The sequence below is a fragment of the Balaenoptera ricei genome, chromosome 1 (genome assembly GCF_028023285.1).
Source record: "Balaenoptera ricei isolate mBalRic1 chromosome 1, mBalRic1.hap2, whole genome shotgun sequence".
In the NCBI taxonomy this organism is placed as follows: domain Eukaryota; kingdom Metazoa; phylum Chordata; class Mammalia; order Artiodactyla; family Balaenopteridae; genus Balaenoptera; species Balaenoptera ricei.
The window spans coordinates 87,615,646-87,687,734 of NC_082639.1; the positions used below are offsets into that span (position 1 = coordinate 87,615,646).

Sequence of the window (72,089 nt, forward strand, 5' to 3'; positions counted from 1 at the left end):
GCCAGTGACCACTCCTCGCACAGCCCAGCCTACCCCCCTTACCTTTCTTTATTTTTCACTCCATTACGTTCACTACCTGACATATATTTATTTTTTTATTTGTCTGTTCCCCTCCATTAGAATGTAGCTCGTTGCAGGGCAGGGACTTGGTTTTTTTTGTTTACTGGTCTATTCCCCACGCCTAGACTGTTCTTGCATGTTCACTAAATATTTGCTGAGTGAATGAGTGAATGGAAAGCTAGTATAAGGGCATGGTTACCGTATCATTTTCACTGCGTACAAAGCATGCATTTTGTGCCCGTTCTGCTGCTCTGAAGTGGGATTTTTTAACTCCTGCTATCTGATTCTCTCTCTTAATTAAGTAATGGAATCCAGGAAAAACTGCTGTGCTTGGCCTACACTCTTATCTAGGCTTTTTTGATGTCCTCTGCTTCAGCTCATAGTAGTTTACTCTGGGGAATTAATTTCCCAGCATGCAGTGCACCACTGTAAATCTCTCCTGGTTGGCTTTTGGGAGTTGTAGTCTCTGAATGAAAGTAAGAATATGGGGCTAGTTGTGCAAAAAGCAGAAATTTACAAGAAAAGGAATACCCACTCAGTTTCCTGGCTTGTAAAAAACTATTGCTTGAGCCAGGGGCCATTTGGCTGAAGAGGAATTTAATTTTTTTCTGTCTTCTTTGAGGTGGGAAGAATTACTTGATTTCCTGAGACAAAGCCAAAGGTACTGATTACATTTTTCAATTAATGGTAATTCCACCCTGGTTCTAATGAAAGATTGACTGTTAAAATTGTCAATTTTGTATGTTTTTATTATTCCATCATTTATTTTTCTTTTCTCATAGGTATGTTTTCTGGAAAATATGCTATTCTCTAATCCATTAACTATATGATTTTTTAACCCTGAAGTCAGAAATGATCAAATAGAGGCTAGTAAACATTGGTTAGTGATGTTAAAGAAAAAAATAATTCTTAGACTGAATTAGGTAATATTTAAATTTTCTTTCAACTTTCATATTCCGTTGACAGTAAACACATCTGAAGTTGATTCAAAGAAAAGATGCTTTACAAATATAAAAATGTTGCCTTACATTTATACCTATATCTATATCTACATCATCAATCTCTTTGTCTGTCTAGATCTATATCTAATCTATATCTAATTTAAATCATTATATCATCTATATCTACATTACCTTTTTAACTCATCTTTCTTAAAGCTCACTTTACTCCTCTTCTAATTTTTTCTCTTCTTCCAAGACCATGCAGTCTTCCTCTAGAGTTGGTGGGGTGCCAAGGGTGGTAGGGTAGACAGGGAAAATGATAAACTTTTTCTTTCTCATTCTAAGTTTCTTTTCTATACCAAGAACTGCCTTTTTGGTTCACCGCAATATATTTCGTCCGTTTTCCAAATAAGTTAACGTATAATATATTAGCTATTTTGAGTAGAAGAAAATATTATGAACTGTTATAAATTACTGGCAATAAAAAAAATGCATTAGAGTATCAAAATTCTATCTCATTCCAAGTGTATCAGTCAGAGTTCTCAGTTGCAAGCAACAGAAACCATCTCTAGCTGATTGAAGCAGAAAAGGAATATATTTAATAAAGAATCTCAGTATCACCAGATAAGCTGAAAGCCAGGCTTGGGAAAGAAGAAAGGAAGATTTTGCAGCCTGAAACCCAGGCAAAGTCGTTCCAGCTGAAATAGCTTTTGCTGTGTAATGAATCATTCCACAATTTAGTAGCAACCATTTGTTTAGCTTATAGTTTTGTGGTTTGACAATTTGGACTGGGTTCCCTCACAGGTCTGTCGTCAGCTGCCAATGAACTACGTGGCTCTGCTTCTGGTGGTTGGCTGGTGGTTGGAGGACACAATAGGGCTATGTGATTCTCATCAACCAGCAGACTAACCCAGGCTCATCTATATACCTGCTACACAGGGTTCCAAGAGAATGAGAATGTGACATTCTTTTGACTTTACAAAAGACAGATATAATTCCCACCCACCTTGACTCTTATTGTGGTGTGGCAGATCCCAAAAATGCAACCTGGGATTTACTATGTTGAATTTAAGCAACTAAATTAAATTAATTAATATCAATTTATCTTCCACAGATGGAGATGTGCTGGTCAAATTCATAATTGTAAATGTAATAACTATTAACCTTAAAAATATTAATCAATTTATGTGTAATAATTATTTTGTCTATTTATATGGTCATTTGTTTCATATTTTAGTACTTTGAGTGATATTTGAAATAGATTTGGCACAAACATATAAGTTTTTACTTGAAGTTAAAGGGCAAACTCCAAAAATTAATAATTTCTAATTTTATAGGGTTCCTTTTACTTCTTATATCATATAAATTTCACTTGATAAACAGAGTGCTCCTCAGTGAATGAATAAAGTATGGTTTAGAGTCATTCGCTATGTCTTGGCACTATATTTTGATATATTTGTAAGAAATTGAGAAAACAAATGTGCTCATCTATTCAAGGAACTGCACCCAGTACTAAAGGTAGAGATAAATGAGCACAGTTCCATTCTCAATAAGTGCATACTAGGCTAAGGGAAGTTATGCAAAATCAAATGCTTAGAAAACAGATATCAGTCTTCAAAGTTTTTTCTCATCTACCTCTTAAAATAATATGAAAAAATGCTCTTACTTGCCCATTTCATGTTATTAAATTTTGATTTGATTTGATTTGATTAATTATGCAGAGGCAGATATATGCCAGAATGTAGCTACCTCTCTCGTACAAAATTGTATTGTGTATGATGGCAATGAGTAACAGGTCAGTGGAATACAACACTATTCCCATTAAATCTAGTCATATTCCATTCTAGTCAATAGGATTCAGTGTTTAAATGACATTAAGACCAAGGTTCCATCTGCTTTTCCTGAAAAATTGCTTAATTTACTCTAATTTGCATGCTGTTTTAAATAACTTTGAAAGAACTCAGCACATATTGGACAAATTAAAGATATTTGTTTAATGTGGTCTTTGCCATTTTATGACATTTGAAGGCTTAAATTTTTCTCTGAATAATATTTGTAAAGGCACAGGGATATCTGAAATTTAAATATAATATTAAAACTAGTACTCCAATGTATTTTGTGACATATTAGGAAATATTTTTAATTTCTTTCAAATCTTTAAACATAAACTTTAGACTTTATTTTGTGTTCATATTTTTTCTATGTGTCTGAAGTCATGTCAGAAATTCACTGTCCTCCGTGAATTCACGTCCCTAGAATGTGACGTTGAAGAATCAAGCACTCGACATTGTAGTGGGGTAGGATGTTGTTTACAAACTCAGCCATAAGAGAGATGGGTGAGAATGGTATATGAAGAAAGAGTCATGGTCCATTCTGAAGACAGTAAAAGCAACCACATGGGCTCAGAGTAAACTCAGAAACTAAAATTGGGAGTCAGAATAAATGGAGTGAAACAAAATTTCGAAAGCTGTTGAATATCACGGGTCAGCAAAGTTTTCTGTAAGGGACATCAAGAGTCAATATTTTAGGTTTTGTGGGTGATATAATCTATGTCACAACTACTGAACTCTGCCACCTGAGCACCAAAGCAATCGCAGACAATACAGAAAGGAATGGGAGTGGTTGTGTCCTAGTGACACTAGAAAAGAAGGCTGGATTTGGTCTGTGAGCTGGTCAGTCACCAACCCTGCTCTGGAGAGACCAAGGACCCCACGGGGCTGATTTGTTGCTCAAAGGGTTCAGTCCACTGCCAACGCCAGAAGAGAGAGAATCACAAGCCTTACTTGGCTGTGGCATTTTGGATCCATCTGCTGCCACACCCTTGCCATCCACAGCCCAACTCGGATTAGCCTAAGGCTGCTGAGGTTCCCTCAGTGACTCGGAACACTGCACAGGCTACAGCAGCACCCCACTTTGGGATGACCAGGTTAGAATTCTCTTATTTTGCAAATGCTCATCCATTGTTCCTCAAAGCACCACACCATGTCAGGGTCAAGTCCAGAGGGGCTTCCCATCTTAGTTACATATCCCTCCGAAACTAGCCCTTCTTCGACAACTCTTGGGCCCTATTATTTTGGACCGGGGTCACTAAATCAGAAACTCTTTCCTTCCAGCGTGTTCCTCCTGTGAGTTTTCATGTCTCCTCCTGCCAGGAGACCTCTTGTTTAGGGCTACCCTAGGTCACCTGGAGAGTCTCCCTTAACTTTTATCCAGTAAAATAAGTGTCGGAGTCTGGGTCCCTTTCTTCCATAATGATCCTCACTTTTTATAAAACAGGTTCATCTCTCATCATACCATACCAAAGAAAACAGAAAAGCAGCTTTCCCAGCCACAAAACTTTGTGACATCCTTCTCTAAGGATGTTGGATCCTGTTTAATTTACATATGCCTATGCTAACCCTTTTAAAGCAAAGATCTGCTCCAAGGTGACTTCTCTCTTTGCCTGTAGAATAAACTAGCAGTTTGTCATCATAAAAAGAAAAGTTAGCCCTCTTTCAAAGAAGCTCTTAGTCAGGTGTGAGGTCATTTTCTTGGGATGCAAGAAGCTCTTTCTGGAAAATCGAGGCTTTCTAAATTGAATACAACTAAATTATCCAAAATGCAAATTAAAAGAACACTGCACATTTTGATTCTTTTAAATTGCCAGTACTCTACTTATCTTTATCCTGACGTCACCTCACAAGTGTTGGCTCATCGCACAACTTGCACAATTCACCAGCCAAAATTTGCCAACTTCAGTTAACCCCAGTGAGTTGTGTATGTGGACAAGTTACGTGTGGCCACAAGTAGTGAAGCTCCAGCGTCACTACGTAAGAGTGGTTCAGGGACACTCTTATCATCATCCCTTCCTACAAGTTATGCAGTGATGAATAACTTGTGTTGAGGCTTCCCTTGTAGTCCAGGGGTCCCCAACCCCCGGGCCGGGAACCAGTACCGGCCTAAGGCCTGTTAGGGACCGGGCCACACAGCAGGAGGTGAGCAGTGGGCGAGCGAGTGAAACTTCATCTGCCGCTCCCTATCGCTCCCTATCGCTCCCTATCACTCCCTATCGCTCCCTATCGCTCCCCATGGCTCCCCATCTCTTGCATTACCGCCTGAACCACCGCTCCCCTCCCCATCCGTGGAAAAATTGTCTTCCATGAAACCTGTCACTGGTGCCAAAAAAGTTGGGGACCGCTGTTGTAATCTATTGTGATACATTACAGGACGATGGCATGGTAGGACTGTAGCTTGACCTCAGTTAGTCACTGACTGCTAACACCTCATATTTTATTCCCAGAGAACAACTCTTACAATATCATTAGTATCATTCTTACAGAGAGTATATTACACAGAGGTTTTTGGTTATAGGTCATGGGAATTCAATGAAAAGTAACTTAGGCAAAAGTGGTTGGGGAGGGAGCTGGTTGCTGACTAATGTAACTGAATCTCCCAGAAGATTGTTTTGCAGCTGGTCTTGTGGGTAATTGAATTCAAGGACTCAAAACTCTCAGAAATCTCTCTGTATCTTTGATATCTTCTTCTCTCTTAATTCAGCCTGATTCTCTTCTACTATTGTAAGCCTTTCTTCACTTGGTCGAGGAAACATAACTACAGGCAGTTTGGGATTTAACACTTGTTCAGTCTTGGCACCAAAAAGGGAAGGGCATTCTTCACTCCTAACTCCACTTAGGAAACTCCTGGGAGAGTACTCTGATAGGCTTCCACTTGTTTTATGACCATCTCTGGACAAATCTCCATAGCCAGAGGATAGGGTATCATACATGATAGACCTCACTTCAGTTGTGTGCTCACACCATGACCAATATGGTGAATTCTGTGACAGTAAATGCCCCCATGCCTCACAACCACACATTAACTTGTGTTTGGTGATGTCCTATCTCAGAAGAAGGAGTGGGCTTAAACCAAAGCAGCACATGTTTCCTATGCCTGGAATATATAAAAGCTAAAAATTGGATAAGATAATATTTCACTAGATTACAAATCAGTGAGATAAAATTCCATGTAAAAAGGTGAGTCGAATCTGAGAATTCTAGAGTTTGAACGAGCACCATCTATACATCTGCAAAGACAGACAAGATCCTCTCCACACTTATGTGAAATCAAATTTGTATTAATTTTGCACGTCAAAATAAAGTCCAGCATGAATATGGTTATTTTTCAAATATCAATGAACAAATCTTATCAAAGGTGTAAGTAAAGGAGTAAAAGTTGCTTGAAATGTATAATTTTCATGTAGTCTATATATTACTATGAAATTAAACTGTAATCTGTTTCATTTTAAAGTTATGAGACATCTTCATTTTAAAAGCCTATCTTGCTTTAACTCTTTTCATAAGTGCTTCGAGTACATACTGCAAGAACAAAAGTGGTGTGAGTGGCAGCAAAGGTTCAAAACTTTTACACTTCTTTACATCATTTTACATTGCTTTACATTGCTCCCATGTCTGGGAAGATGTTTCCTTTCAGTAATTCCTTCTAAAATCATCTTGACTCCTGCCCTAATTTTTCTTATAATTGGTTATAAAACATAGCATGGTGACTATAGTTAATAGTATTGTATATTGCATATTTGAAATATTGCATATTTGAAAGTTGCCAAGGGAGGAGATCACAAAAGCACTCATCACAAGAAAAAACCCTGTAATTATGGATGTGTAATATTAACTAGACTTATTGTGGTGATCATTTCACAGTGTATACAAATATTAAATCATTATGTTATACATCTAAAACAAATATAATATTATATGTTAATTAGACCTCATTAAAAAGAAAACATAATGGTTATCATTATGACAGGCAAATGAAGAGGGCACATAGAGAAATCGTCGTTTAGTGTAACACATAAAATAGAAGTCCTAGCCCACAGAGAAGTCCAACAGCTAAGGAGACCAGGATAGGCCAGAGGATCTATGCAAGAACCACACAAGGGCACAGGTGCTCAGAGAAAGAAGAGGACAACTAGCGTATGGATTATGAAAGATGTTTGGAGTTGTTAGAGCTCGAAGACAAGCCTAAAAACCTTCCTAAGAGATGTGTCTCTTCGGTAGAATTGAGGAGAGTTTGATCTGCAATATTTAAGAGAGATCCCTGTTGGCTAGACACTGGGCAGAGAAGAGAGGAGGATGAAAATCTGCTGATTGGAGCACACTTCTTAGCAGCTACAGACAGATGCTCAACATCCTCTTTCTGACTAATTATTATACAAACTCTATGTGATCAATGAATAATTATGGAAGGATTGAGAGAACAGGAGTCACTCTGGACTAATTAAAATAAATTCTCTTTTGTGTGTGTCAGACTCCTTTCAAACTTCTTGTGAGACTTGTCAGTGTTCTCAAAGTGTTGGGAGAGAGAAGGAGAGAGAATGGGGGAGAGTGATTATTCCTATGGAATCATGACTCATAAAACCCTAAATTAATCTATAAGTGTGTACTCAGAATCTCTATGTTGTTCTAGGGCTGTGCTAGCCACCACAGGGGAGAGTAGATATTATAGAATTTATTTATTCAGTAAATATTCACTGAACTTTTGATATGTACAAAATACTATGCAGAAGGTTCAAGAGAAAAAAGTGAAGAAAAGAAAGGTGAGTTAGACATGCTCCATACTTCCAAGAAGCAAAATATCTTTGAGGAAAAATGAGACAATTAATGCAGAATATAACATGATCTACAAACAATGTCCAAGGAAAGTCTTAAAGGATCATAGACATGGGAAAGATTGAGGAAGCTTAATCAGGAAGTTGCTTTTTGTCTGCAAATTTTGAGGGTGGGAAAAGGAAGCACACATAAAAGACTTCAATGCAGGGGAATATGGTTTATGCAGTACCATGTAGGTTGGGGTATCTGGAGTGTACAGTTTGCATAGGGAAGAATGGGAGGTGAGACAAAAAGATTGGTGGAGGCCAGGCCAAGGAAGCCCTTAAATGCTAAGGTAGAGGCTGGAAAACCATGGAGCATTTTTGAGCAAATGAGTGGCATAATCAAAATTGTGCTTTAGGAGAATTATCCTGGTGCAAAAGTAAAGAACTGATTCAGAAAATGAAGAGCTGAATCCAAGGAAATTGGCCTGGAGGCTATTATAATGTCATAGAGATAATGAAGAATTGAACAAAATGGGGAGAGTAGAGGTGGAAGGGAAGGAGATGGATAGAAGAGAAATGGCAAGTGTCTCTCCCCCACTTCACTCCTACAGTTGGGAGTACAAGATTAGAATGTATCAGATAAAACAAAACAGTTCATAATCAAGGGCTAGAGTGTGCAGTGCAAAATAAGGACCACTGGTGTTCAGAGAGAGGTCATTGAAAGTTGGAGCAGCATGAATAAAATTCAGAAACGTGAGATGTTAATACATTTCAGGGGAGGGAAAGAGCCTATGAGGAGGCACAGGGACAGAATGAACGTGGTCCACGTATGGGTCAAACAAGCTCATCAGAGGAGAGGACACAGTCCGCAGAGGGGGAAACAAGGCTGTTTAGTGTGGTGGCCCCCAAGCTGTAAGCTTATTCAGCTTTCTGCTTTGTGGAGAACTGCTTGTCTCTTTCTTGGTATGCACTCCTGACGCTGCGGTATTGAGCGTAAAAAAGGAAAATGGCTTGCGGCCAGTTTCGTTCCAGGTGCCTGCTCTGGATCTAAGAGCCCCTGGTTGTTCCCCAGAAGAAGGACGTGCTGCCCTGAGGGGGAAGTCTGTATCTCCAAAGAACGGCCCATAAGGCATGCTGGCGCATAGATAGTGGCGCATAGATAGTGGCGCATAGATAGTGGCGACAGAATTATGTGAAAATACAAGGTTTACTGATTTATTGCCTAATATTCGTTCCGTACTAAACCTATATATACATTCATGCTCTTTGAATAAACTTGCCTTGCAACCATCAGTTGTCTTGGCCCTTCTGACCCCATACTGGTGCTTTTCAGTTCCTTACCCCTCACCGCCAGGAACTTCTAGCTTTCTGCAGCTGGTCTGCGGCAGTTTAGCCGAGACAAGGAAGGTCTACTGGGGCACTTATCCAGAGGAGTGTGGTCTGGCAGAAGATCTTGGAGGTCACAGCCGACTTTTATAGGAAACCAGACATTAATTGATGCTAGTGGAAATAGGTAAGAGATGAATATGAAAGACCAAAATTTCATTGGAAGTTCAAAAGTGTTTTGAGACTATAGGGGATAAAAGGCATGAATAAATCCAAGATGATGGTAAGATTTTTAGACTGAGTGGTTGGATCTATCTTATACTTTAATTAGTTGCTGCTTGTTACATACCAGTAAGATGGTGGAGAACCATTTGCAATGTGTGACACTGAAAGAACTGGAAGAGCCAATTTATGTTCATGTGTATTTCTCAACCTTTTCACACATGAAATTTTGTATTAATAGAGCATACCAGGGTAAACTAAAAGGAAATTGAGGGCAGCTATATAAAACTTGGTGGAAAATTAATTACATTTTATAGTATGTAAGCATGAAGACACATCAAGTTTTAGGGAAATAATTTAAATATAAAATTTCCAAATAAAATCTATTCAATTTTTTAATGAGAAACTCGAGTTATTTCCATAAGATGATTTTGTACAAGGAAAGGCTGCATTTTCTGATCAAAATTTTAAATTTTGGGTACTTAACTTCTTGATAGTCATCATTGAAGAGAAACTTTGCACAAGTAGCTAATAAGAATCTAAAATCATTTCTTTGCAATCACTGAAAATATAGCAACCCCTGAAATGACAATATATTGAAAAACTCCAACAGCTCTGCTTTCATTGACAAAAGTAACCTTTAATTTTTTTGTGATAACTTGGATGTTTTAAAATGCAGTTAAATATTTTTATGTCAACTGTTTCAAAACAAAAATGATGCTCTTATTTGCAGAATATGCATGTATTTGGGGGCAGTTGTTATGCAGCTATCTGGGGCACCCCATAGAAGACACACTGGTAACCCGTGGACAAAGTTAACAGATCTAAGACAAAGGTACTAGCCACTGACTTCAGCTGTATACATGAAGAGACTGCTGGTTCTTTCCACTCTCTCATCACCCCCAACATGCCACACCCGAGGCCATGCCAGTAGACATGCTCTGCAGCTGACTGTCCACGTGTGTGTTTAGTGGTTCCGTGCTCTGCTCAGTGGGTTTCCAGGTGGTGGGGCTCCTTCTTGGCTCTGTTCAGTGCACTGGGGTGGAGCATCAAGTTCTGATGCTTCTCTTCTGGTTTTCTCGATTGCAGCCCTCTGGGCATGCTGTCAGAGGATGCGCCACCACCCAGGATGCTCCCAGGCTGCTCGCAACCAGAAGCAACCTGCACTGATGTTCTTGCACAGATCCTGCCATGCCCCTGAAGAGATACATTTTTTGTGGGACAGTTGTAATCCATCCCCAACACATTAATATGCCAATACACACCCACAGCAAAGCTCTGTAATGCAATTGTGCTTTGTTCCTTGAGTCACTGCTATGGGATTTCTTGGGATAGCCACTACTGCCAGAACAAGGACATATTCTGTGGAATGACATTCACTAGAATTGTGCAAATCACCTTCGACCATGCCCTGATAGTGAATCACAGGGGACCATGATGGGCCAGTCATTGATAGTAAACATAAGATTTGATTGAAAAGTATCTCCTGTATCTCCTGCCAGAGAATACTGTTAGGGGTTTTTTGGTTTTGTTTTTGTTTTAGGTCTTAAGTTAATCTTTTAGCAAATGAATGTCTTGTGATCTCTTCATATTAGTTAGGGGTTTTGGGTCACAGAAGTGGACTCTGGCTATATTAATGAAAGAATGAGAGAGGGAGAGAGGAAGAGAGACAGAGACAGAGAGAAGAATTTATTTGAAAGGATATGGGATGTGCCAAGAAACAAACAAAACAAAAAAGGAGAAAAGCCAGACTTCTGAAAGGAAGGAAACAAGGGCAGTTTGAGAATTGAAAGACCAACATTAATTGCTGTTCTCGAGGGCTGAATACCTTCATTACAGGCAGAGCCCTGACTGTGGGGAGTGGGATGGTCCATCAGGAAAATTCAAGAAATTGACCCAAGAAGAAGGAACAATGGATCTTAGACAAACAGAAATAACAGATGTCCGCTTCACCATTTTAACTCCAATTTTCCATGAGGAAACTGAGTCCCTGAGGTAAAATGTTCTTCTCCACAGCCTCACAGTTAGTTAATGATGAGGCCAGAAATGTAACATCATTTTACCATCTTCTGGAACTTTCCTCATTCCAGTACTTTTCCTCCTTCACACATCTGCATATTCAGTTCTTTTAAAACTCTCTCTCTTAGAAAAATGAAATAAAAGCTTACATTGTCTTCTCGAAATGCTATGAAGTGAGCTGATTTCTGGGAAACGCATTACTAAATTAAATACACCTTTTTATGATCTTAAAGATAAATGTCAGACAAATATCCTGAGGATGAATAGTTGCCGGGAAGCTGAAGAAGAGTTTGCATTTGGCTGTGGGCAACCAAAACCAATACATAGGAAAGCTACTTCTTTCTTATCTCAGGAGTTTGACAGTGTTAATGATGATGTCAAATGCATTTTCAGGCATATTTTTTCCAGGTTATTTGCGCTGTGAAGTACTCTTGTGAAATGTCAGTGCTGTTTTTTCAGTGGGTGCCGTTTTTCATTTGAATGCACTGGAACAGGATTTCCACGGAAAATATTCAAGTTCTGTGGGGCACATTAAATTGTTTTTAATGCCACTATTATTATGAGGACGTGCAGCTAGCATACGTGAAGCAACATTCCACATACAAGTTCTGTCCTTGGCCTAAAGGTGGATTTACATGGTGAAGGTGGGATGGAGCATATTTTTTACTTCAGGAATGTCCTCTAGGAGCCTCGATGCCATAAGTGGCTTGAATGTCAACTCCTCCCAAGGTCTTCCTTGGCCACCATACTTAAGTTTCTCATGGTAATTACCAGTGCATCTGAATGGTTTCTTCAGTAGTATATATCACAAGATGTAATTATATGTTTGTTAAGAGAGGCAGTATGTGCAGCCTTTAAGATCACAAAGCTGTAGCAACCCACTGGGTTCAAAACCTCAGCTCCACTGATTATAGTAATTATACTTGTTGCACTTGCATAATCATAACTAACCTCTCCAACTCTCAGTTTCTTTTACTGAAGACATATGACACCGTGGTACCCATTTTTAAGGATGTTGTGAGAATTAAATGAGGTAACGTGTGAAAAGCATTTTTAACAGTGCCTTGTCCGCAGTGAGCATCATGTGTTTTCTATTGCTATGACTAGTGTATTATCTGTGTCTCTCCCCTCTCCACCTGTATTCGAATGTGAGCTCTGTGAAGGCAGGTACCATATCTATTTTCTCCTGTGAGTATCCAGAAAGGAAAATGCCTCTTGCATAGTGGGGGAATCAATCAATATTTGTAGGCTGAATGGATGAACGTATGAATGGATGGACCAATTTGACAATTTACCAACTGCTTTCACATATATTGTCACATTTGAGCTACAGAACATTGCTGTCAGTTGGTACCAGTACTTTTCTCATTTTATACATTAGGAAACAGAAGCTGAGAGCTATTAAGTGACTTGCTGAAGAGAAGATTTCAAACATAACAAATCAGGTTTTCTGACTCCAAATCTCATTCTCCTTTTGTTCAACTATTTATTTATTTATTTATTTATTTATTTATTTATCTATTTATTTTCCATCTCTGAATCTTGTCTAGAAGATTTTTCTATAAAGTAAGGAAACAATTTGCCCTGTTTACTGCATCGTTTTGAGCATCAAAAGTGTAAGTAGGTAAAACGCATCAACTGTTACCCCAATGTAAGGCATTATTACTGTCTTTAGCATTTAAGGTATTGCATAAAGTAGCTTGATTGTTTTTTGAAATGATTTTAGGTGGGAAAGAGAACGTTTTAAAAGAAGGAAAGAAGAAGGAAAGAGAATCTGGGCAAGGGAGGGATAAAGAATTTGCAATAACGATTGGTTTTGAATTTGGAAGCATTCCCTGATCCCTGACCATGTGGTCAGGTCAAGCTGGTCAAACTACCTAGAGAGGAAAAGAGAGTACCTTTCTTATGTCTCAATACTTTCTTGAAGTTTGAGGTGTGGTCAGCATGCATCTCTGATATTTTATCACATATTCAGCTCCTGGTCAATGAAATTAAGGAGCTATAGTTTCAGCCTTATGTTTCACCTTCCCTTCATATATAAATGCTGAGTTTCCAGGATGATAAATTCAGGAATGTTCTAACTTGTTTTTCACATCTACCAAGAACTGTAAATTCTGTTTGGATACTAAGAAAATGGAAGAAAACAACACTCACACACAGTAAGTTTGGTAGTAGTGAGAAGTATAGCTGATCGATAACATGATAATAAACAGAATCAACTAACAATTCTTGAACATTTAGCATGTGGAAGAAGCTATGTTACATGATTTTATATGCATCATGTAATTTAACTGAGTCATTCATTTCTTTAACAAATATTTACTGAACATCTGTTATTTGCCAGGAACAGCTCCAGTAGCCAGACACATAATGATAATGAAATGCTTGACCTTATAGAGTTTACATTCTAGTGGGAGAGGAAGGCAATGAAAAAATTGGCCAATAAATACTTTATAAACTATCAGATAGTTATAAGTTCTATGAAGAAAAAGAAAATAATGTGTAAGAGTAGAGTAATGGAGGCCTGGGGTGATTAATGCTTAGGTGGAGCGAGTGGTCAAAGAAACCTTCCCTGAGGAGTTTAAACTCCAGCAAAGGTATGAATGGAGCCAGAGCTTAAACCATGTGATGTTGGCAGAACAGCGTTCCTGGACAAAGGAACAGTAAGTGTAAAGTCCCTGAGGCAGTACAAAGCTAGAGTGGGACTGCCAGACCAATAAGGCACAAAGCAATGTGAATGAAGTCCATGAATCAGGCAGGGTTCTTGGGTAGGGCTTTGAGGAAGAGGTGGGGAGTTTGGATTTTCTCCTGAATGTAATGGAAAGCTCTTGGAGGGTTTGGGCAGAATGACACAATTAGAGTTACTTGTTAAAATATCATTCTGGCTACTGTATAAGGAGTGGTTTGTAGGTTATAGGGGTAGCAAGGGTGGAAGCTGGTAGAACACTTAGGAGCCTATTGTGCCAGTACAGGAAGGAGATGGTGGTAAGTGTGGAGGGTGAAGGTTGGAGGCCAGTAGTCAGCTTTGGAAGATGGCATAATTCTCTCCTGATTACCTAAATTCTCTGAGTGAAATAAAAGTTGAAGTCATTAGCTGAAAATATCAAGATTTGAAGAGACTGGAGAAGGTATGAGTTAGTTCTCAGAGAGTGAGAATGTGAACAGACTATGGATAAATTACTAGGATTGTGAGGTAGTGGGGACTATTTGAAGTTTGTGGTCATGAGTCGAATGTGACACAAGACCACATGGTCGTGTGTTCTTCTCCATCCACCTTCAGTTATTCTGGTAAAGGCAGAGAACTGGGTTTAACTGGGGCTGGGATTTTGCCAGGTGAGTGTGGTGAACAAGGAGTGGGAACTGAGAGATTATACTGCTGGACTCTGAAACCTAAGCCTGGTAGAAGGTGAGGGCATGAGGTAGGTGGTAGTGGCAGTGGTAGATCAGAAATGTGCACATTGGTAGATCAGATTGTCCCGATGCTGCCAAAGGTCTACTGGAGTATGCAATGGACTGAGTATTTGTTTCCCCTCAAAATTCATATGTTGAAACCCTAACCTCCAAAGTGATGGTATTTGGAGGTGGGGGTCTTTGACAGGTAATTAGATTTAGATGAGGTCATGAGGGTGGTGCCCTCATGATGGGATTAGTGCCCTCATAAGAAGAGACCAGAAAAGTAGTTTTCTTTTTCCTCCATGTGAGCATATAGCCAAAAAGGGAGTCCTCACCACAACCTGACCACACTGGCACCCTGAACTGGGACTTCCAGCTTCCAGAATGGTGAGGAACAAATGTCTGTTTTTTTCGCTACCCAGTCTATGTGTTTGTTTATTTGTTTGTTTGATAGAAGGCCAAGCTAAGGCTAGCAATTGAAGAAGTGAGTCGAAAAGTGAGGTAGGAATTGGCCCTCAGATGCTAGAAGTGGAGACACTGAAGATATTGGAAATGACCAGGGGCATGTTATCATGCAAGTGGGTTACCTTAATTAGTATAATACAACGTTTTATATTTTCTGGGTTTTTTCTCCTCTGTATCCTTGGACTCTTCTGGGTTGCCAAAATAATCACAAAGTTGAGACAAGCCAAGGACATCACCAAAAGGTGAAGGACTTAATTTGGATTCTTAATGTCTGAGAAGTGCCTACTTTCACGGTTATGACTGTAGTACTGACGTGGTTCCGGGGGTGTGATGATGAGGTAACAGCACACCCTGGCTTTTGGGCTCAATGAGGATGCCCACACATCCGCCTCCATTAATGTCTCACCATTCCCAGACAGGCAATAGTGAATGTTTACCAGCAGATGAGTCGGCATATCCTAGGGAACCAGGGAGTCTCCTAGGCAGAGAGTCCTCAGTCGGGGAAGTCGTTCTTGGATAGCAGCCAGCTCTCAAAGAGTTCCCACCACGGCCTACTTTTCAGTATGCGATCCAAGTTTTAATTTCGCGCAGATAGAGGTCGGTTTTCGCGCTGTGGGCCAGTGCGCAAGATCCCGGCTTCTGCTCTCCAGCAATCCCGAAGTTAGAGTTCCTAGAGGGATCCAGGAGGCTTCCTGGGGAGGGGCGTGGGTGCCTCGTCTCCTCAGCCTCGCCGCTGCAGAATCCAGGGGTGCGTCCCTCTTTTCCGATTCTTGACGTCAAGCCCCGACCGCCGCGAAGCCTCGCCAGCGCGGTGGAGAGCAGAGGGAGGGGGGCGGGGAGGGGAAGCCATTGCAGCAACAGCTTGGAGGAAGGAGCTGGACGTCTCCGCCGAGAAAAACCGGGGGTGGGAGCCAGAGTAGGGGAGGCAGAGGACCTGCTGTCTCTAGGAGCCGCTGGGTTGCTGCAAAGAGGGGCGGGGAGAGGCGGGGGCTCTGCCTGCACCGCGCTGGCTCCAGCGGTGCCCGCGGGGAATGTGACATCAGCGGCGCCGGGCGCTTGCCGCTGGAGGAGGCATTTCGCCTCGGCTGCGCTGTGCACACCTCGCCCCGGGGAAAACGCAGACCCGGGCAGGCGGCAGGGATGTCGGCGAAGGAGAGGCCAAAGGGCAAAGTGATCAAGGACAGCGTGACCCTCCTGCCCTGCTTTTATTTCGTGGAGGTGAGTTGGCCCAGCGCCTTGGCATAATGCAGAGCCTCCGGGTGACTCCGGAGCCAGTTCGGGTCCCGGACGGTGTTGGAGGCGCGGAGCCCGTGCCTGGGTGCGCGCTGCTGCCCCTAAATGCCCCACGCTCCCCCTTCCCCCAGGTTTCTCGGGCGCTCCCCCGAGTGTGCCTGTGAGTGCCCGCCAGCCAGGGGTGATTAGCACTAGCGATGCCACTGCCAGGTGGCCTGCAGACGGGGGATACCTGTGTGAGTGAGCGTGGGTCTAGTTCCCTGGCCCTCCTGGACCGCCTGGGTGCGCAGCGTCGTCCGTGGCCCAGAGGGGCCATGATACCGATATTTCGGGATTTGTGTCCTCAACCTGCGACTACGTATCTAGAACTCCGTGAGCTTTCTATAGGAATTCAAATACACACAGCCATGCCCGGGGGTGTATGGGGGCTGGGGATGTTTACATAGGATTAGGAATATTGATTGCTTTATTACACACACAAAAAAACCCCAAAAGCCCTACCCCTATTAAAATTACTACGGTGCTCACATCAGCTTCTAAAATTGGGTCCACATCTCTAGGCATCAATCGGTTGGTCCTTTTCCATGGTTAACAAAAATTATATGCATATACACAAATAGATGTATATGTATACATATGTATATGTATGTATGTATAATATTTTTAAAATAAGTGACATCATCTGATTTTACATGATTTGTACGTGTGCATTTATTCGGTGCTGAGCAGTATTACAGATAAGCAGTTAACATGCAGATGTATTCATAAATGAACCGCTAACTTACCAAAATGCAGCATTTAAGAAGGAAAAATTTATGGGAGGGTTATAAAGATTGACAGGTACAGTGATTCCATGCACTGTGGTCCTTTGCATTAGGAAGACATTTTTAAGCAAGAGATTTATTAAATCATAGGTAGAGAAGAGATGTATTGGATAGGTTTAGTGAAATCATATGGTTTTAAGCATAAAACTATATTCTGTGTAATTAGAGCCTGGATTGCATAGAGAATTATAAGACAGTTGCTGAATTATAAATATCCTTCCTTGGCTGTCTTTTCAGCCAAATATGGAGGTTTAGCATTTCCAAGTACTAGCTAGTAGATAGTAGATTCTGTATTTGATGATTGTGAGGCTTATCTGTGTTGAGGGATAGTCACTGTCTTGAAACTTGGGAGAAGAGACATTGTCAGATTGTTTTTACAGATAGCAGTATATGTGCAAGTTTCTCTTAGGTCTCACAAATTTTAAAAATGGTTTCAGTGTTAAGAAACATGTACGTGATTTGCATAAGTCTCAGAGAAATGATGGGTGACTCCTTCATCCATGACCCATAGAAAAGAAGGAAAAAAATTGACCTGTTTATTTAAAGTAATTAATTGATTCATTTTTTTTTTGCCCTTCCTCTTTTCACAAGGGATTTTGAGGCCATGGTTTAGATAATTTTGTTGAAAGCTAACGAAGAGTTTTATCGAGAAAAAAAATGTGGGCACAGAAGATTCCATGGTGAAAGGGGTAAAGGAATAGAGAGATAGGATCCCTGCCTTGAAGTTAAATCCTGTCAGGCCTCTTATCGCATTGCTAATCCACTGTGGTTTTGTCCAAAAGCACTTTGATTCACGTCTGGATCTATTACATCTGTCTAGGAGACATCAGTTAATTCCTGGCTTCTGCCTCCAGGACGGAGCACCTGAGGTCAGCTAGAAGCTGACCACATTTGGATTGCAGCTGTATGGCTTCGAGGAAAATACTTTCATGAAAGAGGACGCAAACCAGAGAATTAAGGATGTGCCTTAAAAGAATCTATGTGTGCACTTTTGAGGTACCTTTAACAGGAGTACATTATTTTTAATCTAAAATTTTAAAAGTGAAAATGCCTCATAATGCATTTGAAATGTGTCTGTAGGAGCAAACATCTCACAAATGTTAATTCTTTTCCATGAGTGGAAATAGCCCAAAATCATTACCTTCACTTTGACCCATTCAGATACCCTCTACAAATTCCTTAGCAGGGCAAGCTATAGAACAATTACTTGAGGACAGTTCATGGAGTTTCAATGCGCATTTATGACATTATGTCTTGGGGGTAACAGATTTCAAAGGGAGAGCCACGAAATTGGATTGCAAATGATCTCTCTGAAACTTAAATGCATGATGAACCACTAAAGAGCCTCCAGAAAATGGGGGAAGACATTAGTACCCCAATTATTTAAGGGGTTGACAGAATGCACTACTGAACTCCTTTGGATAGACTCATTTTGAGGCCAGTGAGAATGAGCTTTGTAGCTGCTTTGGAGGATGAATAAATATAGCATGAATTAACATGTCAGTAAAGTGCTCTAGGGTAATGGCACTTTGCTTCCAACATAGTTTCCCCAGACCTTTGTAATTAAAATGGAAAAGTGAAACATGAGTGAATCTTTCATCACATATCAGCCCAAAGAACATATTTCAAGCCTTTTCTGTTACTTCAGACAATAATTTAAGGAACAAAAAGAGGCAAAAAGGACCAGAATTTGAGGAGAAAATAGGACCTAAGAATTAAGTTAGGCTCCTCCCATATACCATACAAAAATAAATTCTGGACAGACCAATGATATAGATTTTTAAGAAACAGTTAAAAAACTAAATAATAATAATAACATAGAAGTATATTTTTAGATTTTACAGTGAGAAAGGCCTTTCTTAACATATTACCAAAGTCAGAAATAATACAGGAAAAGACTAACACATCTTTCTACCATCCCAAATAAAGTTTCTCTGTAACAGAAGATGCTCTAAAGAAAGTTTAGAGAAGAAAACAGTCTCTGGGTCTCAAGTCAGTGACAACATGGACAGTTTAAACTTTGCCTTTCTTCAAGCAGTTCAGGCTGTTTCAAATTGCTATTCATGATAGGCATGAAATATGAAGAAACTAACTAGGAAACTGAGGAGCAACTTTCATTCCAACCAGAGGAGGCTAAAATCAAGTTAGACTGAATTATGGCAGAAAAACCTGGGCCTTACAGACAGATTGACCCGGTTCAAATACCACCTATGCCACATACTACTTGGATAATTCTGGCCAAGTTACTTCTCTCATCCTCAGTTTCTACATATGTAATAGAAATTATATGAAGTAATATAAATATATGTATTCATATATGATAGAAATTATAGTAACTATATATCTTAGACTATATTACGAGGTTAAAGCATGAAAGATACCATATATCATACCTGAGCTAGAGTAGGCACTCAGGATGTATCAGTTTCTTTTGCATGGTGTCAGGGTATAGAGATTATATCCTATATATATGCCAAGGTGTTCAGTCACTAAAATCAAGTAATCATGTCTCAGCTGACCACCAGACTTGATGTTAAACAAACGTTAAGTTAATGGATAGAGCTAATTTTTTCTTACATCTTTGGTTTATGCTGCCAATTGTTTATGCTGATAAAGGGGTTTATGGTTGACAGTAATTAAATATATCAATATTACATGGTGATTTGAAAACACACCGTGATTTCCAAGATGGTACCTCACTTTATGAACAAGTTTGACAATTCAGTTTTGCGTTGTTCGATGTGGGAAAAGAAAAGTCAAATTATGAAAGGAACTCTCAAACAAGCATATCCAAAGCTTTATCAGGTTGAACAGAAAGCAAGTTAAAAGGAACATTCCACTGAAGAAAAGGTTTCTCTTGCCTTTAAAGTTCCAAAACACTCTCCAAGTGATGGCTGTATCACTTACAGTGCAATTGCACCCGGCAGCACGCCTAGAATTAGTAAAAGGTCTTTCAGCTTACTAACCCAATATTATACGTGAGAAGGCTGGTTGTCTGTGTGCCTAATGCATTTCCTTTATGCCAAGCGTTACAATGGTGCCACCTGTGCTCAAACTCACAGTTTCATTCTCATTAGTCATCCTGTTGCAAGATATGGGTTCACATTGACTCAGTATGTAATACAAACAAATGATGAATTACTCTTTAAACCAAAAAGATACAAGTTCTTAATAAATAAATGGGAAAAAGATTCTTCTCGTTTAAACATTCTGCTTTATGGCATACATTTTTATTACTAATCTAATGTTTACTTTATGGAGGTAAACGAGCAGTGTTTGACCTATATGCAAAGTATTTTTATAGAGCTATAGATGCAGATAGTTTGAAATTTCTTGTTTTTCATACACACACACACGCGCATGCACACACACACACACACATACAGACATGCACAAACACAGAGGGAGTAAGAATAGCCTCTCTCCACTGAGTGTAAAATAACTGTACCTGAAGTATTACAGATTCAAAATATTTTAAACATGACAGACTTGAAATTATACAGAAAGTTTTCACTAATTTGAATATTGTACTTAACAATGGATATGTTTCAGGATTTTGTTCATGCAGGTTAATTACTACAGTTTAGGGTCAGTAAACTAGACATTGTGTTCAGGAGTAAAAGCCATCATTTCTCTCTTACCATCCTGCCTGAAGAAGTTCAAAAAGCCTTTGTTTTAGCAAAGATACCCTGGTTAGTTCAGTCTGAACGTCATGCCTAGACATTATGGTGTCTTGACAGACCTTAATATGTTTTTTATTTTTTTCCCACTGGAAAGTGTCCACTGTACCTTTTTTTTTTTTTTTTTAATATTTATTTATTTGTTTGGTTGGTTGCACCAGGTCTTAGTTGTGGCATGCGAACTCTTAGCTGCGGCATGTGGGATCTAGTTCCCTGACCAGGGATCGAACTTGGGCCCCCTGCACTGGGAGCACGGAGTCTTAACCACTGTGCCACCAGGAAAGTCCCCACTGTATCTTAATTGTAGCAAACATTAATTCGCAAGATTTCTGTTTTAGCTCAAGATCTATGTGAAAATTATGTAACTCATATGATCTTGCTGGGAAATATAGCTAGCTGATTTCCTTTTACATAAACTTTAGCATCAGTAGGAAGCACAAAATGACAACATTTCTGCATTGCACGTACCAAAATAGTAGCTGCAGGTTTTTTCCCTTTTCTAGATGGCATAGATAGTCCCCTCAAAGAAGTAGTCCAAACCCACCAACAGAGATGAGCTGACAAATCTTTCCTCCTCTTTTAGGGTCACGATGTGCAAAGTCCTTTGGTGAAAAACAAAAATGAAGTACAGACGATAATAGAGTCCTAAGTTTCAGAGAGACTAAATGAGGACATTTCCACAAATACCGAGACCAAGTATTGAACATAGAACCCGCCGTTAGGGAATTCTATACTATTCCTAGGCTCCCCCACTACCTTACTGTGTCTTCATGGACAAATCACTCATAGCAATCTTTGTCCTACTTTCCTCTAGTAGGAAAAAAATGGGTGCCTTCTACCATTCTCAAAGGGATATTAATAATAATGATAACAATAATAACAAGGAATAGTCAATTTCAAGCCTCCTTTATATGACAGACCCTGTATACATTATCTTTAATCCTGAGAACTGGATTATTGTATTAAGGTAATATCGAGAAGGCATTATTATCCTTATTTTTTTAAATCAGCAAATTGTAACTCAAAGAGCTAAATATCTTTCTGGGGACACAGCAATTAAGCGAAGGAGCCACGATTTGCGTGCTTGTCCATCTCCATCTCCTCCTGCATTACCATTCCCCCCACTCCACCTCACACATGACTCTAATGATAATGTTAAACTTAATGAGGGAGTGGGATGGGGAGACCTGTCTCTGCTGCGACTTGGCTAGCTTTGTGGTATCTGAAGGCATGTATGTGGAAGATGCTTGTTGAGGTTCTTTCTGTCTGAGTTGCGGAATAGAGTTTTCTCTTCATTCAGCTACTGAACTTGGCTTTGTTAATGCTATCTCTCACCTAGAGTAACTGATTTAATTCTGATATGGCTGTGTAGATGGAACAATGACTGTCTACCTAAAAAGCTGCTTCCTTTGGGAAAGCACAGATGGTACCCATGAGGCTTCTGCAGAGGAAGACTGAACACGGAACTCCGGGTAGAGTGAGAGGGAAGAGTTGGAACTGAAATAAAATTTAGAAAAGTAGACTGTGTATGTCTATGAGAATGACAGAGCGTGGAGGAAAGAATTCCTAAGAGAACAGAAACAGAGAGAGGCCAGGCCAAGGAGGATTAGGAGAAAAAGCATGAGAAAAATAGAAGATAGGGGTGAAGGGCATGTGAGGGTAATGGGCATCTGTGAGCAAGCCATGGAGATTCCTTTAGGCACTGGAGTTGTCTTAAGTTAGCTTGTTAAATAAAAAGCATTTAGGGCCCAGTTGTTACTGTTTACTTTAGGAATGTGTTACAAATATTATCACAAGGATTTCCTCCCAGTATGTGTATACATAACAGGCTATTTCTCATGCAAGCTCTCAACAACAACAACAAAAAGTGAGGAAATGTCTTATTACAGAATTGTCTAATAAAATCATATACTCCCAGAACATTTGGTTTGATTCTCCTATCACAACATTCGTTTGATTCTCCTATCACAAATGAGAAAACTGTGGCTTGAAAAGGTTAACTGAGTTACCTAAAAACACACTATGGTTAATATCAGACAAGAATAGAGCCTGTCTCCCGACTTCTAGTGCTCGTTTCTAATTATACTATTTGTAGAATTTCTTACATTAGAGGGTTTCCCCCTGGATTATAACACAATACAGGTCATTCTAATTCTACACGTGAACAAATTGTGCCGGCTGTTTGAAAGTTCCATCTAAGTACCTTTATGTATTTCATAATACCACATTGCATTAAACATGTTAAAGCAATTACAAATGGATCCTCTGCTTTTCTAAATTGTTAGGCTCTTTGAAAAGCATGGTTACAGCTAAAAATCATAAAATTGGAAGTGATATTTTTCTTTCTCACTGCCCAATTGTCTACCTATAATTTCACAATTACTTCTCTGGACAAGAGGTCTCTGACAGACAGTAAAGGAAAGTGGAAACATTGGAAGGAGTGAGGATACAATTAACAACATCAGTAACAAAATAACTGAATTTTCTTTTACAGTTTAATGTAATTTTTTCATATACATTGATTCATTTGATCCTGAGGAGTAGATATTAACTCTGTTTTACAAATTAAGGAGGAGTAGATATTAACTGAGGAGTAGATATTAACTCTGTTTTACAAATTAAGTAACTGAGACTCATGAAGGTCCAAGATCTTGCCTAAATCCCAAGCAGTGCTCTTCTCCCCTGTGGGCCACGAGGAGAAAAATGTTTGTATTTAAACTGTGAAATGTCTAATTATGTATCTCTCAGCTTTCTTTGGTTTCTTCTAGAATTAATTAGCTGAGACATGTACTTCCAGATTACTATGGAATGGAGTCATTTCCTCCCAGTGAAGTGGATTTTGGAATGTGAAAGCCAAGGACAGAAATGCTAATTTTGACACAATTAGTGTTGAGTTGTTTTTCTGTCAGTAATTAGGCACTGAATCAATTGCCTCTTAGGTCCATCACTGTTTAGCTGTTTTTAACACAAAACATTTACGTTAATCAACATAAAGGAGGATAATTGCTTTCTTATTTGCTATCATAAGATGGCTTCTGTACATTCTTCTAAAACTGACATGAGACCATTGAGGTATAAGTTAAAGAGAAGGGGAAATACAGGTATTTAAAATCAATGTGTGTTCAGGAAAAGGAAAACAAGGTATCAGTACATTTAGTGGACTGTTGTTGGGGAGTGAGAATCATGGAAATATGTGTGGATATGTTGTCTACAACTTAATGTCCTCACCAAAGCCTGTGCTGTAGGATTGCCTTAGCGGTAAAACCGCCATTTAATAAAGTTCTAATCATGCTTCAGAAACTGGGCCTTCATGGATAGTCTAAAAGAGAACAATCTTATATTAAATACACTCCAAACAGGGGTGCCAAAGTAAAATACCAGGGTGTATTCTGTTTGTACTTCCATGAAAATTCATTTAGTCATTGAATAAATATTAATTTATTGCTTATTATGTACCTTTTGGTTAAATTAATGGAAATAATATGGAATCATTACTGGCATACTTCCTAATCTATAGTAGGATTTCAATGAAGTTTGCCTGAATGGATGGAGTAAAACAAGACTGACAGTTATAAACATAAATTTTTCCTTAACTTTTCTTAGCCAGTGGAGACATTTTTATCCATAAAATAAGTGGTGATGAAGGTTAAGATTAAATCAATCTCCGAGGTCTGTGAGCCTCATTTCTTAATAATATTTATGCTCATTTTATGATCTAGAGCATACCTATGGATTAGTTGAGATTTGAGACTTCAAAGAGAGGCATCACTTAAACAAAGGACTTATAGTTTTAATTTTCATAGAAAATTATTTTAGTTACATAACGTATACATGCCAGTGAAGACAATTTTTTTTGTGGCTATGGTGGAACAAACGATAACATTTTTTTTTTAGTAATAAAATGTGCTTCTTTGTCAGATATAGTTGTATCCCATATTATATTGTATTTGTTTTATATATTTGTTCATGACTTTTTGATGTATCTCACAATGAAACATAGTACAATTATACTTAATTTAATCACAGCCTTAAGTTGTTGGAAAATAAAAGTTCTTAATATCCCACATTAAGAGCCCCTCTTCAATATCTCCTATATTCATCAATCCCTTTCACAGATACATTCAAGTAAATAAGGTCTTAAGCCGCCTTGGAAAACCATTAGTCTTGAAGGTGGGCTCATAATGTGCATTTAAGTATGATCTAAGTATGTAGGAGACAAGCTTGGAAAAAGAGAGTGATTCATGATACATTGTTAAGTTCTCATCTCTGAAAGTAGATTAGAAATTCTTCTCTGGATAATCTATGGATCAAATGAAATATATCAGGCACATAGTATACACTCAATAAATGTTTGTTAGATAAACTAATTATTACATAAGAGAAAATATAAACTTTTACGGTGCTTAAATAAAATGGTTTAAGGATAAACTTGATACCTGAATTTAGTAAACAACTCAAAAAAAGTAACTTAAAAATATTGATGTCTTTAATTCACTAATTTATGTGTATGTAAGATTATCACATTAGATCTCAAAATAAATTTGTTCCTCTTATTCCATATCTCAAATACAGAATTTTTGGTTAATTTCATTTCTCTGGCATTATTACAATGACAATATTTTTTTTCCTTAACTCCTATTTTGTTTGGTATTAAGAAATATATGTTGGACCCCAAAGGTACTATGTATTCTTTTATAAGACTGTTCAGGTCAAAATATATTTGCTTTTTCTAAATAAATAAAGTAATCCCACTAATAGTGAAAATAGTGAAAGTTGTCAGGTGACATTCACAGTATATAAAGAAAGTGTACATTATATTATTTTCTGCTATTTCTCAATGCCTTTGGGAAGGTAAGGTCAGTGTTAAAAATTTTTAGCAAGAGGTAGTAGGTATAATGACTATAAACGTGAACTCAGGTTTCTTGAGTTTATAATCTAGCTAATAAACTGTATGATCTTTCACAAACCATGTAATTTTTCCATGTTTCAGTTGCTTCTTCTGTAAGATGGGGATAATAATAGTACCTTTATCAAAGGGGTATTGTGGAGATTGGATGAGTTCAGAAATGTAAAAGTATGAACTTTAAATGGTACCTGGCAAATATTAGTAGCATTAAATTGTGATTCGTACCCATGTTTTTAAAAGACAGGTATATGTTCTAAGGGTAAAGAAATTACAGCTGTAAGGAAAGATTTCAAAGCAATTACTTTTAAGAATTGAAATACAAGTCCCCAGCCTCAGGTCTTAGTCTCTAATTAGGTGTAAAGAACAAAATGCTTTCCAAGACAATACACATAGTACTTGTGTCTAATTATGTAAGAGGAGCAAATCAGGACCTGAGGTTAAAGCTGGGACTACAGAGCTTACTACTCCAAGCCTAGTGCTAGATCAATATTCAGGTAATAAAACAACCACATACCATTATTTTAAACTTTACTGTTAGATCATTGAGTGATTGTAATTAGTCTTTTTAGAGCTGTAAAGATGTAATTTATATTTGGGCATAAAGACATAGAACACATTTTTCCCATTAAACCTAACATATATGTTAGATCTGTTCTCTCTTCCCTATTAATTACCATTGCTATTTGGAGGACTCAGTTTGAGCTTTTTGTGTTCTTTAATGTTAAAAAAAATTATTAGAATTCTAGAAATTCACAGTAGGCGCATTTTCTATGGTAGAAGTAAACAAGGATCTTTTAACTTGGGGTTTTTCTTTCATCATGTTAACTACACTATGAGAACTGCGTAAACAGTTCTGTTCAAATCATCATCCATACATGCATTAATTTGGTACCTTGAGGGTACCCAGTATGTCAGGTCCTGCCTAATATAAGGCCCTGGGGATAGAGAAGTGAAAGAGACAATTTCTCTGTTCCCAAGGGTCTTTTCATTGAATAAGAGAGAAAGGTGAAGGTACAACTGTCATCCCATATGACAGCTGCTATGACAGAGGCATTCATCGGGCCATCTCTGTGCAGTTAGAGAAAGCGATCCAAAGGAAACACGACAGGAAAGCATCTGGAGCTTGAAATGTGCCCAATTCCTGATATTTTATATTAGAAGTCATTCCCTAGGGAAAACAGAAGTGAAGATGAAAGCAGACCACATCCAAGATATAATTAAAGTTTCTTGAGATATTACCAAAAAAATTAAAATAACATTGGAGAAAACTGCACGGGAAAGAACATTCAAGACCTTGGAATATCATAAAATTAAGAACATGATTTGAAAGTGCCTGCCACCCCTTCGCTCTTGGGGCCATTAAACCCCTTGTACACATGGCTATCTCTCACTTCTGTCCTTTAAATTGGCATTTCCACTGAAGCCTGGGGCTATTTTTTCCTGAAAAGCACCAGACTAGTGCCAGATGGCAATGGTGAAATGTACCAAAGTAGCAGCAGGGTGTAGTGGGACTCATGCTTCCAGGAATTTAACAGATCAGGTTCCAATTGCTGTAAGCCAGGCATGCTGTTTACCTTATCTGGAGCAGGGTCTTCATGTTAAAATGTATCTTAAAATTCCCAGGGAGGTTGTGAGTATTAAATTAGATAATTTATGGGGAAATGTCTAAATAAAAAGTCAATAAATGTTCTTTTCTTTTTATGTAAGAGGAGGTGTTCAATAAATTCTTTCAGTAACAAAGTGAAACGACCTCTAGAAAGGATAGATATTAGATTCGCACAAAAGAAGCAATTTTCATAGGAAAATTTAATAGGAAATCCTCAGAGAAACTGTTTAATAAGAGTATTTAAGAGTTAAGAGCGAGGGAGACTTTTTTCAAACTGCGCGCACCCCCTGCAAGCCCTCTTTCCATTTGGGAATTGCAACCATTGTAGCAATGTCGAGAGGGAAACCGTTTTGAGACCCGTGAGCAAAGCAGTTTAGAGCATGTTTCCTGGACTTAGGCAGCTGGGTAGGAATCTGGGTGCTCCCAATCGCCAGCTTTGTGGCCACTGGCCAATTTATGCGACCTATCTCTGTCTCAGTTTTCTCATGTGTAAACTACGGATAACAATAGACGGTTTATAAGGTGTAGATTGAATGCAGCAATCTATTATATAACTTAGCGCTGTCTCTGGCACCTAAGTCCTCAACACTTTCTATGTATGATTAAGAAATTGTCCATGTTTTCTGTTTATTTAATAGTAATGTCCTGATTTCTCTCAATTAAATTCAGCAAATATTTTCTGGACACCCAAAATTTTCAAAGCACTCTGAATTACAAAGGCCTCACTTTGCAGTATCAGATCTTAAGAGAAGGGCTGGTAATATACAGATAACTACAATTCAAGGCAGACTAACAGGGTCTTACAATAAAGATATATATGGAGTCCATGAGGCAGAATCTTCAGTTCTGAATGGAGAGCATGGGGAAGGTTTCAGGGAGAAAAAATTATGTGATCTTACCTTTTATGAGGACAGTTTTTATGGGAAACAAAAGTGAAAATGTAAAGCAGAGACTAGACATGTCTGTTTGGAACATCAGTGTAATGGGAACATAGGTGTTCATGGGTTGAGAGAGTGGAGAGGAGGTAAAGAGCAAAATTAAACAAGAAAGGCAGATTGAAGTTATAATACAAAAGATCATGCATAATATGAAAGGTCATTCTAGGAAATTTGTACTTTATTTTGTAATTAGTGGGGCACTATTAAAGGCATGATTAGATGTGAATTCTAGAAAAACTAGCCTGGAAGCATTGTGGAAGATGAAACAAATTGTAGAGAGAATAGTGGTAAAAAATCTAATACATTATATATGGTAATGAGACTGTCAAAGAAATGTGAGGAATGTTTTTTACATCATGAGAGCACATGGAGAATTCTAGAACTAAATGGCAATGTAAAAAACCCCTCATTTCACTGATGACAAGTAAGACCCAGGAAGGTTAAGTGACTTGCTCCAAATCCCAGAAGCTAGTGGAATAAATGAGGGGAGAAACTGGATTTTGCTGGTTCTGAGGCCAGTGCTGATTTTCCTCAATTACACTGCCCTGTTTTAATTGGTATCTATGCATGTCATATAAGCCACATCCATTCTATTTGTGAAAACTAGATTTTTAGACCTTGAATAATGTAATAGACTCATTCTGACCTACTCTTAATGACCCTACAGTGTTAGTGTGCTTTTTATAACCTATATAGTTAACCTAAATATGCTACAATTATGGTGAAGTAGTTTTATAAAGCACAAAGCCCTGTACTATATTATCAGTTATTATTATTGTTCATGTTTAAAGGAAACATTTATCTGTATTAGCTACAAGGCACAAATGCTAAGGAATGTCATTAAAGATTGTACTGTAGGAAATGGAAAATTTTATCATCACTGTGTGTGTTGACCTATGACAACATGCTTATCAGCCACCAGCTTTAATAAAATTACTTTGATCTGCTAATATTTCTTCCTGTTTTAATTTCATTTGAATATAATGCATTTATGTTTTAAAGTTCACATTTTATATGACTTGGGGATACTTATCAGAATTGATTCCAAGCCTCCCATTTAAAATTTGTTATTAATATAAAAAACATTCTTTTTCTCTTAGGTTATCTCTTGCATATGAGTAGTATGAAGATACACAATTATATTCTTTGGTTCTTGTGACATTTGTCATATCAAAACCAAGTTAATTTAACTTTGAAGTTTCCTGTGCAAGTGTTGTTCTTCAAAAGTAAAGGTGATATTATTTAAATCATCATACGTCAATGATGTTATTTAAATCATCATGTATCAATGACTCTCAACCTGCAGCCTTGGACTCTCTTTAGCCCAAGATTGGCATCTTAATCTCTTTTTGACATTTTGGTAACTAAGAGGCATCTCAGTTTTCCTATTTCCAAAACAAAACCTTAGATTCCTCCTACTGAAGCTTCTCCCAGCCTTCCCCATCCCAGTAAATGACACCCCCAGCCCAAATGCTCAAGCCCCAAATCGTTGAAATCAACCTTTACTGGTTTTTCTTCAATATCCAACTCATCAAGAAGTCCGGTCTTTTTCTCTCCAAAGTTATATCCAGAATCTGCAAACTTCTCTACATCCTAGTAAAACCTGCCATCATCTCTTGCCTGGATTACTGCAATTGCCAAGCATCCACTAGCAGGTAAACTCCACGAGTGCAGGGAGTTTTCTCTATTTTGTTTACCATTATATTCTTCACCCTTAGGGCAGTGCCTAGCACATACCAGGCACTAGTTAAGTATTTGTTCGGTTTTGAAGAGCCTTCTAATTTTTACCCTGCTTCTATCTTTGACCCATCACAATCATTCTCAACCCAACTGCCAGAGTGATCTTTGTAAAATATATTTCAAGTCTTACTGCACCTCTGCTTAAACTCTCCAAAGTTACTTCCAAACGTACTTTGAATGAATAAAACACTAATTCTGCCATGGCCTTCAATTCTCTGCAAAGTCTGGTCCCAAATCCATCTCTCTGACTTCATCTTATATCACTGCTCCATTTGACTATGCCTCTTACCTGGTTTTTATATGGTTAGTTCATTCTTGCCCACTCAAGTCTCTGTTTAAATGATTCCTATTAAGTAGGCCTTCCTTGATCTAAAATAGCAATCCAGGCACTCAATTACCACAGCCCCCTGTTTTATCATCTTTGTAATATATGTTCTTTCTAGTATTAAAATTTTTAATTTTTTATCTGCCTTCTTCAGCAAGAATGAAATCTTCATCAGAAAAAGGACTTGGAGTTTTATCATAGCTGTATTTCCAGGATGTAGAACAACTCCTAGAACTAGTAGGTTTCAATAGATATTTGTTGATTGAATAAGTAAATGAGCCATGAATATCATATATGGTAATTGATCCTCTGTGACTATGATCCCACCAGTTTATGAGTGTCTCAGAGGACTCTGAATTTACCATGGCTATGAAAAAGGCAAAGAATGGAATTGACATGTCTGTAGGCTAAGAGCAAGTGAACTACCTGAATGAGAAGTAAAAGTTTGTTATTATCAAGATGCTAAAAGCAAGTAAGCTATATGACTTAGATAAAATGTCATGATAGAGTCCATAAAATGTTTCACTAACATTGATATATACCTTGTATTTGTCTTTTTCAAACTGGCATCAGAAAAATCAATATTATCTAGCAAATGCCGTCTTTTGAAACACATTTCTTTTGCCCTGTTCTCTAAAACTGTTATACTTTTCTCTTTAAAAATTGCTCTATTATTTTTACTCACAAGTTCCTTAGCAGAGATCATTATAAGAATAAATCTTTTCTTTTTGAAACTGTTTTCCTAATCTTCAGATAATTTCCCTTCTCTGTATTGCTGCATAAAAGTAGCATTGTTCACACTATTTTCTTGGCTACAACATAACTAGAGAATAAAATTCCTAATTCCTGACTATATAGACCTTTTAAAATCTCTTTTTAAATCTCATTTTAAATGCAATCAAAAGGTGATTTTATTACATATATATCAATTCTATATCTATGCCAAAGCTAGCACAACCCGTTTGTTAAATTTCTTACATTCAAAAGAAAGTTGTCGTTGAGTACCTCAAAAGATAAAAGATACCTTTGAAAGACAAGGATGTTTGAAGCAAACATTGTCATTTAATCCATCACACTGACCAGTAGTAAAATACAGTATAGGAAAACAATGTCTAAAATTACTTTTTCCCCAAATATTATAAACATTTTGTTCAAATCCCTCTTTCTTAAAAACCAAAATTGATGTAAAAGACAAAGAATAAAAGATACTTTTTTAAAAAAGTCAGAGAAACATATCAAAAAGGAAGAAAAATATGATTCTTATTTTGAAGACAGAAGAAGGTCTTGAAACATGTTTCAATAGAACTATAAAAAATATTAATATATGGATAGAAAAATACATGGATAAAAAACTGGAAAAATTGGCAGTTTCAAGAAGGCTGATGTCTGAAAGGACTAAAATACATAATATTAATGAAGGACATATTTTCTCTCATATTAATTTATTATATGTATACATATATATTTGAAAGACACTATGATGTATATTACTAGTTTAAATATTAAAACGAGTAAGGTCTCTATCTTAAGGAGATTTTTATTTGGGAAGCAGGACAAAAGCTATAACTAATTTATACCAGATAAATATAATAAAGAACAGTGATAGAAATTTCATAAAAAGAAGTACTGGGGAATTAAGAAAGAGGAAATTACTCTCAAAAAGGATCACCAAGTAAGGCAAGTGAAAAAGGTGACATTTGATGAGTATATTATTGTTAATAGTTATAAGAGCAACAATAAAACTAACATTTAAAAACTAGTCTTCACTCCAGGTATTGTTGAATATGACTTGTAATACTTCATTTAATCCTTTAAACTGCCTGTGATGATGGGTACTAGCAATGTATCTGTTTCATAGATAAGAAAACAGGTTTAAGAAAACCATTTCCAAGGTCACACTAGTAGTGAACAGAAGAGCTTATTTTCAAAGAACCTCCTAGGTGATTTGAAAACCATATGGCCCCACTGGATTCACTACAGTATGTAGAATTCTGAGTGTCTCTCCCCATTTACACACGCACACACCCACACACACATGGAATAGCACATTAATTCCATGGCTATGTAATATCTTCATTGGCACATTTGAGCAGATTCTGAAGTAATCCACAAAATTCAATGGTGAAGAATGTCCTTAATAGGGAAGATTTACTTAATTTTTAGATTTACCAAATTGATAAAGTTTTGTTCACCTTTCTATAGAAGACATCAAACTCACTTTACCAGGGCATGAACATTTAAAAATGAGGTAATCAGATGTTATCTGGGTGATGTCTTATGTAGAAGACCTAAAATATGAACTAATGGCATCAAGGAAATAATGTAGATCATCAAATCTGATTAAATATTTAACATTCAAATTAAAGGAGGGAAATTTAATCTAAACTTATTGAAACCATATTTTGAAGATAATGTTTATGCTACATGATACATATTTTTAACTACAGATTTGCAAATAGAAACTCTTCATTAAACAGAACTGTAGGCTACACTGTACCCCATTCTTTGACGCTAATTGTATTTCATTACTCTAAAACTCTACTCCCATTTTTGGAAGGGAAGCATAGAGTAGTGGTTAAGTAGAGGTTACAATTCATGGCTTCAAAACCCAACCTCTGCCACTTGCTAGAGGAGACTGGGCTTATCTACCTGCAAACTGTGGATAATAGTAGCACTTATGTCGTAATAGAAAGGTTTTAGTTAAATGAGTTAATATCAATTAATAAAATTAATTAAGATTTCTAAAACAGAAAATTGGCACATTAAGTGCTATTTGAAGTAGTTGTTAAATTAAAACTAAAATATATTTAAGTGGATTTAAATGGAAAATATGAATTGTTCACATGAACCATGAAGTATTGATTTATTGGTCAAGACTGGAAGCTACTATTCCTTACAGGAGAGGGAAGTGGTGAGGAGGAATGACCAGATATTCAGAGTGGTCAAATGATCATGGATTCTAGTAAGAAAAATGTAAGTGTTTTGACATGCTTTTTGCTCTCTTTATTGGAAAGCATCCATCTGAAAACCAGAAAGTGCCAGATTAATCTTCATACATTATTAATTTTTCCAATAAAACGAATTCTCACCTCAAAAAAAACCTCTTGGGAATAGAAGGCATAATGCTGCCTTGTAAATTTGTTTATTTTTTAAACCAAATGACCAGAAATCATGGATGGTCAATAATATTTTTATCAAAACTTGCTCTGTTTTGTTAAATAAATATTGTTTCCTCCACAAGCAACAAAGCCTTAAACTAGATAATTTTTTCAGTGTTACAGAAATCTGCATCTTCAGATTCTGAAAGGACTAGCATCAACAATATATTTGCAGTACTTTTTCTCTATCCGAGAGCAGGTGTCTCACTAAGCTTATGATCCTGATGACCAAGCCCATGTCTTGTTTGCCATATTATAGTAAGGACCCACATAGTACCTGGCACATTGTAGGTTGAAGGAATGAATAACTGAATCCATAAAACAAAGTCTAGAAAGTAAATTGTGCCTAGTTTAGGTTTAGCAGACAAACTAGAGGGTGTCCAGTAAAATTAGAATTTCAGATAAACAACAAATAATTTTTAGCATAAGTATCTCCCAAATATTGCATGGGGCACACTAACACTAAAAATGATTTATTACTTACCTGAAATTCTAATCTTATTGAGTGATCTGTATTTTCATTTGCTAAATCTGGTAAATCTTGTCTAGCTATGGTAATGAATTAATATTTATTTGTTTATTCAGTTAGTCATTTATCAACAAGTATTATTGCTTCATTAAATTGTTAAATGATGTATTGCTTGCCTACCATGTGCCAGGAACAATGCTATGCCTTGGGGACCCAACAATAAATAACACTGGCAGACTCTTACTTCATGGAGCATGTATTTCAGTGAAAGACAGGGGGAGAAGAAAAATAAATAAGTGAAGTATTAAATTGACAAGGCAATTTCAGTTATGAAGAAATCAAGCAAGATGATAAGGGTTTAGAGGGAAAGTTGGATCAATGACTACCTTAGATAGTACAGGAAGTCATCATTAAAGGATGAGGAGAGGTCAGTCAGACATAGAGCTGGGGGAGAGCACAAAAGGAAGAAGAAACAGCAAATGCAAAAACCCCTAGGTAGAAATGAATTTGACTGTTACAAAAAAAGAGTGAAGACCATAGGACTATATCAAATTAAAAAGCTTCTGCACATCAAACCATCAAAAAATGAAAAGGCAACCTACCAAATGGGACAAAATACTGTAAATCATATACCTTATAAGGGGTTAATGTCCAAAGTATTTATAAGGAACTCATACAACTTAATAGCAAAACAAACAAACAAAACCCAAAAAAACAAAAACCAAGCAATTTGATTATAAATTGGGCAGAGGCTCTTAATAGACAATTTTCCAAAGAACACATATGGATGGCCAATAGGTATATGAAAAGATGCTCAACATCACTAATCATGAAGAAATGTAAATTAAAACCACCATGAGATACCACCTCACACCTGTTAGAATGGCTATCATCAAAAAGACAAGAAATAACAAGTGTTGACAAGGATGTGGTGAAAAGGGAACCACTGTGCACTGTTTGGGAATGTAAATTGCTCCAACCATTATGGAAAACAGTATGAAGGTTCCCAAAAATATTGAAAATAAGACTACCATATGATCCAGGAATTCCACTTCTGGGTATTTATCTGAAGAAAACTAAAACACCAACTGGAAAAGATATATGCCCCCACTATGTTCTCTATAGTATTGTTTACAGTAGCCAAGACATGGATGCAACCTAAATGTCCATCAATGGATGAATAGGTAAGGAAAATATGGTACATATATACAATGGAATATTATCCAGCCCTCAAAAAGAAGGAAATATTGCCATTTAGGACAACATGGATGGACTCTTAGGGCATTATGCTAAGTGAAATAAGGCAGCCAGAGAAAGACAAATACCGGATGATCTCATTTATATGTGGAATCTAAAACAACAACGGCAATAAAAAAATGAATTCATAGCTACAGAGAAGAAATTGGTGGTTGCCAGAGGTGGGGAATGGGCAGTGGGGAAAATGGGTAAAGGGGGTCAAAAGTTACAGACGTTCAGTTATAAGACAAATCAGTCCTGGGGATGTAATGTACAGTATGGGGACTATAGGTAATAATATTGTATTTATATTTGAAAGTTGCTAAGAGAGTGATCTTAAAAGTATTCATCATAAGAAAAAAAATTGTAGCTATGTGTAGTGATGGATGTTGACTAAACTAATTGTGGTGATCATTTTGCAATATATACAAATATTGAATCATTATGTTGTACACCTGAAACTAATATAATGTTTTAGGTTGATATATGTCAATTATTTCTCAATTAAAACAAAAGTGAAGTCCCATTGGATTGTAGTGGGTAGGGAGCTGGGGAATAGTATAAATATGGTACAAAAAGATGTAAGAAACTGAAGTAAGAGCCAGATCATGCAGAAACTTGCATTCCATGGTGTGACATTTGGATTTTATTCAAGTAGAATGGGAACCACTGGAGTACTTAAAATGAGGAGTGTTATGACCTAAAACATTTTCAGAATATTTGGAATGCTGGGCTGAAAATGGATAGATGGGGTGGGGAGGGTAAGCGTGAAAATGGAACAGCATTTAGGAGGTAATCCAAGAGCAAAGGGGAGGCATGACATGGGTTCAGAGCAGGCTGGTGACAGAGGTGGATGAATTAGAGCTTTATTTTGAAGGCAGAAGCAAGAGTAAGTATGAATGATTTTAATTCTGAGATCAGAGAGGAGCGGTGAAAGGGAGAAATACATGTTTCTTATTTCAAGATGTACTGATTCTATGTATGGCCTGTGTATAAGAGTAAATTGATCTCCTATGTCCTTCATTCTCAGTTGCCTATATTGGCATCATCGGTGGTTAGCCTGTATTTCCTGGAACTCACGGATGTCTTCAAACCTGTGCACTCTGGATTCAGCTGCTATGACCGGAGTCTTAGCATGCCATACATTGAACCCACACAGGAGGCAATTCCATTCCTCATGCTGCTTAGCTTGGCTTTCGCCGGACCTGCAATTACGGTAAGAATTGCCCCCAAATTGTGTTTGTCAGCCCCAGAAGATGAAGAATGACCACATTTATGTAATAAATGGGTTAAAAGTAAACCAAAACTTTCTGATATGTTTCCTCATTAACATATTTTTCATGTGTTCATGTCATATCTGAAGTCTGGGAAACTGTGGGGAAGAAACAATTCTATAGCAAACAGACTTTCTTCTCAAAAGTGCATGTTGCTCTCACTTTTTACCTGGTTAGCACTTTTTATTGATTCTGAACACTGGGTATCCACAACTGTACAGTGAAGAGGGCAGAACTCACATTCCTGCCCCCCACACAAAATAAAATACTTTAGATTCAGAACAAGCACTTCACTTGCATTTTAAAATATATGACAGAAAGAAATACCCTAACCTACTGAAATTGAATTAAAAACATAATTGTTGGGACTTCCCTGGCGGTCCAGTGGTTAAGACTTCACCTTCCAATGCAGAGGGTGCGGGTTCAATCCCTGGTCGGGGAGCAGATCCCACATACCTCATGGCCAAAAAACCAAAACATAAAGCGGAAGCAACATTGTTACAAATTTAATAAAGACTTTAAAAAAAAACATAATTGTTTTTGGTTTGCTAACATACACATTGTGAATAACACACTTTTCAATAAATTCATTAATAAATAACACTGGCCTAGCTTTTACACCATCTCTTATACCCCCAGAATCTACCTAAAGGACAAGAAACATGTTTCAGGGTTAATATTTATTTCTAACAGTAGGAAATCTTACTTTACTTTTATCATGCTCATGAATGTCAGAGGAAGTGGTTATTAAATAAAGAGCTGTATTTGAATGGAGTTTTTATAAGATTCCCTAATGAATTGGTCTATTCTGGTTCAGTACGGCAGCAGTTTTAGAAAAGTCTCTGCGTAGACCTATACTTTTATATAGCTATGGAGAAGTCACAGCAGTGAGAAGCCTGAACACCACAGAGAAGAGTGGCCCCCGCTCGCGACAACTAGAGAAAGCTTGCGAGAAGCAATGAAGATCTAACGCAGCCAAAAATAAATAAATAAATAAATAAATAAATAAATTTATTTAAAAAAATTTCCCTATATTAAATAATCATAACATGCTATCTACACTATAAATAAATTATATAAAATATTCTCAGAAGATAAAACTGGAACTTAATTTTCCCTGGAACTTTATCATACTTAAAAGATCTCAAAATACTTCGTAAATAAATGAGTTATTTGAGCTTCAGTAACTCTGGGGTGATTGGAACTATTAATGATGTACTTGGAAGTAGCTGAGACTCAGACTAATAAAAACATATTTAAAGTGCGTTATTGCTCAGAATAACAGCATTTGCTGGTCATTCCTCTAAATGACTTATAAGAAATCTACATCATCCAGTCACTTGACAAGAGCAGAAAGAATATATGCTTTAAATCTAGTAGACCAGAAAGCATTTCTCCTAGTTGGAATGTAATACAGAAATTTATTGTAGTTGATATAGTATTTGAAATAAAATACATAAGGTACTGTACAAATGCTCATGATTCTGCTGAAAAGACTATGTTGATATTTAATCATTTAAATAATTTGCTTTTTATATACCCAGAAGTCTTTCTTCCCTAGGGTGTTTTACTAAGTGGCTAGGAAAGCAAGTCTAATTGTGGCTCTCCTTGCCAGCACTGTTGATCTCACATTGATCCCTTTGCTGACACTGTTACATGTCCTGGAGACAATGACCTTGGCCTCATCATTGTGTTCCTTCTTCTCTGACTCCCTCATTTCCAGTAATAAATTCTCAGTATGCAATTAAGGATGCTTTCTGGGGGATTCTGGGTCAACGCTTTCTTTCTGGAGCCTTGAGAAGTGAAAGAACAAATCTGCTATGTCTCCCTCTATCAAGTTGACCTGGGGAAACGAATGCCAACTCCTTCCACAAAGACCGCCTGAATTCCTGGGTCTCTACAGGGCTTCCATAGCTGCTGCAATGCCTCTTAATGGCACAGGAAGCAAACTAGGGAAATATTTACACCACAGCATCCCTAATTTCCCCCATATCATTCAGGATATTCCAGGATGTCAGTCATTCTTTTCTTCCACACTGGCTACATGGATTTTGAGTAAACAACTTGATGGTAAAACAAATCCTGACTTTATCGGCATCGGATACTGTCTTCCACACCTTTCTCTCTAAACATATATCATAGCTTTTCTAAATTTCTTTCTAATTTCATTTTCCCTCTGTTTTTAAGGCCTTTCCCCAAAACACTGGTCCTATTGTGTCTGTAGTCATTCTGTTCTAGAACCATAATTCTGTCTCTAATCTTACTACATACGTTTCTGCTCCAACTCCTTTCCCCCCCCTTCCTGAAAGTGGAAATAACAGACTCTAATCCCTGACTTTCAAGGATGCCACTTTCTTTTTATCTTTATGGCAGAGTATTAATCTGTTCCAAAATGGAGTGGTGGGGGAAGCAGAGAGGCAGGCTGAATTCTTCCTTTGGAAATGCTTTCAGAGCCCATTTGCGTGAGGAGAGGCACTTCCTATTTTCACCCATTCACATGAAGAGAAGACAAAGCAAAACAAACAACCACATATGGGTAATATTCTTTAAAAGGACGTTTATATGAACAAAAGGAAGATCAACTGATTTTTTATACAGGCATTTACATATAAATCATTTAGTGTTTGCTTCTCAGGGTTTTATTTTTTATGCCTTGAAGGGTGTTTTAAAAATACCTTGTCAATACTCTGGTTTCTCTTCAAAATGCGTAAATTTTTCGCTTTTTACTAAAAATACCTTGTCTTCGTGATGTTGTACAAGAAACTGAAAAAATTTCTTGCGTGTTTGTGAAATGCATATTCTTATGTCTCTGAAATAGTCCTTAAATTGGAAAATTTCATCCTTAATATTAACTTTTCATTTACTTTTAAGCGATAATGAAACAAGCATTTTGTTTAGTCCTTTGGAGATTGTTTCTCAGGGAAAATAGCACAGAATATCTAGGCTTATCATAAATCTTCATGAAGTCTACATGAATAGAAAAAATGTATATGTTCTCTTCCTTGGACGTAAAATTTTGTTGCATATGATTAAAGGATAAGTATATCTAATTTTATAGAAGATTTGTATTGAACTTTGATTATAGTTTCTAGAAGGTAATCTAAGCTTTAGGAGACTATACAATCTCCTTTAAGTGGCTATTCCAAGGGCAGTATCCATGTAATAATAAGCAATATATTTCCTCTCTACATCTCCCCTGAAGCTGAGTCACTTTAGAATCTCTTCCAAAAATCTGTCCATGATATTTGACATGCAAAAAAAATGGTATTGTTTCTTTTCAGGCTTGTATACAGCATAAACAGAATATTGTGAGAAGATGCTTGTCATAGACTGTTTTATATTTCCAAATGACAAGATCAACAAATAGTTTTCTTGTCAACACCTAATCCCTGAAACTAAATTGCATCACAACAGTGTGCCATTCAGAACTGGGAAACAAGCAGGCGCATTTGGAAATACATCAGGAAGCAGCTCCCCTTTCCCTGAAGAGAATTCTATCTTTAAAGCAAATTAGGGGACTTCCCTGGCGGTCCAGTGGTTGGGACTCCACGCTTCCAATGCAAGGGGTGCTGGTTCAATCCCTGGTCGGGGAACTAGGATCCCACATGCCACGTGGCACAGTCAAAAGATTAAAAAAAAAAAAGCAAATTAAATCATTTTGAAAATTCATACAATGACATGTAGGTCAAGGTTAAATGAATAGTAGTGTGAGGAGAAAATTAATGTGCTCCGTAGAGAGAGGGAGAGTTGGGTGAAGTCAAAATACTGACAAGAAACCTCTATCCATAATCAAGCCAAGGAGTATGAAAGCGCTCTCCTGACATATGAGTTTTGAGCATATTAAACGACTAAATTAAAACTCCTGAAGTCTCAAGGTCACTTGAGATAATAACTGTGGTGTTGTATAAGAAACGTTTCCCTAATGGCACTGAACAAATAAATTCTTATATAATTTAACATTCATGGATAAGATGTGAATCACTATTTACATGTATAATTGCAAAGAAAGAAACAAAATTATTCACAGAATTATTATTGAAGAAGTGAAGATGAAATCAATCTCAATGCATTTCAGAACACATTTCAGAAATGAGTGGTTAATTTTTTTGAAATGATGAATTTGAGATAACCATGATATTATTCTACATGCATGGTGGGTCATGTCATGTCTTCCTGTGCAGAATAATCTGTTGTGTTTCTATGTCTAACTTAAAGTGATAATGTAGTATGATATTTTTCAAGAAGTATAAATAATGAACTTAGTATTCAATGATTTGAAAAAAATTCCTCTTGATTATTTCTATTTGATTGTTCATAAAGGAGTTTATCATGTATGCCACAAGATTTTCACACATGTATGGTGATTGGTAGAGTTTCATTAGGAAAGTTATTTTTATACAAATAAAGGTTCTTTATAATTGTACACACACCATATTGCTTATGATACTAAATATAGCAGATTGAACATTTGAAGCATAAGGTCATAGACTTACAGTCATTATTTTTAAAAAAGATAATTTTAAGTACTTTATAAAATAAGTGTTAAGTTGGTATTGAGAACTGGGAAGTTTCGCTTGGAAAATATGTTTCAGCTCATAATCATGGTGATAATCTTTAAAATGACATGATCACTTATATCTAAGGGACTGCCATTCCTCACTTTTCTCAGTTCCACATTTTTACCCATATCAACTCTAATTTCACAATAATCTCTTTGGCACAGTAACCCCAAATATTTGAGATTTTTTGCATAAATAAAACTCATAATCTCAAATCTTGCTTTTCTTAAACAGAATAGCTACCAGCCCAAATGCCTAAGGTAATTAGCCAATGAGAATCCCACAGCGAAGGTAACAAAAGCAAATCCCACAATGCCAGGCACTTTGCTAGATAGTGAGGATAAAAGGTAAAAAAGAAATAAATGGTCTTCCCTCAGAGGGTCATAGTCAAGTGAGAAATAATCAAATGAATAATCAAAGTGCACTAATCAAGCTATGCTAGAGGGAAGGACAAGATACTAAGGGAGCCACATAGAAGGGGACATAATTCAATTTAGGGTATAGTAAAGAATTTCAGGGAAAAGTTCCTGAAGGAAATGATGCCTAAATATATTGAGTTTCTTCACTGATGTCCTATGTCCTAGAATCCTACCACAAGTGCCCTGTTCCTTATCTTAAGTATGGTCCTCTGTTCACTGTAAACACATTTTCTAATTATTTCATACCTAAGACATATTAGTATGAGTAGATAACTCTTCAGAAATTAGCCACATCAATTCCATTTCAATTGTCCTGGAGGGTTTTCATCCAGGAGTTACTGCTTACCTAGATTCTCTTATAATCTACATTCTCCAATAAGATAGTTACTAGCCACATGTGGTTATTTCATTTTAAATCTAATTGATTTACATTTTAAATAATTAACTAAGTACAATGAAATGAAATTAAAAATTCAGCTCCTCAATTGCAGTAGCTAAATTTCAAGTGCTCAGTCGTCAGTAGTGCTGTTTCAAGTGCTCAATTGTGGTTACCATATCGGACAATGCAGAAAATATGTCCATCATCACAGAAAATTTTATTGGACAGCTCTGCTTTAGGAAGCACCTTTCTACCCTCATGTATGCTTTTCATGGGTTGATCCTTCTGGTCAATCCCAAATTATTTTATTGAAACTACATGCTAATAAAATATTCCTGATTCTAACTCTGGTACTTATTTTATTCTCCCCTCAGGCATCTTGTTTTCATGGTTTTAAGAATGAAATGTCAAGATTCTAAGAGTCAGAGCAGAATCAGTCACCATGCGATTAATCACTTAGGTGTCACTGGGTATTGCTGGGCATAGGGTCACAGTCTTAAAGCAAATTAAGGGACTTCCCTGGCGGTCCAGTGGTTGGGACTCCGCGCTTCCAATGCAAGGGGTGCTGGTTCAATCCCTGGTCGGGGAACTAGGATCCCACATGCCACGTGGCACAGTCAAAAGATTAAAAAAAAAAAAGCAAATTAAATCATTTTGAAAATTCATACAATGACATGTAGGTCAAGGTTAAATGAATAGTAGTGTGAGGAGAAAACTAATGTGCTCCGTAGAGAGAGGGAGAGTTGGATGAAGTCAAAATACTGACAAGAAACCTCTATCCATAATCAAGCCAAAGAGTATGAAAGCGCTCTCCTGACATATGAGTTTTGAGCATATTAAACGACTAAATTAAAACTCCAGAAGTCTCAAGGTCACTTGAGATAATAACTGTGGTGTTGTATAAGAAACGTTTCCCTAATGGCACTGAACAAATAAATTCTTATATAATTTAGCATTCATGGATAAGATGTGAATCACTATTTACATGTATAATTACAAAGAAAGAAACAAAATTATTTAACGCAACTGTGTTAAAATGCCAGGATGCTATCACACCCTTGACCAGTATGTAGGAGCATAGAAGATCCAGCAGTGCTCTTTACAGTGCCCTGATTGCTTACTTCTCACTGCTCCCTCAAATACTCAGGAGACATTGCTCACATCTCTAAAGGTCTTACGAAAAATACATCTTTACTTTATTGAAAATATGGCATGTTAAGAGATAACTTATACTTCATTTGTACCCGTTAAGTCCATTTTGAACACCCTCTTGTCTTTGCAGATTATGGTAGGGGAAGGAATTCTCTACTGTTGCCTGTCCAAAAGAAGGAATGGAATTGGCCTGGAGCCCAATATTAATGCTGGAGGCTGCAACTTCAACTCTTTCCTTAGAAGAGCCGTCAGATTCGTTGGTGGGTGTGGGAAACCACAAAGAAAGGAAATGTTTTTCAAATAGAAATGTTATATTTAATTACAGATATTAAGTCCTTAAAGCTATAATTTAGATGTATAATGTCAAATACATGATGAGTTTTACATTATTTTTAAAAATCCCATTAAAACACCCAAATTTGAGTTTTGTATCTAAAATGTGTTATTTACAATTATAATCTCTGTTTGAGAGCCAACATGCCATGCATTTCAGTATATTTTTGTCTTAGCTCTGGTAGAAGCATGAATTTACTTTAAAATAGTTTCTTGGATCTGTGTTCATTTTTTAAAATGGAGAATAAATGTCAGCAGGCCAGTATGAATGGATAACCCTTCGGAAACTACTTTAGCCACATCAGTGATTCCATCTCAATTGTCCTGGAGTGTTTTCATCGAGAAGTTACCACCCATGGAAATGTCACCATAGAGTACGGCATCAAGGCTATTTTTCCTTGGTTATATCGTCTAACTTTACCTCCTATTTTATGAGACCTACAGGAAATCAATGGGCTTGCGTCAGAATCAAGCCAGATCTAAGCCTTCATCTCTTCTGATTAGCATGTGACTATCTTAATATTGTTTGAGTCACAGACCTTTTTTTTTTAACTGAGTTGAAAACTCAAGCCAAAGTACATCACCCCAATGTAAATGTTTTGATTCCCCGTAAATCAGTGAAAAGTTATTTCTACCTTTAATGTCTCAGCTGAAAGGAATACGTAGCTTCATTTAATACCTAGTAGATAATTAAATACAATCACCTCTCCCGCTAGTGGAAAAAAATCTGGTCTAAATCATGCCCTAGACTCTGCCCCACAATGAAAGGCACATCTTTGCCACACAAGGGACTATACGGCAAGAATAATCCCCTTACCAGGGTCATGAACTAAGACAAAGAAATAAAACTTCAGGACATATAGCTGATCTCAGAAAAAGTTTTCCTAATGTAACAAAATGCTGTGGCAAAGGGGCACATAACCTCTCTGAAAAGCCTCACGATGGTAAGGATGGGCCAACCTATCCTAGAGAAGCGTGCCCCAGAGTCAGCAATGCCCATCCCCTGGGGGCCCTAGAGATTCTCATTCTCCAAAGGTAAAAATGGGTGGGTTTCCTCACTTATCCATACTCCTCTCCAAGATCTTGCATGCTGCTAGGAATTAGAATGTATAAATAAAAGTCCAGTGTCATGAATCTGGGTGAGTGGGTGGAGAAATAATTGGGAGAGTGGTTTTTAGGTGACAATAAGCAGAGAAGGAAAATGCAAAAAGAGGTAACATACAGGCCAACCATCTTGGTGTGCAGGAGTCCACTGATGAGTTACCCAGGTGCCTGTTACGGTGATTTCTATGAGCAAATCATAAATCAGAATCCAGGCTAGCAAGTCAGAGTGACTCCAGGGTGTCTAGACAATGTAGAGGGAGAAGGTGAGTTCAGATCATGTGTATGTGAGCAGAGCTAGATTCCCAAGGATAAAGCCAGGCAAGGGACTTGAAGCAGGAATGGAGTTCGAGTGTACAAGCCTGCATCAGGGTTTGTGAGTTTATGGCTTCATACCGGGCTCAGGAGATAAAAGAAAGATAGAATTTCAACCGGGAGATTTAAGAATATCATCTCTGAATTCCAAACATGAAGGAAGCCTCCCTACAGCTCTGTACTTGTATGATTATTGTTTCCATGACAAGGTTGGCCTGCACTTTTCTCTGTTTTAATTAGAATTCCTGGTATGATTAACATTTTTGGCAACTGTGGCTGCAGATAGGTACTACTGGGGAGAGAGAGCCCTGGAAGCTCAAACGTGCTAAGCAATTTACAACGATTTTGAATTTTGCTTCATTCCCCATGTTTAATTCTTCTCAAATCACACAGTTGTCATCTTAACATTTTCCAAGTGTCTGTCAAGTGATCTATGGTTAATGATATTAAGAATTGGCCCAATTTAACCAAACTGACAAAAATACCTCAAATGACTACTTTGGAAATACTCATTGCCCTTATTTTGGATTTCAGTATCTGTTTGAAAGTTTAGGCATTTTCTTTACTATCTTCTTGAAATAAGCGCAGAGAAAATGATCACAACAGATGTGAAGGTAGTCATGTTAATGTGTAATAAGCATGGTTGATGATGGCACATCAGCATTAAGCACTAGCTTGGTAACAGTTTCTTTCCTTTTGCTTATAGGTGTTCATGTGTTTGGACTCTGCTCTACAGCTCTCATCACAGATATCATCCAGCTGTCCACAGGCTACCAGGCACCATACTTTCTGACTGTGTGCAAGCCAAACTATACCTCTCTAAATGTGTCTTGCAAAGAAAATTCCTACATTGTAGAAGATATTTGCTCAGGATCTGATCTTACAGTTATCAACAGCGGCAGGTTAGAAACGGAGATTATGAAAATTTCCATGTCAGTGTTTTCATTGTTCATTAATAGCTTGGGGTATCATCGCAGGCATACATTTTTCAATCATAATGATTTTGGTTTTATTTTTCTTTTCAATTCAGTGATCTCTTTAGGGATAATACCATAGAAACCCACTGGTGGTTCATTCTGAATCCTTCTGTCTGTCCCCAAATTTCAGCCTCACATTCATGCCACTCATCTTCATATCACCAAACCCCAATCATGTTCTGTGATTTACCCTATACTACTTATGGTTTTAGGTTATCACAATTGGTTTATTTTAGATATTTATAGTTAGTCATGGCTTATAGTCAGTATGTGTCATGTAGTGACTTAAGTGGAAGGCTAAATATCTATGATATTTCCAACTTCATTATATATTTTATTAAAAAAATAAGAAATCATATGAATTTTCCTTTTGGTAGAGTTTTAAAAGAAATAGCATCTAGGATTGCATATGTCTTCTTTGAGTTAACCCAGAAAATCTGTACAACTTCTGACCTTGCATTTCAGAAAATAAAAACTGAAAAATCCAAGAAACTACCAAGGCATTAAATTGTTTTCAATCAATAAAGTAAAAAAAAAAAAAAAAAAAAACTTACATGGAAAGAGAAGTTCAAAAGAAATAAATTACAGAAGGATGAAGGGCAACAAAAAAAGATATAAGAATTGTATTTCTCACTCACTGAGTTCCCAAAGATTGAGTCTAAAATAAGTTAAGTGCACTTGAAGAATCAGAGCCTTATATTATGTAATTATATACATTCACGTTCTTACGATCCATTCAATTCAAAAATTTTGAACTTACATTTAAGACCTATGCTCTCTATTCTTTCTCAATTCTTTAAAATTTTCTTGTCTGTGTTGAATGGTAGTCCTTTTTATTGGGTACCAAATAATTAGGAGGACATTAATAAAACGGAATTTTATTTTTTCCATTTTTTATCCATTAAAAGAAATCTCTATTCTCCATCTGTCTGTCCTTTACAGTGTCTCTCTCACTATCCTCTGTTCTACCTCTCCCACCTTGCTTCTTATTTCACTAAATAATATACTCTGTGATTTTGGAGATAATGATTATTTTAAAGTGGGATAGATAGAGAAACATTTTGTTAAAATTAGACTTTTTCAATGCTCTCTAGAGTGTAAAAAAACACATCTAGACCCACCGCTGTGAGAAAATAATTTTGTCTTTTAAATTTGTATGTAAATGAAACCATATATTTAAGAGCATAGAAAAAAGTTTAAAAGTTTTAAAATCTTAGGTTTTATAAACCTTTAAGCTGACATAATTATAATACCAATAAACAATTATAATGCTTTCCATTCCATTTCTACTTTCAGCCATCATTCCAATGGTATAAAGAAGTGATCCCTAACAAAGCTAACACTTTACATTGGAAAGTGCATCACTACTCTACTTTAATACTAACGGTGATTAGCAGTGTTTATTTTACCACTCAGATCTTTCTCCAGAAAACTAAACAGAAATCAAAGTTATTGCTTATTATCTTGAGGCTTTTAAGTTGAACACTGTAACCACCCAGTGTTCTTGAGATGATTGTTAGCAGTGTATCAGAAACAGAAGGCATAATTTGACTCTTTTCCTTTGGCAGAAAATCATTCCCTTCTCAACATGCGACCCTTGCTGCCTTTGCAGCTGTGTACGTTTCGGTAAGTAACTGGGTCTTTTTTGTCAAACTGCGTCCTAGAGAAAATCAGAGAAATGAGTGTTGTCTCCAATGACTAATTAGATTATATAGCTGTGTAATGGCAGAACAGTAAACTCTAGCACAGCAGTCCTTCAATACAATGGCATCAGAAGTAGAAATTGGATGCTACTATAAACAGTAAGATAATTTTTTGACACAGTCATAATGTTTATTTAGCCTCACACCTCTTTAATGTAATATTATACTTCATGGGAGGGTATTGTAAACGTGAATGTTATAAATTCTAAAATTGAAAGAATTGTGTTAAGTACACACACACACACACACACACACCACACACACATTTTTGTTTCAGTTTTTATGTAACAGTGAGTTCGAAGTCAGTGTTGATAAATGCTATACAATGAATTGTCCCCATATCTGATTAATAGTCCACTAGATCTTATGTGAAAAAAATGGATTGAAATTATGTGACAAGTAACGTGGAGACTAACCAGTTATCTGGCTAATTCTACGGCTTCAATTTTTTTTCCAGACTTTTGTGTAATTATATGAAGGATCTGTTATTTATTTGATGAATTTTGTCATGTATTTCCTTTTTTTCAGGTATAGAATGTAACCATAGCAGGGGGAATGGAACAGTAAAATTGATGTCACGTGTATCAGACTTTTGAGTTTACCTTTTTATTTGATTATAATTGAATAGTAAAATGACCTTTCTTAAATACTTAACCCAGTTCTTTCATTTTAAAGATGTACTTCAATTCCACACTAACGGATTCCTCTAAGCTTCTGAAACCTCTCTTGGTCTTCACCTTTATCATCTGTGGAATCATCTGTGGGCTAACACGGATAACTCAGTATAAGAACCACCCAGTTGATGTCTATTGTGGCTTTTTAATAGGAGGAGGAATTGCTCTGTACTTGGTAAATAATTTATTACTATTCAATAAAGCACAGTTTAAAATGGAAAACATGCAGAAAATTTGTTTTGCACTGTAATAATTTACTTGCAATATAGTTTATATCTATGAGAAAATCTCGGACTACATCTCCATTCTAAGCCAAAACATATATCTCAGTTTCAGTAAAATAATTTACTAAACTCTTACCATGGGCCAGAAACTGTGATTTTAGAAAGATTATTGCATTTTACCCTTACCCCTCCCACCAAAAAAAAAGTCAGGGACTACTATTACTAGTATAATTTTATAGATAAGGAAAGTAAGGTTAGTGAAAGTGAAAGTTTAATGGAAAATTATGTACTTTGCCCAACAACACAAATGTAGCATCTGGATATAACTACGATCCAACTAATATTGAATTCTTTAGCAGTACTCTATTTTCAAGCCCGATCTTCCATCAAGAATATCCTTAGCATAAGGAAACTGAGACTGTCCATTTCATTCATTCATTCATGCATTCATTCATTCATTTTACATTTATTCAATATCTGATCCGTGCCAGGTACTATACTGAGCATCAGAACAGTAATAAATAAGGTACATCTTTTATGAGTTTCAGTGCAAAGATTAATAAAAGTATAAATGATTACAACATGTTAAATGATGTATGAGGGTATGAACAAAGAGCTCTGAGGATAGCAAACTGCCCAGGGAAGTTACGGAAGTCTTCATAGAAGTGATACGGTTTTTAAAAAATGAGAGTTTCTTAGGGTAAAGAAAGGAGGGCATCCAAGCTGAAGAAACTGCATATGCAAAAAGATGGACATGTGAATGAGCAAGTCTAAGTGGAGAGTGAGGGAACAGAAGGAATGAGAGATAATGGCCAGGTTTCTAGCTTGGAAGACTGGCAAACGGTGACTTCATTAGCTGACCTGGTAAATGAGAGAGGAAGCAAATTGGTGGAGGGAAAGGAGGTGGACAAGCTCAATTTAAGGCTCAACGGGCAGTTGAATAGTTGGTCTGGAGCTTAAAGTAGCAATGAGTGGTGGAGAATAGATTTGGGAATCATGGACATTATCGGTCGAAATACCATTATAGTTATGGTGGTATATAAAATTGCCAGGTCCTAAGAACAAAAGGAGCCAGGGAAGCACCAATATGCAAGCCGCATGCAGAAGAAAAAAGGGAATAATGAAAGAAACTAAGAGGATCTACAGAGAAATAAAAATTAACTGTCTATTGGAGCCATTCTAAATCTTGTGGTCTTGGTGTACTTGTGAAAGGCATTACGAGAAAATGCTTACAAAAAATAGTAAGCGCACTGAAGTGAGCATTGATTTATTTTTTTTCATTTTTATATACTAGCATAGTCAGGATCGTCACTTCAAATCTCACACTGCCTCATATACTTTCTTCGGTGGAGGAGAAAGCCATCAAATGAAAGTTAATGTGTCAGGAATTGTGCATAAGCCTGGGTTGCCCATGGGAGTGTTCATTGGCAACAGGTGTTACAGAGTATGACTGAGAACTGTCTCTCTCCAGTTCATGCATTGCTTTTGTACATGTCTGATTTTCATGGCGTCCTGAAGTCCCAAGGGTTTGGGCTTGAATCTCAATTCTCCTTCTATGTGGCCAAGTTTTCTTCACCTATAAAATGAGGATAATAACTATCTGCCTCATATCATAACAAGGATTAAACAACTATATTTATTAAGCCCAGTGCTGGGCATTGAATTTTGAACAATATAAGCAGAGGTTATGTACAGTCTAGTGGAGGATGGTCCTAGACTTACGAATTTAAATACAATCATTTTTTAAACTAATTTTTATTGGAGTATAGTTGCTTTACAATGTTGTGTTAGTTTCTTGCTGTACAGCAAAGTGAATCAGTCATACATATACATATATCCACTCTCTTTTAGATTTCCTTCCCATTTAGGTCACCACAGAGCACTGAGTAGAGTTCCCTGTGCTATACAGTAATTATTAATGGAACATTAGGGAGGAACTGTTCATCCTGGAAACTCTGGCAGTGAGAGCGTAGATAGGTATTATTAAGAAGAAGATTTTAACCAGGAATTAAAGTACTTGGAGAGGCAGAAGCTTGACTTTATTCCATTCCTGCTTACATTCTGCCCTGAAATTGTAAATTTATCAGTTCCAAGCCAATGCTGTTGTTCATTTTTAGGCACTCTATAAAATGTCAAATCCATGAAATTCCTTCCATTTGATTTGAAAAGCAAACAGTGGCTACCGTCTATTGAAATTAGCATGCAAATAGGTATTTGCTGCTGGCTCTTATCTCTAAACTAAACATCTCAAAAACTGAAAATCCAGCTGGGATTAGAGCATCTATGTGTCAAAAGCCTAAAATTTCTGAAGCTGAACTTTAACCTTTTTCAGATTTTTATCCCCCAAATCTGAAACAAACAAAAAATTGACCACCTGATTATGAAGACAAGATTAAATAAAGTTTGGCTCAAATGTACTGTAATAGTACTGAGTTGATCAAACATTGCTTTCAAAATTTAAGACCAGGTTTAAATGAGGAAAGAACATGAATGCCCCAATCTAGTGACAGTTTCTGCCCTCTCTTCCCAGAACATTCTGGAAAATGCTGAACACAGGGCTGTGCTCCATGTGAGTTGTGAAAATATGTGTCTCTGGCCCCACTACAAAATCTGATATCATGTTTTATGAATGATTCATTGTTCTGTATTTCCACATCTCTTCTGCTTTCCATCATGAGATATGACTGAAAATGGAAGACAAAATAAATCAGTTAAGCCATTTGAGGTGTCACTCAACAAGTGGTTCATAAATCCAGAAAAATGAATTCCTTTGAAAAGGGGAAGAATGCCCTGATTTCTCTCATTGTCTGACTTCTCTTCTCAAAACAGAGGACAAGATTGTCAAAAACATCCCAGTGGGATGGAGAAAGGAGAGAAAATCCAACTAATAATAAAAAGTAATGGACTCCATAGTTCTGAACAGTTAGTTCAGTGATTTATGATATAACTTACAAACTATTTCCTGAGTAATTGTACCTTTAGGTTTTGGTTATTTGTATCAGTCAATGGTTTACAGAGAACACACACTTATTTATGTGCCTCAGTACATCCTCCAAGGCAAAATCCCAGTAACCATGTCTTCTAATGCATGATATTTATTGTTTCTTCCAACATTAGGGTCTGTATGCTGTGGGGAATTTTCTGCCTAGTGAAGAGAGTGTGTTTCAGCACAGAGAAGCCCTCAGGTCTCTGACAGACCTCAATCAAGACCCTAGCCGAGTTTTATCTGCTAAAAATGGTAGCAGTAGTGACGGAATTGCTCACACAGAAGGCATCCTCAACCGAAACCACAGAGATGCTAGCTCGTTGACAAACCTCAAAAGGGCAAATGCTGATGTAGAAATCATCACTCCACGGAGCCCCATGGGGAAGGAAAACATGGTTACCTTCAGCAATACCTTGCCTAGAGCCAACACCCCATCCGTGGAAGACCCTGTGAGAAGAAACGCCACCATTCATGCCTCTATGGATTCTGCTAGATCCAAGCAACTCCTCACCCAGTGGAAGAATAAGAATGAAAGTCGGAAGTTGTCCCTGCAGGTTATAGAGACCGAGCCTGGACAGTCACCACCCAGATCCATTGAAATGAGGTCAAGCTCAGAGCCGTCGAGGGTGGGGGTCAATGGAGACCACCATGGTCCCGGCAATCAGTACCTCAAGATCCAGCCTGGCACCGTCCCCGGGTGTAACAACAGCATGCCTGGGGGACCAAGAGTGTCCATTCAGTCCCGCCCCGGGTCCTCACAGTTAGTGCACATCCCTGAGGAGACGCAGGAAAACATAAGCACCTCCCCAAAAAGCAGCTCTGCTCGGGCCAAGTGGCTGAAAGCTGCGGAGAAGACCGTGGCCTGTAATAGAAGCAACAGCCAGCCTCGAATCATGCAAGTCATAGCCATGTCCAAGCAGCAGGGCGTCCTCCAAAGCAGCCCCAAGAACACCGAAGGCAGTACAGTCTCCTGCACTGGCTCCATCCGCTACAAAACCCTGACAGACCACGAACCCAGTGGGATCGTGAGGGTTGAGGCTCACCCGGAGAACAACAGGCCCGTCATACAGATCCCGTCCACCGAAGGCGAAGGCAGTGGCTCCTGGAAATGGAAAGCCCCTGAAAAGAGCAGCCTTCGCCAAACTTATGAACTCAACGATCTCAACAGGGACTCCGAAAGCTGTGAGTCCCTGAAAGACAGTTTTGGTTCTGGAGATCGAAAGAGAAGCAACATTGATAACCACGAGCATCACCACCATGGAATCACCACCATCCGCGTCACCCCAGTAGAGGGCAGCGAAATTGGTTCAGAGACCCTGTCCATTTCTTCTTCCCGCGACTCCACCCTGCGGAGAAAGGGCAACATCGTCTTAATTCCTGAAAGAAGCAACAGCCCCGAAAACACTAGGAATATCTTCTACAAAGGAACCTCCCCAACACGGGCTTATAAGGATTGAGGGATGCCCATTCAATCATGTGGGCCACCCCCAAAAGACCACGTGTAGATTCTACCAGTGCTCTGTTCCAGCGAATCGGGAACCTTCTCACCAAACTAGATTATGCGCCATCAGCCCGGAACTCAGTGACTCTTGAGAACTACTCTACCCAAGCTTGTAGACTTCACATCAAGGGGAGGGAAAAGCACAATGCAAGAACCTAACTAATGTGATAATGTGAAGACTCTTCTTAAGACCTTCCTTCAAACTCAAATGGTTTGCAGAGGGTAGTATCAAAAGAAAGTGGTTTCCTTCAATGTATACTATTGTACTTCCTGAATGTGCCAACTTTAGGGATCTTTCTTTATAATTAGCTGTGGGAATCCAGAACACACGTATTCCCTATAGCAGAGGCCATGCAGTATTATATATTCATTTTGCAGAATCTGCACCAAAAGCTCAATACGGGTGGTGCTGATTATTATAGTGCATATACCATGTAAACTCTCAAATTCTATTTAGCTGTGAAATAGTGGTGTGCAACTCCTTGTCAAAGAAATGCTACTGTATTAAGAAGATGTTGGCTTCTTTGTGTTAGAATAGGACACCCTGCAGCTTCTCTGTAGTGGCTCTGTCACAGTCAAAAAAATGAAAAGGTTTTGTGCATTTCTTCAAAATTATACTTTCTTCAACAACAAAAATTGATAGGGATACTTTCAGTGAAAGAGAATACTTTTCTGCATAGCTTTTTGCTGCTTACTTTTATTTAAATATAGTTACTGCTAATGAAAAATCTGTTTTTAGTGAGTAAATTTGCATAATTTAAAAAATACTGTTTTAGAGAGTCTTTTGAAATTGTTGTGATCATATTTTGCATTTTATGCCTTCTCCTTTATTTATGGATTTAAATATTTTATGTTATAGATATGTTGTTCTATTTTTAAAGCAAAAATAACAGTTGACATTCTTTGAGCAAAACATACTGCTGTGAATTTATAAGCAAGAAATATGAACCAAAACTTGACATTGTGGGTTACATTGACAGCAGTGTTGGTCATGTCCAACTTTAGATGTTTCCAGCCAGCTGGCTTAAGTTGCTTTCTTAAGTAATCCAAAAATTTCTATTTTGTTCCAGATTATTAACTTTTTTTGATATCCTAATAACCAGTAAATTAGAGCCACAGTAGTTGGGTTTTACCGTCTTCTCTAAAGTATTTTTGTTAATTGGATACCAACAGGGAGAATCTGAAAAAAATGTAAATTGTTAAGAAGAAACTCACAGTATACATTAAGAATGTATTTCTTCAAAATATCTAGATAGGCACAATTTTTGTGCTCAACATACAAATGACAGTTTTTGCTACCTATCCTGAATGAAGCCTTCAACTTAAATCAAAGAAAACCAATATTATCAATAAGAAGATAAAAACAAAACATTTCGAGGTGTTTTCCAAGTTAAAATTTTATTTTAAGTATGAAGAAATATTCGGTTCCTGTTATTTAGTATTAAACCTTTTTACTCTATTTCTGAAGAATTCTAACGTGCATTTGATGATTGCCAAGGGGACAAAAGGTAACAACAATGCTGGTTGATCTGATCTCAGTTTAGTTTTCAGTGAGAACAGAAGTAGTTGTTTAGAGATGAGTAGTACCACATTCTTATCAACTTCTACCGGAAAAGGGCAGAGATTTGTAGAGTAACCAACCTCCTAAATCATTAGGGATTTAGCTGAAACCAGCAAAATTGAAAACTCTGGCAATAAAATACAGATTCAACTATAACCCTTCTGGCAATAAAATACAGATTCAACTATACCCCTTCTGGCAATTTCCATCTCAGAGAGGGGAGTGGGAGTACAATGTTGCCTTCCCCACTTCTTAACCACTACCACCACCATTATGACACTCCTACTGGCTTTTGCCAATTTATAGAGAGGAAGGGGGACTGGTTTTAGTGCTCTGAAGGAAAAAAAAAGCTGCAGCATTTCAGGTGCAGTATGATATTTCCTAATCTTTCCTATTTCTTAACAGAAGATTTTAAAGTACTTCTCTAGTCATCGAAGTTTTTTTTTCTTTACATAAATATTGATATATTCGTTTTCTACTCAAAGTGCCAAAGGCTACAGTTTTTAATGACTTAAATTATACCACACTGTTAAGGAAATATAATGATAGTCGCTAGAACTCAGACCTCTGCATGTATATTTGATAACACATCTTTTGTAAAAAAAAAATTACAAAAAAATTGTTTACATTCCACTGGTACCTTAATTTAAAATAAATGAGACTAACAGGTGTTATCTCTTCTTAGTGTTCTATTTATCTTATTTGCTAATGAGAGCACTTCTTCCTTTGTTAGGCTGTGCTTTATTGATAAAATCAAGTATTGAATAAAGAGAGTTAATTATCTTTTTAAAGTAAATAAAATTATGAAAATATATATGATATATATAAAAAGTATTGTGTTTAATAAAATGTTATGCAATGTTTTCCAAACTGATAAAGTTTGTAAAGTGCTATAATGTATTTTGTTAAGTACAGATCAGAGCTATTGTGTGAGTATATTGTGCTAACATCATAGAAATAAAGATTAGATTTCTTCATCAAAATTGGAGCATTTTGGTCTTTTACTTCAGATGGAGTATGAATGGATAATAATTTGACTTATAGGAAAACAACTGAAGAAATAAGAATGACTCAGAACTGATTATATTCATAATTATTTAGAAGAAAGAGTATTGCACTAAGAAGGAAAAGCTTCTCAAACTATGATATAATGTTTCCTTATCTTTTAGAATTTAATGTTTCCTTATCTTTTAGAATTTTGATTTTATGCTTATAAAGAAGCTCTTTTAGATTTTTTAGACATAGATTTTTCACATATCAATGTTATAGAGTATTGAAAAGGAAAATATGAAAGAGTCAGGGTCAATTGTTCTCAATCAATTTTTTACTAAGAGTAGTTGATGTGCATTATTACCCTCTGAGTCAGCTTCTCTTAAAAAGGATGCTTTATTATTAACTCCAGGATTGTTTTCCAAGCCATTAACACCTGTTATATGAGTTGTACTGCTAATACTTTGTCCATCTCCCTAGAAGGTATTAACACACAAGTTTTTAGACCACAGCCAGAACTTATGATTTAATCAAATGATGCTTAAGTGGCTGGTTCACTAAAACATGAAGTTACAGTTGTCCAGTGATGCCACCAAGTTCATGCAAGTGCCAACAGCAACCAAATTCATGCATACCATGCAACTACACCATGATAGCCACCTGGCCAAGAGCCATTGTAAGATGCTACTGATTATAGAAAACATACTTGTTTTAGAAACATTAACATGTGAAAAATTGATGTGTACCTTATAACGGTTGAAATATAATATTAAGCCTCTCTGGGTTTTGAATTTTTCATCTCTGGAATGGGGACATTCAGCTATATTATCTTTTCTAAAGGATATCCTAATGTTCTTTCTATGGATTACTATTATGTATTTTATCCAGAGAGCAAAAACTGACAAGAAAATAGAAAATAACTTGCTGGTCTAAAATGACTAACGAGTATTATCATCTTTGACCACAAAGTTTATATAAGCAAGCCAATGGGGTTGCTAAAAGCCTACATCAACCATTTTACTACATAATATATCAAAATAGGTGACTTATACACAGGTACCCCTGATCCTAGTACCTTTCTCATGATATATCAGGTGAATGGATTCTGGGTTATATACATAAGAAACTATCATTAGAGCAGTATCATTTCTGCCTTTTACAGGTCAAGTCTTTACTTGATATCTATGGGTCATTTCATATTGCAGTTCAAATGGAATATGGAAATTTATGCATGATTCAGAGAGTAATTTAGTTAAAATAATTGAAGGAAACCAAAAGGAATTGAAATGGTTTAATCTAAAAGGAAAATGTGGCCTGGAAAATAGGTAATGGTCTGTTTGTGACTGGATATTTCATTTCCCCAGCTTATTAAATGTGTCCCCTGTCTTAATTCTGTAGAAAGCTTCTAAAATGCTCTAGGATCAAATGCTGCAGTTTGAAGGAAGTATAGATTTCAGTAATAGTATATGATATTACACGTAAGACCCAATTTTAGGAAATCCCCAGTGACTATGCTTCCTAATTGCAAAAAAAAAAAAATGTCTAGAGTCCTCTGATACAGAAATGACTTCCATTTCACTGAGCATACAATGGTCAATGAAAGTCCCTGATTGCTAGTGCTTGTGCACTATTGTCAATGATAAAGAGGGGCAAACTGAACAAAACTATAGTTCTGCCACTAATTCTATTTAACAAACTTGTTGAGTGCCCAGTTTATCTCCTTTATTCCCCCTACCTTAAGATTCTCAGCCATTGCCTATGAGAAAAATCCATCTAAACTCTAATGTTAGCTTTTAAAAATAGTACAATTGACAAGTGGGTGAATGAATTAGAAGAAAAAATATGAAAATTGTATTAATATAAAATCTCCCTTTCTCTTAATCACCTCCATACACTTTGTACCTGGCTACTACCTTGTAGAAGACAAGCCAGATATTCTCTATAGTAGGAACTTCCCCCCTACCCCCCCCCCCCCGCCCCCATTGTGTGGTTTGTACCTTCTAGCCTGTGATAGCCCTCTGAGAAAAGATATGAAGATATGTCATCTTTGAGTATTAGGAAAACTAATTCACTCCACTCCCAGCCCAATCTTTCTTATTCTTTATCTAAATTAAATAATCACGGATATTTCTTGAGGTATAAAAAGAGGTATTTAAAAAAATAAACTCAAAATGAGTCAAGGACCTAAATGTAAAATGTAGAAATATAAAATTTTTAGTGAAAAACACAGGAGAAAATCTTTAGGATATAGAACAAAGACTAGCTGCTAGTCCTTGGTTGGATACAGTGTCTGCAAGTATTTTTTTCCAGTCTGTAGTTTATCTGTTCATCCTTTTAACGGGGTCTTTGAAAGAGCAAAGTTTTTAAATTTTGATGAGGTCCAATTTATCTTTTCTCTTGCTGTTTTTTGAAAGTCAAATCAAGAATATACAAAAAAAATCCTCAAAACTCAACAGTAAAAAATCAGTAACACAGTAAACAGTAAAGACTAAAAGAGAAAAACAGTAAAAATAAAAAAATGGGCAAAGACATGAACAGACATTTCAAAAAGGATATGCAGATAGTGAATAAGCACACAAATAGATGTTCAACATTATTAGCCATTTGAGAAATACAAATGAAAGTCATAATGAGATATTACTGCATACTTATAAGAATGACTAAAATTTAAAAAGTAATGATAATACCAAATGTTAACAAGAATGTGGAGAAATTGCATCACTTACACATTCCTGGTGGGAATGTAAAATGGTATAACCACTCTGGAAAATAGTTTGGCAATTTCTTTTAAAAAAAAAAACTAAAGATACACTTACATTACCCAGGAATTGCACTCTTGGGCATTTATCCCACAGAAATAAAAATTTATGTCCATAAGAAAAATGGTACCTATGTATTCATCTCAGTTTTATTAATAATAGCCAAAAACTGGAAATAATCTAGATGTTCTTCCTTGGGTGAATGGTTAAACAAACTGTTATACAACCATACCATGGACCACTACTCAACAATAAAAAGAAATGAACTATTGATACACACAACTTGAATGAATCTCCAGGGAATTATGCTGAATGAAAAAGCCAGAAGGTTACACCCTGTATGATTCCATTCCATATAATACAGATATGAGCAGCCAGTAGTTGGAGAAGTAGCTCTACCCTCTGTAACTCATGGCTTCCGAAGTTTCTCTAGTTGTCATGATTTCCCAGCAGGATTGGCGGTGGGAAGGAGGAAGTCAAGGATAAGCAGCTTTCTCTTTAAGAAGATGACACTGAAGTTGTATCTATCATGTATAATCTACCCAATTGGAGCAAACTAAATCATCCTGCTGCAGAAAAGGCCAGAAGACGTAGTTAGTCTCTAGCTGAAAGGCCTTATTACCAGCTAAAAGTCTGTGTCTTCTCTAACTAGATGGAAAAGGATGAGAATGGCTCCTAGATGAGAATGATCAGTCTCTGTCATACAGCTTCAAGACTCTTCACAGTACAACCTACAGACCCTTATAGGCCACTACTTCTCCATGCAAACCTACTGGTGCAACAGGTTTCACTTCTTCATTTGTGTGTGTGTTTGCCTGTGTGCATGTGGTTTATTTTTAACTCTCTTTCCAGAGAGTCTTGGCACTGCTTTTTAAATCTCTTTTGCCCTTCAAGACTAAATCTCAATCTTCCCTTATACAACTTTAGAGCTAGAAGGGATTTGAGATATCACTCATCCTTTTAGGTATAATCACTATAATTATCTATGTTTTACACATGAGAAAAGTAAAACACATGAGAAGTGATATACTCAAAGTCACACTACTGGTAGAGGTCAGAAGGGCACTGAGAGAGGGAAACAACTATCTTCTGTTCATTTTGTAATCCCTAATGTTTAACACATCACCTGCCACATAGGTTAGACACTCAACATTTGAAATGAATGAATGAATGAAACATTATGACACCAGAGTTGGTACATTTTTCAAAAAGGCTAAGCTATCTCTCCCTTTTGAGAATATTTATAAATCTGTGTTTTGCATGGTCAATGTTTCACAATTATATAGTTTGTACAATTAATCACCTTAATTAACAAGGCATTGAATATTTACTACACACTAAATTGTAAGCTCTTTATAAGTAGCACCTAACACAATAGGTGATCAATAAATATAAGAATTGAATGAATACAGTATATTCTACCTACTATGTGTGAAAAATTTAGGAAAATAAGTAAATAGAATATATTATACGAAGGAAAAAATATGAGGGTGTTTGGAAGAGAAAAAAATGGGTGTCCATTTAATTGTTCCCTGAAGTCCCATAGTTCTCAGAAATCCCTTCACGACTTTGAAGCCAAATTTATCTATAGTTTTCTCTTTTTTTCTTATTTGAAGCATCTTTTAAAAATGTTGACATGGTGTTAAGCCAGATTTCTTGGAACAAGCTGTTTCCTCACAATAGATATGATTTTGCAAAAGTTGTTTGTTCAAACGTTCCCACCTCCACAGTAATCTCCGTAGAGGCAAGTGCCAATAAAGAATACTTACCCTATCATTAAAAGAAGAAAAGTAGAAAGCCCTCTTTGTAGTCAGCATTCAAGGTTATTTTTCAAGTTCAAAATTAGATATTAGAGTCCAGGGACTATAGTATCAATAATTTATTTAGATCTGGCATGTCCACTGGTCTCGTATTGTCACCCAATCTGCCACTAGGATATCACAATTATTTTCAGAATTATGGAGTAGTGAAAGAGTCTTTGGGGTCAGGCTGACAAGTATTCAAATTCCACCTCTACCTACTGTGTGCCTCAGTTTTCTTTTCTGTATAATAAGGATAATAATTTAGCGTTGTTATGGAGATTAAATGAGTAAATATAGGCAAAGCATTTAAAACACTGTGTGGCAGTATATTAGTTCTTAATCTTGGGCATTATTTTTTGACTTCTTTATCTCTAGTCCTCATCTCTCCCTAGAACTCTAGAACCAAATATACAACTGCCTACTTGATTGATATCTCTACTTAAATATCTATAATTATCTCAAATTTAACATTCTCAAAATACATTTTCTGATTTATATTCCCAAATTTATTTCTCCATCTTAGTAAGAGCAAACTATCCTCCCCCACTACTATGGCTAAAGCAAAAAAAAATATCTAAACTATGACTTAATCCATTCCTTTCCCTTACCATTCATCATGGTACTGCCACGAGTGGTGAAGAGGAAACACATTTTAGAAATGGAGAGCACTGAGTACAGTCCTGGCTCAATCACTCAACAATTCTGTGACCTTGAGCAACCTCTCACCCTTCCTGAGAACTCTGCATTTATTATTTTTTTAATTATAAATTTATTTTAAAATGCTTTGTTGTGAGAATTAAGATTATAAATGTGTACACCAATCGTCATTTTTGTCATCCCTTTCAAGAGTCACGTCCTAGTATTTTTAGGAAATAAAGGCTGATCGTTATCTCAGATCGTGTCTTGAGTTTTCCACCCACCAGTTGCTTCTCAGCCTGCTGTGCTGGTGTGTTCTTACTTCCCTTCTTGTCACCACCAAGGACGATTAGACATGGTGGCTTAATACAATACTGTTCTTTTCACTTAGGTTTAATGGGAGGAAGAGTGAGGAAAGGCAAAATTCTTGTTGCTGCTCCAGTCTTTTGTTCTCCACACTACCATACATGTGAGTCTATATTGATGTAACCAAGTAATCATAGGGAGTTATCAGTATAAACATAGGAGGAAAAAATATTAACACTTTGTGCTAAAAATTAATTTCCTATAATTAAAGAAAAAAGAATCTAGGAAGTTAAACTCTTCATAAAGGTCCATGATTGATTGCCTCAGTTTCTCACTCTGCCTCAATTTCTTTATTATTGAAACACCTTTTCTTTTTTCTAATCTCCTTTAGCAAATCTCTCATTTCCTACCGACAGGGGCCAGTTTCAGCCCATACCATCTATCTTTTCTTAAGTTCTGTCTAAGTGTTAGAATGAGGTCCTAGGAAGAGAGGTTCTGGGAACAGTGTGGCAAGGACTTTGCCTAAGTTCCACCAAGAAATTTAAATTTGGACCCTTTGAGAATCAGAATGAGTTGCAGATAGGACAATTGATTCTTTCACCAGTTAACTATTGAATCAATCTCTCTCTTTCTCTCTCTGTGTGTCTCTTTATAAAGTGAATATTTCTGTTTTCCTTCCTTTCTTTCCTAAGCACCGCTATCTGTTTTCATTCTTTTATGTTTTCTTATGACTCTTTGAGTTTTTATATCTTTTCTCAGAGAATTGTTTATTTCTTGATATTCAAGAACAAGTGTTGATTAATCTTTATGACAATATTTTCCTTGGTTTAGTCTTCACTGATCTTCAGTTTATCATGTTTCTTTCTGTCCTCCTGGATATCTAGTCCCCCTCTAAAACACAAAAAACAAAAACAAAAACAAAAAAAAACAAACCTTTACATACATCCCAGGCCGGTCCCTTTCTGATTAAGCCTCAAGTTAAAATCAGAGTTGTCTTTGGGAAACTACCCTTTGTTGAAAGACTGTGCAGAGACATCTTTACTGCCCTGTTATCTTAAACAAATATTCCAGGATTTTAAAAAATTAAACTATTTTTTTACAGAAGGTTTAGTTTCACAGCAGTATTGTGCAGAAGGTACAGGGATATTACACATACTCCCTGCCCCCCAACATATGCATAGCCTCTCTATTATCAATGACCCCCCAGTAGAGCAGTACATTTGTTACGACAGATGAGCTTACACTGGCGCATCATTATCACACAGAGTCCATAGTGTACATTAGGGTTCACCTTGGTGATGTATAGTCTATGGGTTTACACAATGTATAATGTATAATGACATGTATCCACCATTATAGAAGGGTACTCCACCTATTCATCCTGCTCTCCCCCTTCCCCAACTCCTGGAAACCATGGATATTTTCTTGGTTTGGTTTGGTTTTGTATTTTTCATTGCCATATAATTGACATATAACGTTATATTAGTTTCAAGTGTACAATATAATGATTTGATATTTGTATATATTGTGAAATGATCACCCACTGATCTTTTAACTGTCTCCATAGTTTCACCTTTTCCAGAATATCATATAATTCGAATCATACCACATGTAACCTTTCAGATCAGCTTCTTTCACTTAGTAGTGTGCATTTAAATTTCCTCCATGTCTCTTCATGCTGGATAGCTTGTTTATTCTCAAAGTTGAATGATATTCTATTGTCTGGATACCACAGTTGATTTATCTATTCATCGACTGAAAGATATCTGGTTGTTTCCAAGTTTTGGCAATTGTGTACAAACTGCTATAAGTACCCATGTGCAGGTTTTTGTGTGGACATTAGTTTTCAAATCCTTTGAATAAATACTGAGGAGTGTGATTGCTGAATCGCATGGTAAGAGTGGGTTTAGTTTTGTAAGGAACTGACAAACTGTCTTTCACAGTGATTGCACCATGTTGCATCCTCCTCAGCAATGTATAAGAATCCCTGTTACTCCACATCCTAGGCAGCATTTGGTATTGCTGCTGTTCTAGATTTTGGCCATTCTAATAGGTGTGTGGTGGTGTCTCTTTGTTGTTTTAATTTGCATTACACTGCTGACATATGATGTGGAGCATATTTTTATATGTTTGTTTACCACCTGTATATCTTCTCTGATGAGCTATCTGTTAAGGTCTTTGGCCTATTTTCCAATCAGTTGGTTTGTATTCTTATTGTTGAGTTTTAAGTGGTTTTTGTGTAATTTGGATAATGGTTCTTTATCAGATGAGTCTTTTGCAAATATTTTCTCCCAGTCTGTGGCTTTTCTTTTCATTCTGTTATTTCTAACATTCCTGCCATGCCTGGTTTTGATGTTTGCTCTGTCTCTTCAAATTGTGTTTGTTGCCTTTTGGTATGCCTTGTAATTTTTCTTGATAGTTGGATATGAATTTTGAGAATCAAATGGATGATACATGTACAATTTCTTTTAAAACCACAGACTAATAAATGACATGAATATAAATTAGAGAATAATTTAGGGTTTGTTTGATAAGAAACTTACTTTTTTTTGAATGAGCTTAGATTTTTATTTGGAGATACTTTGTGGGTTTTTTAACCATTTTTTAAATTGAAGTATAGTTGATTTACAATGTTGTGTTAGTTTCAGGTGTACAACAAAGTGATGCAGTTATATATATATTTATATATATATATATATTATTTTTCAGATTCTTTACCATTATTGGTTAATATAATATATTAAATATAGCTCCCTGTGCTATACAGTAGGTCCTTCTTGTTTATCTATTTTATATACAGTAGTGTGTATATGTTAATTCCAAACTCCTAATTTTTCTGTCCTGCTATCCCCTTTACATTTTAACTTCCTCATTATAAATAGTTGAGGTTGTAAATCCAATGAGTTGTGATATATTCAAGTAAATGGTTTCAGTGAACAGTTCAAGTATATCTGTGGCTTGACAAGGCATGTTCAATGCTTGAGTATTTCTACCTGTAATTCAGCTGGCTGCCACCAGGAGATAGGCGTGCCATTTGTGTTATGTGACTATACTATCTCAGTATAGTAATTGAAATTATAATAAATAAGCTACTTGATATTTATTAAAATCATAATAAATCTACTGCTCAAATATTAAATAAATACATTTTTATAATAACAAAGAAAATGGCATTTAGAGCAGGACCTTAAGAAATATAAGATCCAGCCATAAAGCACTGTTGGTTTATTTACACTAATATTAGTCACTGTATAAATCAACAGTTAGGGGAGAACAGTTAGGGGAGAACATAGTGCAAACTCCATTCTGCACCAGGAAGGAGTTGCTTTCCCAGCCCCTGAGGCCACTGCTGCCACCTCAATGTGGAACCAAAGTGGCTCCTTTCCTCTCCTCCCTTCAAAACAATGGGACTCAGGGCCACGCAGGCTCCAGCACAACTGCTTTAAGAAGCACTGCAAGTGTTGCTGTTGCTGTCGCAAGCTGTGCTCAATGCTGTGACAAACTAGAAACCAGATAGCAGACATTCTTTGCACCTGTGCAGAACTCCAGCACCAACTCAACAGGTGCCTACCACCTGCAGTAGCAGTGTACTTGAGTCCTCAGGATAACCTCACAGAGTAGACACTATTATTCTTTCCACTTTACAGATGAGCAAACTGAGGAACTGTAAGATTGAGAACTTACCCAATGTCATAAGTTAGGACTCAAACCCAGGCTCTTTAGGTTCAGAGCTTGCCCCATGACTGACTGCCTGTAGATAATATATCCCTTATTATTTTATTATTATTGGTTTATTATTAATTTTAAAATGTATTATTAATTTTAAAAATTTATTATTAATTCTAAAAATCATAAAATAGATAATGCTAATATGAAAAAATTCCAGTCCCCAGTTCAAGTCCCAAAAATTGAACTGTACTCAGTTTATACAGGACTCTGAAAATATTATGACCTGAGTCATCTAAAGGCCTTTAGCCTTGTTTCAAAAAATTTAAAAATGTTATCCAGGATCTATTCTAAACTAGGCTCTACAGAAAAAAAAAAAAAAATGTGGATAAGAATGGATCATTGCCCTCAAGAAACTTCTTGTTTTTCCATCACTTAGTAAAGAGTCTTGTTAAATGGCCTCTTTTGGCTACTTCTAAATTATTGTTGTTATTATTATTATTTGGTTTAAAAACAACAGAAAATTATTTTTCACAGTTCTGGAGGCTGAAAAGTCCAAGAAAAAAAGTGCTGGCCAACTTGATGTCTGGTGAGAACCCCCTTCCTAGATGGCTATCTTTTCCCTGTAACCTCACATGGTGGAAGAGGGAAAAGGAGTTTTCTCAGTCTTGCATTTTAAGGGTGATGATCTCATTTATGAGGGCTCCACCCTCATGACCTAAGCACTTCCCAAAGGCCACCCTCCTGATACTATCACATTGTACATTAGGTTTCCACATGTCAATTTTAGTGGACATGAACATTTTGGTGATCATAGTAACTAAAGAGCCAATTCATAATTCCACATAATTGGAAGGCTTCTCCAATAGAACATCTCAAACTATGAATTCTTTTTTAAAACAATTTTTAAAGGTTTATTTCTAAATTATTAATTTTGTATATTTGATAAAAAGGAGATAGACTTTTACTTCCTGACTGGATTTTCAGTCTTTACTTTTACCCTTGATCATTCAATTCATCTAACTCAAGGGAGAAAAATATTGAGAAAAAAAAATGTTGCACATCTCTTTACTAAGATGTTAAAGCGTGTCTTTGCAACTCACTTTTCAATCCAAACGTGTTTACTGAAGTAAAACATATTTTTAAGGGCTACTCTTATTCTCTTGTCTCTTTGAGTAATCCTTCCTGCCCCCAGTCTTTTTCTTCACTTTGCTTATGCCAGTCAGTTTATACTAAACAAATGCCTTAAATTTTGTCATCCTAAAATTTTAGTCCATGTCTAAAACACCTAATATTACTGATGAAATTTTCTTTGAAAGGAATCATTTTTTTCATTAATTCATAACATAAGGAAAATGGCATTTAAAGCAGAACTTTAAGAAATATAAAATCCAACCATGGATCTGAAGGAAAGTGCTATAAATAATTTCATACAGAACAGTGATTGTTTCATAAGGGAAAACTGTAATGTGGTCTACATCTTAATGATTCTACATTTTAATAAGCACCTCAGGTGGTAAACATTCACACTAGCATTTGGAAAACATTGCACTGGGCAGTATCCACCAGGAGGACAAGGACTTTGTTTTTCCTTTGTATTTCTAGTGTCAACTACAGTGCACCGGTGTTGGAGAAACTTAAAATCATCCATATGAATTTATTAAATTCTTCTCACAACTTAATAGGTATTATTATTTCAACTTGAAAACTGAGAAACAAAAACTCTAAGAAGTTAGAAGACTCTGTCAAGTTCACTAACTAGCTAGTGACAAGCCAGATTTTTAAATCCAGGTTCTGCGATTGCAGCTATGTCTATGATGGTGCTCCCCCCAAATCTGACTTTTTTCTTCCTTCTTGGTGAGTATCCGACTCAAAAATGTCCACTCGTTCAGGCTGGAGAAGACATCCAGATTTGGAGGGAGGTGGAGCAAAGAATTTAATCCACCAAAATCCCATCAAAGGACTTTAGCTTGTAAAGTTCCTTATCAATAGCAAAAAAAGTATTGCTTCTTTTGATAATGGGCTTTTGAACAGAAGCCTTGTTCTAATATGAGTTCAGTTTATCATTTACTAATTTTTTTCATTTTTAAAAAAACACTACAGTTTATTTAGAATCCCTTGGAAGTAGTCTTAGGGGAAAAAAAAATTAAGGGACTCTTCCAAAATCCAAGACTATCCAGATCAGGATTCCTATCTCTAAACTGAGCTTTTAATCAATTTCTAACTTTTTTGTTAATTGGTGGATACCAGGAGCACGGCAGGAGCCTATGCCTTCATACGGTCTCAGAACTGAAATGTTCCCAGTAGGTAACCATCACCTTTCAGCTCTGTTATCCCTGCTCTGTCCACTTCCACACATGCCTTGCAAGACCCTGGAGCATCATCATTGGGTAGCTTCATTACCAAGTCAGAGAAATTCTTTCAGTTCTTGTGGTCTAGATTGTTAGATATATATAAATATGTGGTGTGTGGATTTGTGCATGCCTGCGCATAGCCTTTAAGAGAAAACATACACCTGTTACTATGTTAGTTGAAGCATCTAAGTAGTGGGTGTATGAATATTTCATGTTTCCTCCTGGCTGTTGTTTCTGTAACCTGTTTCTAAAGTGATAAAAAGAGAGAGAGAAGAGTGCAAGAGAGGTCGATTTCCATAGGAACGAAGGTAACCATGGAAAAAACCGGTTAAAGCTAGAGTATTGCCTGTAGGGAAACTGAACTCGCACCACCAGCGTGTTAGGAGCAATACATTTACCTAATTCAATTGCATTTTCAAGAGTCATATCTAAAAATCTTCCATAGTGAACTACCATACAAACATGAACTATCTGGCCTCTGAAAATAAAAATATTTTAAATCAGAAAATTAACTATATTTTTATTTGGGTTAGTACCATTTGAATATGGTGTGTGTGGCGGGGAAGCCAGCTGAAGCATAAATATTCTAGGAGAAAATTAAGGCATTACAAAATAATTACTTTTTCTTAAATAATAACTTTGTAGTACATCTAACTGTAAAACACACTAGGTACTTGACAGGGAGCCTGAAGAATCAAAAATAAGAATAAAGTAATAAATAACTTGTAAAACTTTTCTAAATGTACAAGATGAATTGATAGGAAAAATTCAATTTAAAAGAAAAATTGGTAACTTACAAATAACTTCTCACAATCAATATAAGAAAACAAGTCTGATCTGTAGTATATTTTAAGGGCCCAGAGGAAAAGTTCCATTTTAGAAAAGTCTCTAATTCTCAAGTAAACTTTAAAATTTCTGCTTATAGCTTTTGAAAAGGAGTTTAAGTACTAAAATAATGACAACAGTTAAGTTCTGGAAACCTCAGAATTGTCTTTCAATTCTTCTTCTTTCCTCTCTCTCCATGCCCAACTCCTCATAAAATTCTGTGTTCTGTCAATACTCATCCTTAACCCATGACCTCGTTCGAGTACCCCTTTATCCCAACTGCTCTAGTTCCCCACCCTGCAAGCTTCCGCTCCAAGCAGAACCACAATTCTTTCTTGTACTTACTTGCCCACGCTCCCAGTCCTAATTCGCCAGTTTCTCATTTGTTTGCCAGGAGGGACTGATAAAATGATTTTACAATATAATGTAAATGACTGATAGGGCAGTCAGTGTGTTACACTTCCCACCCAGGGTGATCTGAATTTAAAAGGGAGATTTATAATCCAAAAAAATTAATTTGTTGATTCAAATCATTTAGAAATGGGAGAAACAATTTTTTATTTAAGTAAGTAAACAAATGAATATTCATAGGAAGAATAAATCAATGATGCTAGAATTTTAGCAATAACACAACTGTAGACTGCAATAGTCTCTTAATTTGCACACTTTTGGCAACTAGCTCTTCACATACAACCAACAGCTCTGCAACAAAATTTTGGAAACTTAGAAGCAACCTGATTTCTTCTTCACCACCTCTCCCACAATGCTGAGCTTGCAGCACTGGGTACATTTTTTTTTTTTTCCGGGGGGTACCTTTAAAATGGAGACAAGGTGAGGCTGAAAACAAGAGGCTGTTTAAGAATCAGCAAGAGCCACCAAATACTGTCCCTCACAGTCCCTTCCCCACCTCTGAAGAAGACTGAAAATTTGTCCTTGAGATGGTGAGACAGAGGCTTATTTGAGAATAAGAAGTCTGCCCCTTGGACACATCACAGATGGAGGCAGGAATCACGTTAAAAACTTTTTCACTTAAAAGTTAAGTGAAAGTCTGCTGGTCATATACTGAATTTTGAAAACCCAACTTCTTCCCCCATTGGGATCTCAGAAGGATGGCAAGTAGACTAATAATCTCCAGGTCAAAGACTGAAAAATTCACTTTGAGGAATCTGATTGGCACAAGAAAAAGGAACTGAAGGTATTGATGTTAGCCCAGCCAGATGAACCAGGCCAGAGATCAATGGATCAAGAAGATATAATAACAAAAATTAACACTACTAAAGGGAGAAATTAACAAATCCGCATTCACAGGTGGTGATTTTAATATCCGTTTCTTTGTAATTGATAGAACAGGCAAACAAAAAAAGTAACAACATTGAAGTTTTGAATAACACTGCCAAACTTGACCTAACTGATACTTACACATTACACAAAACTGCAGAATATACATTTTTCAAGTGCACCATGAAATGCTCACTAAGATCACATGCTGGGCCATAAAACAAGTCATGATAAATTTTTTAAAAACTGAAATCATGTGTTTTCATATCACAACTGCATTTAATAAAAAAAATCAGTAAGTTATCTAGAACAACTACAAACACTTAGAAATTAATTAACTTCTAAACGATTAATGGAGCAAAGAAGAAACCACAGGGAAATTAGAAAATATTTCTTATTAAATGATAATAAAAACACAACAGACCAAAACTAGCAGGATGTAGTTAAAGTAGTGCTAATGCAGTACTTAGAAAGAAATTTATAGTTTGAAATGTTCATATTTAACCGCAAAGCCAATTATCTGAAACAAGGCACTCTGCTGGACACCAGAATACAATGGTAACAAAAATACAGTCCCTGTCCTGATGGTGAATACAGCCTGTGCGAAGGTTGCCATATATTAGCATGAAAAATCAATACCAGGGGTATTCATTAAAATGTAGAATCATTAATATGTAAACCAAATTACAGATTTCTCTTCTGAAGCAATCACTGTTGTGGTATGCCCTCCACAGCAAGGAGATCCATGTGGCTAACATACATATGCAGAAGTCTTCAATTTCATCACATATTAGGAAGGTGCTAATTAGAAACAATGAGAATTCATTGTTCATTCACATTCATTCAAAAGTGCCCACTGAAAATACAAATGCAGTTAATCTTTATGGGATTTTATCACTTTGATGGTGGTATATTATGCTTCCTGACCTCTTCTTCAGTTTTAACTAGTGGATTTAACACAAAGTCTGTGTAATGGTAGTTGCAAGTGTGAGCTTGAGTCAAGATATCTCTCCGTTAAATCAGAATGATTTGGAAATTGCACCTAGATAAGTCTAACATTGGAAATTAAGAGAGAGGAATAATAGTGGTTTGTCTTAAGATTTAGGCCTCTCAAAGTACAGAAGAGTTTTATATTTATCCAGTTTCTTAAAATTAATGATTTCTTGACAGCATCTTAAAATGAGAGTATGCCAAACTTCACTGCAGTTGCACGAATTTATACTAGTGGATAAACCATAATTGTAAACTGTTTTTCCTTCTGTTATCATCCTTTGAAAAAAAATTCTATTTTGCATTTTTTCTAATAATTATGAGGGATTTTGTGTTTTATTGCTTTCTATCCATAATACTCACATCTTTACTTACACTTTCATGGTTTCTGAATTGATTGCTGTTTTAGTTTCTATGGTAACTCTGCCAGTTGCAGTTACCTATAAATAGATATTTTATAATAGCAGGCTTATGAAAGTTCATTTCTTGAATATCCTTCTGCAATAAGAAGAATTGCTAGAAAAATAACATATGAATCAAGGTTTAAGGAAACAGATATCTTATACCTGTCAGTGTGTAAAAATAGAAGACTAAAATTAAAAATTCATGTAGATGCAGGCTGGCAAGTTACACAGTGAAAAGAGAGACTACATTGAATATTTAAAAAGAAAAATGTAGAGTTGGGATATACTTTTTATTTTAGCCCCCACTACAAATTTCACAACACCTTTAAGAAAACATTTATTAACCCCATATAAACTATCTAGACTCCATTTCTTTCACTGGCATCTTAATACAATTTTGTAGAAACTCTCTCGTACAAATATTATCCTTTGAACATATATATATAATCTCCCAATCTATTCTTTATCTTTTAACTGTCTTTGTATTATGGTTTTATTTGCCATATAGTTATCCTAATTTATGTAGTCAAAATATGTCAGTTTTCTTCTGTGGCCTCTGAGTTTGTGTCTCACGTAGGAAGTCTTTCCTACTGCAAGGTTATAAAAACATCCCCTTAAATTTCGTTTTTTCTTAAATAGTCTTTAAATTATATTATGCTTTTAATTGTTCTGGAATTTTTTGTGTGTTTAGTGTGAGGTAGGAGTTTTTTATAGAAAGTCAGCTGGATTTCAGCACTTATCCTTTTCCTGATAATTTTAAGTATCTTATCATGAATTAAATTTCAAAGGTACATGGATCTATTTTTGGGTCCTGTACTATGGTTCCTTCATTTGTTTTTCTGTTCCCATACTGACAGTCCTTAAATACCATGTTTTAATATAAATGTTTCAAATGTGTATTAGTATCCTGTTTATTTGCTCATCTATATGAGTTTTAGAATCAGCTTGAAGTTCCATAAAATCCCCATTACTGTTTGCATTTAGTCTATTATTTAATTAAGGAAAACTTACATCTATAAAACCTTTAGTCTTCCCATTCAGAGACACAGGAAGTATCTACATTTACTCTGCTCAGTGTTATGTTCAACAGTACAGTGACAAGTTATTCAGATAGAATTGTGTAGTTCAGATAGAATTGCATAGTTTTTGTGCTATTGTACATGAAATATAATAATGCTAGCATGCTTATCTTGCATTGCATCATTCAGTTGTACTCTGTTATTAGTTCTGTTGGCTTTTCAGTTTTATATATAAATATTTAAAGGCATGTTAAGATATGATTTCCTTTGCTACCCATATATCTTATAAATCATGTAAAAAAATTTTTATAGTCCTCAAGTTTTTTGTAAACTTTTAAGAATAATCAAAAGTACCAAAATCTTGAGGAAAAATAAGATTGTACATGTACATAGATGTATATGAGTCTGCATGTACCTGTCCCAATGAATATGTGTGTATCTAGACAGAGTGGGAAATGTAATTCTACAAAATAAGTAACATTATCACTCTTTCTTATAAAAATTATTAACTTCAACTTTTTCCTAGATTTGAAATGCATTGTAAATTTTCACATGATATAATCACCAATGGATTGCGAACTCAAGTTCTGTGGATCCACCTAATCTTGTTAATGTCCCCAAGCACACCCAGTGATCTCATTCAACCTTGTTGGAAAAATCGACCACTCCTTACTACCCTAACTACTTTTGGTTAGCAAAGAAAGACACAGTTTGATCGAAGCCTATGCTTATGAAATTTTTCTCTGTTTTGAAAGAATTGTATTTTTGTACC

At 36.6% G+C, this 72,089-nt stretch overlaps 1 protein-coding gene across 2 annotated transcripts; it reads left to right on the top strand.

Moving 5' to 3' along the window:
• Nucleotides 1-16,050: 16,050 nt before the first annotated feature.
• Nucleotides 16,051-53,396, top strand: PLPPR4 (phospholipid phosphatase related 4). 2 transcript variants are annotated; one of them, XM_059900407.1, is made up of 7 exons: nt 16,051-16,233; nt 36,161-36,346; nt 43,044-43,173; nt 45,369-45,564; nt 47,208-47,265; nt 48,018-48,191; nt 51,358-53,396. In XM_059900407.1, exons 1-7 carry the CDS (start codon nt 16,156-16,158, stop codon nt 52,681-52,683), a joined length of 2,148 nt encoding a protein of 715 aa, XP_059756390.1. In that variant the 5' UTR covers nt 16,051-16,155; the 3' UTR covers nt 52,684-53,396. The 2 variants fall into 2 exon arrangements, with proteins under 2 accessions (XP_059756390.1, XP_059756384.1); XM_059900401.1 differs by lacking the exon at nt 48,018-48,191 and having other exon boundaries at nt 16,076-16,233.
• Nucleotides 53,397-72,089: the final 18,693 nt, after the last annotated feature.

Excerpts from the sequence above, each read along its gene's own strand:
- PLPPR4 (XM_059900407.1), top strand. The coding sequence starts at position 16,156 with ATGTCGGCGAAGGAGAGGCCAAAGGGCAAAGTGATCAAGGACAGCGTG. Across the intron at positions 47,266-48,017 it reads TTGCAGCTGTGTACGTTTCG|ATGTACTTCAATTCCACACT; the intron begins GTAAGTAACTGG and ends TTCATTTTAAAG. Across the intron at positions 48,192-51,357 it reads GAGGAATTGCTCTGTACTTG|GGTCTGTATGCTGTGGGGAA; the intron begins GTAAATAATTTA and ends TTCCAACATTAG.